Source organism: Natator depressus, chromosome 11 (genome assembly GCF_965152275.1).
Source record: "Natator depressus isolate rNatDep1 chromosome 11, rNatDep2.hap1, whole genome shotgun sequence".
NCBI lineage: Eukaryota > Metazoa > Chordata > Testudines > Cheloniidae > Natator > Natator depressus.
The window spans coordinates 46096747-46168835 of NC_134244.1; positions in this window are offsets into that span (position 1 = coordinate 46096747).

A 72089-nucleotide genomic window follows, 5' to 3' on the forward strand; every position below is an offset into this window, starting at 1 on the left:
TCTGAAGTTCATTCTCTAGCAGTGCAGAATCAGGCTTTCCACGGTAGCTCTCTTCTCAAAGGGTATGCCTATCTGAAAAGCTTTTTTGGTTTCCCCAGCAATCTCATCCTCTCCAGGGCTGACATGCATGGTCTGCCCTGCTGTTGGCAACAAGACAACTATTTTCTGCTAGTTCAAGCCCCGAGAAAGAAAGAACAGGGGTGGAGGAAGTCAAAGGTCTGCACGAGTTTGACTTTATTAATGACAATGAAACGAAATGCTGAAGATTAAGAGAATGCTTAAAAACCAACACAGATACAATATGAACTTGCTTTGTCATAAACCAGTCGGAGAAGACTTCAGTCTCTCTGGTCACTCGATTTCAGACCTAAAGGTCGCAATATTACAACAAAAAGACTTCAAAAACAGACTCCAACGAGAGACTGCTGAATTGGAATTAATTTGCAAACTGGATACAATTAACTTAGGCTTGAATAGAGACTGGGAGTGGATGTGTCATTACACAAAGTAAAACTATTTCCCCAGGTTTATTTCCCCCTCCCCCCCACTGCTCCTCGGACGTCCCTGTTAACGGCTGGAAATGGCCCACCTTGATTATCACTACAAAAGGTTTTCTCCCCCCCGCTCTCCTGATGGTAATAGCTCACCTTTCCTGATCACTCTTGTTACAGTGTGTATGATAACACCCATTTTTTCATGTTGTGTGTGTATATAAATCTCCTCACTGTATTTTCCACTGAATGCATCCGATGAAGTGAGCTGTAGCTCATGAAAGCTTATGCCCAAATAAATTGGTTAGTCTCTAAGGTGCCACTAGTACTCCTTTTCTTTTTGTGAATACTTGTAGACTATTCATTTTGGGCCTGATCTAGATAGAGCCAATTGAAATGAATGGAAAGACTCCCACTGACCTCAGTGGGATTTCTATCAGGCCCTTTGTCAAAGGAAAAAATGGGATATTTTCCTCTAGCAACTCAACAAGTGAATGTGAAGAATGTGGAGAGAAGAATATTTTAATTGCTTTTATTTCAATGCTGGGTAACAAGCAAGAGGAATGGGAATTCTCATTGATGAGAAGAAATTTGATATAACTGGCCTTACTGGAACCAGGTGGGACAACTGACATGACTGAAATGTTAAAGGCATTGATTATAACCAGTTTAGGAAGGATAGAATGGGTAAAAGAGGTTGGGAGGGGTAGTACTCTATAGGAGAGACACCACTGCTTTTTTTAGATGTATTGATACCTCAGAACCACAGGGTCTTAATGCATATGGATCAATAAGCTAACTAATATGAGGGGGTGCTGGTGTGGGATGTTACAGACCACTGAATGAAATCAGAGATCAGGATGATCAGAAAAAGAGACCTCCTTAAGCACCTGACTAAGATGTGTGGAAAGAAAAAAATATGTTTTTACATGGAGACTTCAATTTAGGAGATGTGCTGGTGGCCTCATGCAACCAGTAGTAAAACATCATTCGAGTTTCTATTAATTTTGTAACACAAGAGATAGTGCTTCCAACACGAAGTAACTATTTTGGACCTCATTACGCTGGATAAAGATGAAATACTCACCGGACTGGACTTGCCTTGGGATCAGTGATCATGACCGGATTATGTACAATATGGTTAAACAAAGGACAGACCCAACCAGTAATATATACACTTGGCACTTCAAAAGGGCTAATTTCCCAAAGCTGGAGAAAGTTATGAGTGAAATCAACTAAGAGGAAAAAATTAGTCAGAAAAATGTGAATCAAAATAACAATAAATAATGTGAAGGACAAGCAGTCATACAGAGTGCTCTGGATCACTTGGCAACCTGGACCCATTCAAACAAAATGAGTTCTAGTACAGCCAAATGCAAAATTATATATTTAGGAACAAGGAATGCAGGCCATATGTACAGAAGGGAGGGCTATCTCCTGGAAAGCTGTGATTCAGAAAAGGATTTAGGGATCGTAGTGGACAAGCAACTGAACATGACCTGCCAGTGTCATGCTGTAGCAAAAAAGCTAATGCCCTAACTAGATGATCTGGCCTTAAATTGTATGAATCTATGAACATGTGTGCTGGTGATCAGAGAAGTCTATTTTTTTCAAGGTTGCTTTCTATGCTTTAATCCAGCTTTCTTTTTCAATATTGGAAGAAGAATCTAAAATGTATGTTAGATACTGTCAGCATTTTCTCCGTTCATTTAAAATCATGGTTTCCCCACCCTCCCATCTGTGCTCACCTGCCAAAATATCTCTAAAAGTGCTACGGTAGCACACAGATACCTGCATATATAACGGATGTGTAAGTGCAGAAAAAAACACCTTGCAGGTCTTGAGATTCAGCCAATATTACAAGATTTTTACAGAAGGAGTGATACAAGAAGTCTGAGTTAGAGGTCTATTAACACTGCATTTTCCCAACATATCACAAATACAGAAACACCTGAGATAAAGAATTTTAGCTGATCTACTTTAAAGTATTCTTTAGATTAGGTATATTTATTTGTGTCTGCATTTATATATTGCATTTGTGGAAGAAGGCAATTCAGTTTTGTAAAATATTGACATGTCTAGGCCCAGTACTGCAGCCCTAATTTATGCAAGCAGAGCTTGCTCATGTGTGTACTCCCATTGTCTTCCATGTTTACTTCTCCCATAAATAACACCCACGCTGCCCCTATAGGTGGAATGTTTTCCCTGATCTAGTTGTTAAAATAAATAATAATAATGTAACATAATATTTATAGCATGTATTTATCTAATGGCTTTCAGTAAGTATCTCACAGAGCAGGAGTTCAAATGCACAGGCAACTTCTCTCTCCTCCTTCATATTTCTCCTCAAAACCTATTGATGTGGACACAGTGGCAAAATGACCACAGACACCTGCATGGAATTAAGTAGTAACTTTTATTAAATTTTAACACCGGGGAGGGGAAGGGTGTTACTCATTCAATACCCATACACTCCTATACCAGGCATTTAATTAGTTCCAGTGCAGGGGTTTCAGGGCTCCTTACCATATAACCCATAACTAGAGCCAGGGTTACAGGGTTCCTTACTGTATAACACACAACATAGGGTAAGCTCTCCTCGGCCTGCCTCCCAGGGCTCAGCTTTCTCTGAGTCCTCGCACCCTCCTCCACAATGGGAGAAGTGGGTGTAACAGGGTCGGGACCTCAGCCCTCAAGGATGACAAGGTCTGACCTCAGCTTGCGAAGGCCACAAGGTCTCACCCCATCACATGAGCCTAAGGCCCATCACCAAAATCCCAGGTCTTTCACCTCTGAGAACCATTTATTTTATTCTCTTAACCGCACTGGAAATTAGCCACCGGGGGCGCCAGTCACTCCCCACCCAACCACACCGCCTGGCCCAATCCATGCCTGCACATGCTGTCGCCATATATCAGCACCTCCATCTGATGCATATACACCATCATCCCTGAAAACTTCTGGCCAATTGTAATGTATGTCCCTATGCTGTATCACTGAACCCCCTTTCTCCAGGAATATCTTGTTGACCCCTGTATTTACTTTCTTTCTAGCCTTGACCAGGGCTACACTGTTTCAGGTCCCCAGGACCTCAGTGGCTTCCTCATGAGGCTCCTGGCCTCCCCCACCTTGAGCAGTGAAGGCGGCGGGAAATCTGCATGGAAACCCCCCTCCTTAAGGGGACTCCTGCTCCAACAGTAGGCAGAAATGTCATGTTGTCTAGAGTGGCTCACAATTGTGGGTGCCTATCGCAGGGCAGACTCTCAGAATACAAGGACAGACACCCCAAACTGGTGGTACATTCTATAATTAGATTAGAACTCCTGGATCACTATACTAGTCTTACCATGGAGTCACAGACAGTCCCCTTGGCCTTTCCAGTCTCTCTTGCCACCCAGACAATTTTGTGATAAAAAGTTATTTAAACCAAAAATCACGCCACATTAGGTTTCTCCTTATCCCAAGAGACCAGCCACTTACCCCAGATCAATTGATACTCCAGATCTTACACCAAAGACAATGCTGACAGCCAATTCTATGGTAAACTAACCAAAGATTTATTCGCTAAGAAAAAAGAATGAGAGTTATTGAGAGGTTAAAGCAGGTAAAATATAATAACAGGTAAACCACAGTTTGTAACTCCAAATGGTGGCAATGATGTAATAAAGTACCAGTTTTCCAAAAGTCTTTCATAGCTACCCGGAATAATTCTGGAGGTCCCCATCTTCTCGTTCAGTTATTCTGCCCTGTTAGAATCCAAAGAGTCCAGAGATAATGGATCATTTCTTGAATTCATATTTATAACTCCTTTATGCAGAAAGCAAGCTGATGGGGTCTTTACCCATGTGGGCTTTTCCTTTGATGATGCTGAGTGAGGGACACACTTAGATTTTTGACCTCCAACCATATACATAATAGCCACTTGCCTTGAAATTAGCATTTTCTGTTAAAGTCCTTAAGTCCTTCATTAGCATTTCACCAGATTTTGTCGATGGGTAATTTAGTTACCAGGGTATTTACCATGTAAATGTTTGCTATTACATTATGAGGGGAACAGATAAGTGAAAACAATCCATGGAATGGTCCTATTAGTTCTATGAAGTTTAAACACACAAAACACTTATACATTTACAGTCACTTTGATCTCATACACAAGTGAATTGAGCTGAATATGCACTATCATGACCTGGTCAGCCAGCATCACAAGACCCATGCTGTGGGGAAAAAGGTATGATTCCCGCAAAAAGGCAGATACCCCCCACAAGTGGGACAGACCCTCTGCCCCTTGGGCAATGGGCCCCAGAATCTTTACCAGCCTTCTTCTGAACCTTGAGGACTGCCGTTGTGGGAAGTTCGTGAGTAACACTTTCTGATGGAATGGAGCTGAAAGAGGCTCCACATGACCCCTGCACTGGCTAAATCCTGGGAGCTGGGGAATGCTGGCCAGTCATCACTCAGCTTTCCCAGCTGGACAGTGGTACCAGAGACTCCCAGGGGGAGGAGCTGCCTATTGTCCCTTGGTGAGTGTCTCCATCCCTTGCTATGGGGACGGCCCCCCCTTTCACCACTAGCTCCATCAAATCCCACCACCTGTTCATGCGCGTGGGTGCCATTTATCAGCCTCGATTCCTCACACAATGATCCTCTAATTAATTCCCTTCATGCAATGCATACTTTAAAAAGGTAATTATAAGAAAACGATCAAACACTAGCAACTAAAATGAGACCTGATGTATCTACTAAGTGACCTTAGCCTTATTATAACCACATTCTGTGAAGTCTTTTCTTCCTCTCTCCATTCCACTGGCATTTTGCTATTCACCCCACCAAAAGTTTCCAGTCTGTACATGTTTTGGTGCAACCCTATACATAAACTGCCATGTACACATATATACAAATGTTATATACAAATGATCAATAAATTCTAATACTAAAATTTAGACAAATCAATACAGTGGAACAGATTGCCCTTGGATCATCTTCCCTGGGTGCCATATCTAGGGAACCGGGCCGTACCTATTTATTAAAATGCTCAGTTTTATAAAATGGGAATTTGGGGTTAAAGTCTATTTTAGTCATACCTGTACAACTCTATTCAGGTCAGTGTGGGTTGCACTGGTATAATGACAGACAGAATTTGAACTGATTTGAAATATTTCATTCCAATATTTATTTAGAGTCTCCTGATAATGTCAGTCATATGCTTTCTATAGCCTAGGTGCATGCTAATATGGAAAATGCTCACATTTTTTCTTTTATTTCTGAACTGGCAACACGGAGAGAAGGCCATCTGTGAATGGCCAACCATCCCATGCCAGTTTTTCACACAATGCTAAGGCTTGTTTGATTAACAACACGTCTGTGGCTGTTCAATGGGCTGGCATACATGCAGTTTGTGAATAACTTGACAAACTTTGCAAATCAGGAGTAAGAGCGGTCTTTCTGTATAATTTCAGAAAAAGGCAGCTAGTTAATAAAACAAATAATGTAACATAAGATAATGTTAGATAACGTGCTTACATAATGGCTTTCATGTGAGTATCTCAAAGTGCGTGAGTTCAGATGTAGAACTCAAACTTGTCTGCAGGATTGTAGAAGCATTCTTTAGGATGAGTAATTCTAGCCAAGAATATAGCATTCAAAATTGAGAGCAGAGCAGCTAAATTCAACCTGACTCCCTTATCTCAAATGGAAATTGGTGAGGAGTTGTGACACTGACGTCACAGTTCTAGTCAAGCACCCCATCATGGCCACCTACTAAACTGCTGTTAGGGAACCCTGCCACTGGGCGCATAGGTGTTTTAAGCCTCCAGAGCCTGAATGGAGTCTAGTCACTGCCCTATCTTGAGGTCCCGAGACACACTTTTGGAGTATATACCTTCTCTCCAGCATGTCTTCCAGAGGGCTGGAACCTATTGTCCAGCTGCCTAGCAATAGTGACCCTTCAGATTTTCCCATAGCTTATATTAACCTTCTCCCAGAATTCCACTCCAAAGAGGAGCCCCTTCTGGGTTACAGTTTTAACTCATTCAGGGGCCATGTGGTAGGTATAGCATTTGGCACACACAGACACTTTGCATAGGTGTCTAACACATTATTGCTCATTTACTTAAATGAAAAAGCACAAGATAATATGGCTTATTTAGGAAACCACAAACATCCTAACTGTGGGGGACTGTCTGTGTTCAGGAAGATAGCCAGGATCCCCTGTCTCATTTTCTCCATCATCCTGAGCTGGGGAAAAATGCCCCCTTGACTAGAATAGCTCCTGTCCTTTTATAACTTTCAGACCTCCCTTTTAGGTGTTGGCCTTCAGCCTCTTCAGATGATCACAGACTCCTGCCAGGTGACTTCATTACCAAAGCAACCTCCCCCATGAGTTCAGACTTGAAACACTGGTTTTCCCTGGGCTGTAGCCCTCTCTTTGTCATTTAGCTGGCTAATCCTCAAAGTTAAATGATTCTCTGTTGTTAGGCCTTTTCCACTACCCCTGTTGGAAATTCAGGCCAACATAATTGCAAAGAGACTGTAGTGAAGACAAAGAAGCTGCACTTCAAAATGGAGTTTGTAGTTTGGTAAAAAGATACCTACAGTGAGTTCATAATCTCAAATTGTACAAATTCCCCAAGTCATCACATGTCTCCCTCCTCATAAAAGATTGGAGCAGGGCTTCCCTCAAGTAACCCAGTGGAGTTCTTACCCCCCTCCGATTTCGATTTTTTTCCTGATCATCAGCAGACAGACCTCACTGTGCACACCAGCCCAACAGCTGTTCTTCCTTGAGCTGTTCACAATTCACACTTGCCATCTCACTTTTACCTGAAACAAATTAAAAAATTTGCTCCCAGCTTTCAGTTTAAGAGCAGAAGTGTAGGCCCTGGCAAAAGTGTTTTAACAAGCTTCCTGCACTACCACACCAATCATATGCACTGCCACTATTTTTTTCACAACTGGACGTTACTTTCAACCATTTGTGGACCATCGTCAAATTTACTTGTACACTTTACAAACTCCTGGAAACCTGGGGAAAACAATGTTGCTTACAGCTTGCCAAACTTTCAGAATATAGAAAAAATGGTCTTTTACCTGTTTGCTCTTTTGTAACATAGTGCAAAATGTAAAATAAAATAAAATAAAATAAAATAAAATAAATAAGAACCTATGATTAGACTCCTAAATTTCTCAAGAAGACTTGTAGCTGCTCAGCGCTTTCGAAAATCAGGCCACTTATTTAGATGCCTAAATATAGATTTAGGCCCCAGTTTGGAAAATCCTGGCCATAAACTTTCCAAAGTGTTTAAAATATATTTGCCAATGTTTGTAAACCAGATTCTGCATCGTGTTGCACCAGTGTACAGCTGGGTGATTCCATCAACTTCATTATTTCCAGTCTGAAAATGGTTGATTTTCCAAAATCCATGTGTGTGGGCAGTGATCTTATTCATTGTAAGATGGTCAATAGAAATAATAGTACTTGCTTGATAATGAAAAGCACTGACTGCTAAGTGTCAAGTATTACAATGAAACTTTTTTAAGCAACCCCCAAAGCAGTTAGCTAAAATCAGTTGTCTAGAAATCCTATATGCCTAAAGATCAAACAACCATGTACTAGAAACCTTGGGATGATTGAAAGTGGTTGCTTTGGACAAGGAGTTGCCTATTTAAGGTAATACTTAATTTTGTTATATTATTTGTTAAACATAGTTCAGTTCCTGGAGAAGATCATTTTGGAGTTTCATGGTATAGACTCCTTTAAAATCAATAGGGCGCTGTGGGCATGTTTACCCATTAAAAATCCATGGCTGGCCCATGCCAGCGGATTTGGGCTCAGGGGCTCAAGAACTGCAGTGTAGACGTTTGGGCTCTGGCTAGAGCCCAGGCTTTAGAACCCTGCGAGGTGGGAGGGTCACAGAGCTCAATCTGCAGTCTGAGCCCAAATGCCTACACTGCAATTAACAGCCCCTTAGACTGAGCCCCATGAGCCTGAGTCAGCTGGCATGGACCAGCTGTGGGTGTCTAATTGCAGCGTAGACATACCCTATGAGTGAAACCCTGAGTCCACCCAAGTCAACAGGTGTTTTGTTATTGATGTCAGTGGAGCCAGGGTTTTACCTTACATAGGTCCCTAAGAATTTTATGGTAGAAAGACCCACCTGGTGAAAAGTGTTTCAAGCCATGCACAGTTCCCTGGATATTCCAGATTGTTTGCAGCAGCATTTGCTTGCTCTGAGATGTTTTCGTTGTTCCTTGATGAAAAGATCAGATGAAGAAAAGGGTGGTTCCTGTTGTTTGACAGTGTCAGAATAGGATGAGTTTCATGGCTGAGTTTCAGTTTCTCTCCCTTGGTGGGAGAAACCCACTGACTGTGTAGGGGCTGCCACTGGGTTTGTTACCTATGAGGAACCTCTGACAGAGCCACTCTTCTGCTCTTGTTTGGGTTTGGAACATAGTGACCTACAGTGCGTCCAACAGGAATCAGTGTTCACTCTGCTGTATTATTTCTTTGTATACACACACACACACACACAATTATAGCCTTAACAGCAGGTGAGCCGCCTTAAATATATGCAAAAAAAACCCTAATACAAAATCTCAGCTATGAAATGTTAGTCTGGGGACTGTTTTTTCCCTTGAGACCTCTGGGTGTGGTGGGCTTTTTTATGGCTCTATTTCTGTGAGTTCAACAGCACATGCTGCACAGGATCATCTGGAATCTGTGCACATGGGTCCAGCTGGACGAATTCCAGACATTATTCACAAGCGACACTGATCCTTAAAAAGCCACGTAGCTCGGTCTTATCCGACACTCACACTGACACAAAGAGAGGGTTGTTGTCATGCAGAGTGTTTGAGAAGTTATTGTTAGAGAGTCCAGTATGATACAGGGAAAAACAGATTTTCTAGTCATGACCCCCGCAGGGACAGTTGTGAGAACTGAAGTTCTCTTTTCTTCCGTGGCTTTGTCATGGTTTTCTGGGAACCCCGCAAGTGTCTTGTTCACAACTGGGAAAGAAGATTAACAATGCCATTTGCATGAATCTTCATTAAAAACATTCTGTCTTAAGTTGTAATCGTGCCAAAGAATTGCTGTCTCACTGGCACGTTCTGGTGTGGAAACATTTTACATTTGACTGGAATAATAGCATGTTTAACTTTAATGTTATAACCTACCTCCGGTATTCATTTGCTAGGTTCACCCTGGAGCTAGCTGTAGAACTGGGAAAAATACGGCTATGGCCAATGTTGTATCACGAATGCTGTAAGCTATCCCACTGGGAGTCCACACTGCAGATATTCAGTATGTCTCATGAGACAACTCAGATACCTTAATACACCCGAAGAATATTTAGAGTGCTTGGGCTAGACTTCTGGGTAAAATGAGAAGCTGTTATATACTGCCAAAGCCATCTTGCTATACTGCTTTTCAATTGGTTTTGTATGCACAAATAACCATGGAGCTAGCGTTTGTTTCTCATACAGACAGATATTTAACTCTTATAAATTAACAGAAGGCTGTGAAGTTGGTTTTATTTTTTCATCACTGCAGTAATGAACATTTGCAACTAGATAATGGCCACAGTATTACATATTTAATTGCCAGTTTCAAATGTTTACAATTCAAAGTCATTGGAGACAGTTTCTCTTATTTTCTCTCTCTCTTTTTAGCGTAAGTAATCAAAACCAGATGATAACGTGGAGAGTAGGTTAAAATAAACCTAGTGGGAAAGCTGAATAAATTATATGGCATCCAAAGGGAAACTATCTGAAATTCCTTGAGGCACCACTGTTTATGGGGCTAAAAGTACCTGTTTCTTCTTCTGGCAGCAAATATTTCATGAAGATAAATCCCATAGAAGCAGACCTCTTCTTCTTGAGTAATGGATTAGTTTATACATTACAGGGGCTTTAATGAATGATAGACACTTGATTCAGCATAATATGCTCTGTACACAGAAATATTATAACCAAATAAACTACATTCAGAGAACTAGCTAACATGAAAATCAGTAGGGAAGAATTTTACAAATTGAAGTTTTAAAAGTACTTTTATAAGAATTTTCTTTTTTAAAAAATACAATGAGATACAATGCAACATGGGATCCATAGCTGAATTTAAATTGGATATAATTTCTTTTGCAAAAAAGTTTTAATGTTTCTAATACAGTTCTTTAAAATTATTTTAATTAATTCTTTGTACATAGACACACACATATTTCATGTGATATTTAAGAAAATAAATACATTTCTTTTCCATCTCCCCCAACCCTGTTTGATACTGAAACACAAAGAGAAATTTGGAAATCCAAAACTGGGATTTTTGATTATTTATTCTTCAATTTATTCACCCTGTGGAAAGAATAATAACTTGAAATCAGTCTTCAGAGAGCTCTCAAGTATTTGGCATTAAATAGCTCTAAACCATATGGAAACCATAGCTATTGCCATTATCAGAGTCAAATGTTCTTGGTAAATCTTTCTAATAAACCAGTCAATGAGCCTATTATTTCATTTCTATGATGTAATGACTTCTGGTACTTTTAATTGCAAAATTGCAAAATGTATCTAATCACTGAAGTATTATCATGAACAAAATATTTCATACTTAGCAGCTCCTACATGTTAGTGAACACATCTGGAACTTGGTTTCACAGATAATGAAAAAAGTTACCCAGTTGTGCCAACATTAAAAAAAAAAACAAAAAAACAGACAGCAAAATCCAGGAGAATAATGGGGTCTTGTGATCATCTGAAGTATTCTTTGGGAGGTGATAGATAACACAATGAAGGCTTCATTTAACCACCAATAACAGGCCATTAATTTAACAATGTAGGGGCTCTTAGAGAAAATTGAATATAATGAACTTTAAAGTGACCTGTTTGAGGGAGAGTATGTTTTTAATAATATCTCTATAAAACTGTGCATAACAGAAACTCAAAATATTTGAGGATATTTCATAGCATGTAATTGATTGCATTCACAGAAACCCCAAACAACTCATCAGAATAGATAATTGCACACAGTAAATAAGACAGACAAAGCCAGGGATGGAACTAATTTCCTGCAAGGCTTTGTGCTCATACACAAAGCAGTGGTGATTCCCTTGAGGCTGAGTCATTACTGAACCAGTGCCTCAACACTGAGGACCCAGGGTGAAATCCTGACCCTAGTGAAGTCAATGGCAAACTCCCATTAATTTCGCTGAGGTCAGGATTTCACCCTCTATGTTGCTGTCTTTAAGATGTGACATAAAAACAAGGCTATTGAGAGGCAAAACTCTGAGTGTGCTCCACACTGCCAGCACTCCCACTGGCAGGCTTCTGAGGCTCTTACAAATGGTGAACAACTCCCCTGGCTTCTGTTTCTGACCCTCTGTGGCAGTGGCAGCCCATTGTTAAGGGGTTAAGAACATGGCTAAATCAAAATTAATTTCAGATTTGCATTAATTACTTCGTAAAATATTCAATCAGGTCTATTGACTTCTGTCTGTATGCTTAAATTGTTCCTGTAATGTCATTTGGATACAACATTATTCGATTTTGTTCTAATCTATTTTATGCTGTTTCTTTGCTTCACCTCAGAGGTCAACCGCATAAATGGGCATAATGACTCTAGTGGGGTTGATCCAGCCGTCAATTACATGGGAGCAATTCTCCTTATGGTCGGTGGAGTTGTGCACACGTAACTGGGGACTGAACTAGGTTAATGTATACACAGGTCAACATTTCCAATAATAGGTGCCTAAAGTTAGGCTCCTAAATCCATGCTTAGGTGCCTAAACAAGTGGCCTGATTTTCAACACCGCTGAGCACTCAGCAGCTGCCAGTGAAGTCAATGTTTTATATACAGTATCTCCCATCTCAGCATCTGCTCAAGGATGAAAGAATTTTGGAACCCATGGAAAGTTGCCAGTTGAAGAGGCTGAATAATATTCATTTAATAATGTAATGAACATTTTAAATAAAATATTCAATGTGTAATTTTTCCATTATCTGCCCAGCTGTAGCCACTGTCAATTTCATTTTTCTCCTCAAGTAATACAGCTTTATGATGCCAAGCTAAAGCTGGCTATGGAAATTTGCTGGATTCTGAACTCCTAGTTATTATCTGTCAATGAACTGGAGGGCTAAAGCAACAATGGTAGTGAGCCAAAACTTGAAGCCCTCACTCAGTTTTCATTAGGCAAAATTCCAATTAGCTTCACACCTATGGCACTGTATAAATGATCTATAATAATCTAAGGATTAATAAAAACCTAAATTTGGATCCTACACTAAAGTAATTGAAAGCATCTTTGAAAATAGCATTTGATTGCCTGCAGTTTTATTCTTATATGAATTATGCATTGGCACCATTTGCTAACTGAGAGAGATCTTTATTCCATATTCTGACAGATGAGCATGTATGGTACATGTAAAAATTAAAGCACGTCACTTTATCAAACAGAAACTAAAACTACACAATTGTCTTGCTATGTTATAATGTTACAGTGTGAACCTTTGTTTACATGAAGGCATCTCTGTGGCACCAATAACACTTCATTCATCGGCATCAAAGCAAAGCTGAATTTTATTTAGAGACTTTGGTTTTCTAGAACATCTGCAAAACTGTTTTGGTGGGATTCTATAATGCTGAAATGCAAAGTTCACAATATTTTCTGACTATTGTAATGTGGATCCACTTAGAGAAAAATAACATTAAAAAAACTTGTTGTTTTTTATTGTTCACGTACAATAATGGAAAGACATGTTTGCTTTCTGTTCAGTTGTACTCTTTTGATACAAAACTCCAGTTTACAATAAACGAAAGTAAAATAAACGGTTGGCTTGCTTTTGTTTGGCACTTGGGCAGCTCCTGAAAACTTCTTGTCTGCAGTGGATAACCACAATCCAGGCCTTTAAGCATAGCTGTAGTGTAGGGCTCAAAGCTGACAGTGCCTGATATTCAGAGGTGTTGAGCACCCACAGCTTCCGTTACCTTCAATCAGAATTGTGGATGCTCAGGAACTCTGAGAATTGGCCCCACGGAGTTTGAAGGTGGCATTTTCAGAAGAGTTTACCAACAAATAGGTCTTGCTTAGCCACCTAAATAGGTAGCTGGATTGAAAAAAGTGCTCAGCGTCCATTTAGGCACCTAAATGATATGGCCACCTTTTCATAAATACTCAGCAACACCCAGAGACAACTATGGGAGTTACTGGATGCTGAGCTCTTTTGAAAAACTGGCCTTCACTATGCACCGGATCCTTACTAAGGCCTGATTCAATGTCCGTTAAAGCCAATGGAAAAACTTCTTGACTGTAGTGGGCATGGGGTCCAGCTCTGGAAATAACATCACTGTGAGGCACACTCTGAAGTCTGACAGGTTTCAGAGGGGTAGTCGTGTTAGTCTGTATCAGCAAAAACAACAAGGAGTCCTTGTGGCACCTTAGAGACTAACAAATTTATTTGGGCATAAGCTTTTGTGGGCTAGAACCCACTTCATCAGATGCATGGAGTGGAAAATACAGTAGCAGGTATATTTATACATAGTGCATGAAAAGATGGGAGTTGCCTTACCTTCACTTATGAGTCTATACTTACATCTTTGTATAAGTAGTAACTATGAAGTTGTTTGCTCATGGTATATAATGTGGAGCTGCATGTATATTAACTATGATTTGATGACAAGGTGAGAGAGAATATAGTCTTTATTTTTGTTAATAATGCTGCTCTCTCTATTTGAAGTGAGCCTGTGGGTGTGTGAACATGTATATTCTCCACTGATAATCATGCCCTCAGCACTTTTGCCTGATAATAGAGTTTTTCGACAGCTTACGCTCAAGCCTTTTGCTATGTATGGCAGTGTTATTCTCTCAGATCCTTTTATAAGCCATGAGAATTACTACTTGCAGTGCATTGAAGGCAGGACAGAGCACTAGTAAATATACTGTAGGGAACATTTCTGTACTCGCTGTAGGATGGACTAGGTGATATAAAAGGTCACTCTTATCCCTCATTGCTATGATTCTGTTAGTACAACCAACTATTACTAACCCAGCCAAGCAGCACCTCTCTTTTCTTGTGCTATTCTAAATTTTCCTTTGCTATCTTAGAGTGAAAATATATAGTTGACAACTGGCTGATATGATCTATAATTTAACCAATATATATGTGATTTAATTGAGCCTATATTCAGGCATTCTGTCTGTGTATAAGTGTCAGAAAGGTATGATCAAATATGTGTCAGTATGAAATGCTGGTGCGGGGAAAGGAGGGGGGTTAGAGGGGAGCATTCTGAAGAACTGGTGGGAGCAGTGACCTCAGAGTCAGCTGAGATCAGCTTTCCTCCTACGGTGAAGGGGGTGAACAATCTCAGAGTTTTATTTTGCTGGCTTCAGCTCTGCTCTCTTTTCAGTCCATTTATATATTTCTAGGGTGTCCATCACTGCAATCGTCTAGGCTGTGATTTTCAAAGGAGTCATAAGAAGTTAGGTGCCCAAATCTCACTGATTTCAATCTAAACGAAGTAGGTGCCCAAATGCCTTAAAATTCAATGGGTTTTGGTCATCTAACTCTGTTAGACTCCTTTGAAAATCCCAGCCTAAATTCTTGGTATCTCAAATAGCAACGTTAACCAGAAATGCTTTTGTCCCCCTTTGGGTTGCCAAGATACCTTTCCTCTTGGATTCAGACCTAGCTCGAATGAACCTGGCCTTTGTCACCACACTGCAATATTGTACCTCACTCTACCACGGGCAGCGGGCAGCCTCTGAAGGACAGCCAAGAAACTCCAACTTGTTCTGAATACAGCAGCTGCCTTTTGGGTAAGACAAACTGGCAAAGGTACCTCACTGTACATTGGATGCTAGTTCAAAACCAGATCCAATTCAACAATCCAGCCCTTAATGCTAAAGTCCCAAAGAGAACCAGCTACCTCAGGGTACGTCTGCACTGCAGTCTGGAGGTGCGGTTACAGCCCATGAAGACAAACCCAAGCTAGCTTTGATCTAGCCAAATCGAAGCTAGTTTGAGTAATAACAGGAGTGTCGTCACAGCTGCCGCGGTGGTGGCACAGGCTCGTCTCCTGAATCCAGGTCCATCCAGGACCCTGGGTACGTACTCAAGTGGCTAGTCGGTGCTGCCATAGCTACACTGCTATTGTGACTCAAACTAGCTTTGATCTAACTAGCTCAGATATAGGCCTATAGGAGCTGCAATCACACCTCCCAAATTGCCTATCTATACACTCTGCTCTGTTGGCTAGGAGCAACAGATGACTCCAGTAAACAGTCCCTCAGGGTGGGGCCGGGGGAAATGTAGTTGCAGGGATTTGGGACAGAGCTGTCCAGTGTAAGGGCTAGTCTACACTAGAGGTGCTGCAGAGGTGCCGCTGCACCACTGTTGTGCATCTGGTGAAGATGCTGTTTGCCAATGGGAGAGAGCTCTCCCGTCGGCATAATGAAACCACCTCTGTGAGAGGCGACAGCTGTGTTGGCAGGAGAAGTTCTCCCGCTGACAGTGCTGTCCACACCAGCACTGAGGGACGTGGCATATTCACACCATAATCTGTAGTGTAGACAAGCCCTAAGACCTAGGCCTGTGGACTTATCTCCTGCTGGAGATCCAGCTGGTCACAAGACTTAGAAATGGATGTAGTAATAATGTGCTATAAACATCATGTGGTTGGGAGGGTCAGAGGAAATTAAAAAAGCAGCAGGTGTTAATTGAGTCTTGATTAAGTTTTTTAAGGGGGTGTCTATGTGAACACTGATTGTGCAGCAAGCTGGAGTCATCCTGTTTCCAGAATGATGTGAGAATTGAAATGGAACGTGATTCTAGAACAGTGGTGGGTAACCTGCGGCCCGTGGGCCACACACGTGGGCCACACAGGAGCCGCCAGACAGTTTGTTTATATTGGCATGGCTGCCCGCAGTTCCCGTCGGCAGGGAATGGCAAACTGCGGCCACTGGGAGCTGCGGGAAGCCGTGCACATGTAAACAAACTGTCTAGCGGGCTACCCTGACGGGCCGCAGGTTGCCCACCACTGTTCTAGAAGGTGGGGACTCACTTGGTCTCAGGAAAGCTGTCTCATTCCCAGCTGTATATTAAACATAACGCAAGAGTAACAGCTTTGGCATTTGATGGATGTTCCCTTGCCGTCTTAAAATTGTAATTGGGTCTGAACTTGGCTTAATTTGATTCCTTATTCAGAAGCCTTGCCCCTTGCCCACTGTTGAATTATCACCACTGCTTTCCTTCCTTTCTTCTGAAATCTCAGTCTGTATAAAAACTAAAGCTATCCCATAGACATTTAAATCCAAAGTCTTAGGCCATGTCTACATGAACTTTTACTGCATGGCAAATGGGGGTGTAAATCTATAGTGCGCCAGTGTGCCACACACTAACTGTCCATGTGGACCCTGTGCACTAAAAGGTCCCTACTATCCACTGACGCACTATGTGCCTTAACTTCTGCTAGAGCTGGTTGGCTCTGTGTTAAGGAGCTGCAACTGGATCCCCGATGTCATTCTGTCCCTGCCCTATGAGCTGTGCTTGGAGAATCAAGCCCAGCACTTTTAACACCAACATGCCATACTACTTCCAAATAGGAACTGCTTGAAAATATAGTAAGGTTATAAAAATAGTGTGTTTGACTCATGAGAGCTGATAGATATGGTTTAGAAATCCTGCCCAGCATATTCTCTCTTGAGTCTATATGGCATTTACATTTGTGGTGCAGTCAAGGAGTGTGAGACGAGTCCTTTTTAAAAAAAAAAAAAAAAAAGTCAAATGCAAGGCCACAGGGCAGCATAGATTTACCAGCTGTTTGTTGAAGATCATGTGGGAAAAAGACAGGCAATTATTCGTGTGAGGTTTTTGTTGAAAAATGTACATTTTAAAATCTTTTAAGAACATTTGTTTTAATGAAAGAACGTTTACACAGGTTGTGGAGAATAATTTTTCAGGAAATTAAGCCTCTGTAACTGTAGTTCTTTTCTCTCATTCCTGCCTTTGCCATCTCCCCGCAAAGCACCGATAAAGTGCAGAAATTCCCATAAAATAGCTGTTATAACCAATAATATAATGTATTGCATTTAAGATGGTTGATCCAGGCAGTCTGTTTTTTGCCTGTTATATGGTGAGTGACGTACACCAAACTTTCCTGTTTCTAGTGTCAGAAAGATGTCTGGTGGAATAATTCAAGAAGACCAGTAGTTTACTATTTTCTGGAGAATGGCATTGTTTTGACATGGACAGCACTGAAAACATATGGGCTTTCACTTCTCTTGCCTTGTGCTTTCATTTCAAATATATTTATACTTGAATGCAATAAAATATACTTAGCTTTTAATCCTTTCCTACCTCCTGGCATAGAGCTTCGCTTCCAGATTTTTACACCAATGAAAGTCCTTTATTTCAGCATGAAGAGATTTTTTTTTCTTAAGTATCCATCTTCCAAAGGAGCTGTTATGCTCTACTGTGTAAACAGACATTCAGGGAGTTCTAAAATGGGTAATTTGGTCCAACATATTTTTAAAACTCTTCTAGCCTATTGTGTACATCAATAGCTAGGGATAAATTTTCAAAGAGATGCATGGGGTTTTAGCCAAATGACTCCCATTGATTTTAATAGTTGTGCAGCTAACATTTTATACAAATTCCCCTCTCTACTTTGCTGAAAATGGAAGGTTTGAATAAAGGGTTAAATAGGCCCTGTTTATTTGCAGATCATTCTCATGATGTGGAAGAGCTCTGAAGTTGTTACAGTCTAGTGCGCCAGTGAACACCTTTGAGTGCCTGAAGTTCCTTAGTTGGTGTGTATCAGGGGCACGATATTTTTCAGTACAGGTCACATGTGAGTGAAGTAAGGTTTATCCTTAATATGTACTATGCAAAAGTATGTTTTCCAGCCCTGCTCCCTTGTTTGCAAGAGTGAAGGGTATAAAAAAAGATGAGGTGTGGGCAGAGAATGGGCATATGTGAGGAAACATGAGGTTAAGCATAATCCTCATCATGCAGATGAAATGCTTAAGTAACATGCTCCTCTTTCTGCCTTTTGATAGACATGAGGAATTTGAGAGTGGTAAAGTACCCATTCAGGAACGAGTTCCTGTGCTCCTTGACTTTGCTTTTTTTACTTTGCACCGCCACACACAACAGCCCATATTAACACAGTCCAAGATCAAGGCCCCAGTCCCCCTACTACTTTTTTCTTAAGACATTTTTTTTATATAGTTTTTAAAGTTTCTGCAGAGAAGCTGTGGCCAGTTTTCTAAATCAAGTAGCTTGGGGTGTATTTTTGTTTGGTTGCTTTTTTTTAAAAAAAAAACTGGGGAACCCCAGAATACAGGCGAAGAGTGAATGGAGGTGCAGTGAATGATCCAGGGAAGAAGCTATCATATCCACTAGAAAGGGAAAATGAGACCCCCTCAGATGGACACACCAAAAAGACCTCTGAAGGGGCCTAGCCTACTGCTAGAATGATAGTTCTCAACTGAGAGTGACTGAAGGAGAAATGTTAGGTGTAGAAAGGGTCACCAAGGACCATTTTTAGGGGCTGGGACTGGAAAGTATTTTGTAGACTGGATAAACATTCATGCTTCTGGATGCTTACACAGCTCTGACTTGTGACCATTTATGGGTCAAATTAGCTCCTCCTTGTCAGTCTATCTGCTTGTTTGGTCTGTACCTGCTTCTCTTCATCTTCCCTTGCCGCTAGTTAAAACTCTTCCCCACATCAGACAGAAACCAGATACAGCTCTCAGCCAGAGAACTGGTGTGTTTTCACATTTCATATAGCCTATTTGTTATTGCTTTGATTTTTTCCCACCACACCCAGGACATATACTTGGTGCTATGATCCCTATAACAGATCATATTGTATCGATATCTATATGTATATAGCTGCCCTTTATGTAAGCTACAACTACCACAGTTTCTTTAGCACAGTTCAAGTTTATATGGCAAGAAACACATCATCCTCTACAAATGGCATTACTTCTACCATTTGATTTTGCAAAGATATTCAAGCGGACAGATCCCTATTTTGTCACCTAGATTTCAAAGAAAACTCTGCCCTTGGGACAATGTATGCTATGAATGTCTTATGAAGTGATACAATATGGTATAGATTAACTTCCTCACATAAATGCCTTTGAGCATCTGCCTGCTTGCCATTAACCCAACTCATTGTTGAAATGGGTGGGTCTGCAGTGGTTTTTAGTTCCATCTGTGGAGGAACGTCCTTTCATACCAGCAGCAACTTATTTCAATGAATTTATTAGTTTCATTGGTTTACCACACTTGCCATAATGCACATAATAAGTAGCTTCTAAACTCTTTAGAAACTACTCAGCATTGATGGCAGATCTTGCCTGGTAGTTCTGCATGGGGCAATGCGGGAGGGCAGGGAGAAGACAGAGCAGCTTTCAGTATATTACTGCATCAGCATTATGAAAAAAGCATTGCAATGCCAGGACAGGATATCCTGCTGTGATTAGCTTGTCTTTCTGAACTCCACTACACATACTTCTCTCCATCTCCTGCTGCTCCTTTTGAATACTGGTGGTAAAGACGAGGAAGGCTATTTCTCCACTCTCTGCCTCTACCCCCACACTTCCTATTTGTTGGCAGGGACTGGGAGGAATCCCAGTGATTATGGTCCTGTTTGCCAGGCACTCCATCTCCTACCCCACAAGTGGCACACAGCAGAGTGAACACTCCTATGGTCAGAACTCTGTTACTCCGCCTTGGACCAGAAGCACCAGACAAATCCTTGACACTTTAAAGTATAGCTACCCTGTGATAAAACACACATGGCACCGAGTCTCAGAGCCTGAGTCAGCTAGCCTGAGCCAACTGTGACCATGTCTTTTATTGCAGTCAAGATGTAGCCTAACAGACTCACCCAGAGTTCCAAAAAGTCACAGATAGCTATAGAGCCCTACGGTTAGTATCATCAAGAGAGGTAATATTTATCCCATCCTCATCAGGTCGACAAAGAGAGGAAGGATGGTCCAGAGACTAAGGCTGTAGCCTCGGATGTAGAAAACCTCGGCTCAAGTATCTGTTCCTCTACAGACTTCCTGAGTCACTTAGGGCCTGATATTTAGGCAAACTCTGCTCAGATTGCAAGGCCTAAGTGACTTAGACACCTAAGTCCTATTTTCAAAAGTGACTTAAGCATTAGCAACCTAAATCTCATTTACGTTATAGGGGCAGTAATGGAGACCATCTAAGTACCTAAGATAGAAAGGTGGCTCGAAGCTAAATGTTTGGATCTGAGTCTGAACTTCCCCAAGGCTCAGTGGTATTTCTGTCTAGGGAGTTTGGTTGGGATCCTCACTAGTTCTAACAGAAACAGATGATCCAAAAACTGGCTGAGTGAGGTAATAAACCTGGACTATGAAGTCAAGGCATTTCCACATTAAGCAGAAACAAATTTAAATTGCTAACAGTTTGGGAAGCTGTTTGAAAGGTAGATTTATGTTAATATGTTAATACTTTCTATCTGTCATTAATCAGAAATAGGCTGTTGAACAGAAACAGAGCTGCAATATCAGTCTGGATATCCAATCCAATTGTAAAAATGAGGTGAAAAGCATTCAAAGCCAAATTGTGGCACTCTCTATGTCATATTCCTGGAAAAGAGTGCTTTGTCAGAGACTTGATCCTGAAGTTTTAGCTGATGGGAAGAGACTTGCCTTAAATGTGTTTATATTTCTTCTTTGACCAAACTCTGGGGTTTTCCATCATTACATCTTGTTTCCTATGCAACCAGCTTTGTTTACAAATTAAAAGAATCTATAGTCTTACATATAAATGAACTGTCAAAAGCAGAGGGATTTACAAATCTTATTTTACATATCCCAACCCTTTCCTATAATTATACAACTGCATTTTATAAACTAAAGAAAGAAAAATCATTGAAGGCTTATGACCAATGATGGAAAAACTTCAACAGGCTTAGAAGTTCATCTTGGCTAAGCCCTAAAATTATAGACTTTCCTGAAGCTTACTGCAAAATCTTTTGTATGCTTCTTTTGGGAGCTCCTTTCTCTTTTGCCTCACCTCACTTTTCCTCTCTATCTTCCCAAACCAATCAGAGCCTTCTCCTTTTCCTCAACTCATTTTCCACTACCTCTCATGCCTCCCATTAAGTCTCTGATGTTCATACTTGTATGATCATTGACCTCTCTCCCTTCCCAAAGTCATCCCACTCTCTCTCTCTCTCTCTGGGCTGACCCCCTGTCTTTAAGCAAGTCGTCATTTTTATTTCAAAACATTGTTTGTCAAAGAAAAATGGCCTATTTTCTAAATGAAAAGTTTTGCTTCTTTCATTTTTTTCTGGTGTTGAAAAGGTAAAATAACCAAAAATTGTTGGTGGTTTTTTGGTTGTTTGATTTTTTTAAAAATAAAACAACAAACACACGCGACCCTTCCTGTAAAAACTTTGGATAAAACAGCCAACTTTTAAATTTCTTTTGAATTTTTGTGTGTGGAAAGTGCTTCCTATTTCTCAGTCAGCTCTACTGACTTCAGTGATATGATACGGTCGGGCTCCCTCTCCCACTTCTTTGTCCTTCCTTCTTTACCCATCTCACAATTGATCAGCCCAGATCAGAAAGAGTTAATGCTTGTTGACAGGAGAGGAAATGGTGAGGATTAGAGCAGCTCCCTCAGTATGGGAAGAACGCCTGCCATTTTTTATTCAAGTTCTTGTTGAACCCTTGGGTACTTGTGGCTGCCCAGACAACAGCAGCTGCCAAGTGTTCTTTTCATCTGTGCTTGAAAGTTACAAGCCTCCCCTTTCAGATGTGGACCTCACAGTATGCCTTTGTCAACTTGAGGCTAGACTCTATAGATGAGTAGATGTAAAGAGCACTCAGAATCTTTAGCTAGTGTGGAACATAGTGCTTACTTGCTAAGTGGTACCTTATGCAGGAGGTGTATTACAACTGTGCTCCATTATTTGTACAGGCTTCCAAAGGGTTTCCAAAGCTTAAGGTTTGACTTATAAAGCTCTAAAAGGTTTAAGTTCTGGCTTCTTTAGGAACTGGTCTGCTCCTCTTTAAATAAATGATGCAGTAGCAATCAGATGAAGTGCTTGAGCGAACAGTCCCCTCTTTTGCAACTGGAGAGAATACTTTGCCATCATTAAGCCCAGTGAAGAGTCTTTGGCTCTGGGACTCCCTCCTTCATTCAATAGAAGCCAATTTACAGACCTTCTGGGTATGCCACAGGGTATTCACCCAGAACCTTTCCTGGAGGGGTGGGCTCAGCTGAGTGAGTGGATCTAGGAAAGAGACTTTCCTTCTAGGACATGAAATCTTTTGTGACATTAGTTCATCTTTGTGAGTTTTTCTAAAAAAGTACAAATGATGATGTATTTTAATTTAATCAATATGAATAAACAAACTAAGAATAAAATACCACTGCAGAACTCTTGTATCTGGCATTCTTTCTGATGAGCTTTTGTCAGCAGCTGTACTCAGACCTCACACACTGTGGACTTTCCCTGCAATGCACTGTCCCCTCTTATTTTGGAGAAACCCCCCAAACCACAAGATCTGCAGACACTAGAGTTACCAGATTTACACCAAAGTCACCATTGTTACCAATTTGCACCTACCTCACTGAGAATAGATTTTCACAATTATTTTGAGTTCTCTTTCTACAGTAGGTAAGCAAAGTATTCATAATAAAAACACAAAACTAATTAAAAATTACAGATGGGGGGGTTACAAGCAAATATGGGGTCTCCCTTTGGATGAAAATAGGTTCCTATTAAAACAAGCAGAAAATCATGTTTCTGCAGTTTTGTTTTCAATTTAAATGAACCATTTCATAGGAATTTTGCATAAAATGAAATTTAGAGGTATAAATCCATGCAAAAAAATCTTCCTTTGGCATGCTCATTAACACGAACATTAACACGAACATTTTGACATTCACACAGCTCAGGTATGAGCCTTCTTACATCAGAGATGTAGCACAGATGCTAGCCACCTTTCTAGCTTTAGCACTAACATCTGGAGCATCTGAATTAAGGCTCATAATGATTAATAAAACATGGTTAACCAAAAATCCTAAGGGTTTTAAACTTCTTTGGTCAGACTGTGACACACTTCCCCCCATGCAATTTATAATAAGTAAAAAAGTAAATTAAAATAAATTAAAAAATTATGGCTGAAAACTTTGTTAACAGAACAAGCCCATCAACTAAGACAATACAGTAGAACCTCAGAGTTACTAACACCAGTCACAAACTGAACAGTCAACCACACACCTCATTTGGTACTAGTCGTACGCAATCAGGTAAATACTGTCCAGTACTGTGTTAAAGGAAAACTACTAAAAAAAAAGGAACGTTTCAAAACAAGATTTGACAAGGTAAGGAAACTGTTCTTATGCTTGTTTCATTTAAATTAAGATGGTTAAAAACCACAATTTTGTCCTGCATAGTAAAGTTTCAAAGCTATGTTTGGTCAGTGTTAAGTTGTAAACTTTTGAAAAAACAACCATCATGTTTTGCTCAGAGTTACAACCATTTCAGAGTTATGAACAACTTCCATTCCCGAGGTGTTTGTAACTCTGAGATACTACTGTATATAGTTCTCTTTGGCTATTACTGGTTCTTTAAACATATAGAAAAGCAGCTACCATTTTACTTGGATAAGGACAGTTCTTAAAGGTTTAGGTGCTCTAAATTCAAGACTCATGTCTTTCAAGCAGTATCATCACACACACTATAATTAATAGATTAAACTCACATTTTATGATCACAGCAGTGAATCAATCAGGTTCAAGAAGCTTTCATAAATTTTACTGGTGATTTTCTAGCTAAGGAAGCTCTGAATGGATAATGCTTCATACAAATACTGTAACTTGCCACGACTGACACAATGTACTGTAAAAAATAAAGATAGAGATTTGTTACATATGAAACCGGATAAAGCTGTCTACAGTGAAAATGAATGTGTGTGACATTTTACAAACATTTTTACCCTGCAAAAGTTTGAGAAATTTTCTCATACAATGCACAGATCTGTGGAATTCACAGTTACAGGAGACCAGGGAGGTCAAGAGCTTTACAGGATTCAGGGTTTGGCATTTATGTGGATAAAAAAAGACTATCCAGAGGTATAATAAATAATAATAATAATAATAATAAGGTTTAAAAATACCCAAGAGTTCTAGAAGGGATATAAGCCCTCATGCTGCAGGGCATAAGCCAACTAGTAACTGATGGGGTTAGGAGGAAATTTTCTTTAGGTCAGGTTATCCCGTAACTGCAAGGTTTCGTGCACTTTCGTCTGAAGATCATGGTGCTGCTGACTGTGAGAGACAAAATACTCCTACATCTACCAGATGTTACAATAAAAAATGACAGATAAGATAACCTCTCTGTTGTGCCTGAACCTTTCCATCATAATGAAGAAACCAAGCAGAAAATGACACCAACAGCTCTGGCTCACTGTAAATGGAAACATGTAGGATGCAAAATGGGATGGGATTAATATAAAGCTGGATTTCGTCCCAGTTCCCAATTTTCCATTTCTGTTGCCTCTGTGGGAACCCAGTTACGTGCAATAACATGTGGTCTCAATCTGGTTCCCATGGTAAAAAAAGCATTGGCTTGAGTACAGATAAAGCTATAACGTGTCTTTAAAAATATACAGAACAAGCCATCTCATAAAGGAATATTGGAAAATGGGTAATGTTGAAGTGGTTGTTTTCTTCTGGATATCAGAATACAAAACTGGCAGGGAGCAAATCTGCTTCTGCTGTTTCTGGTTTTATCTGGCCAAATACCAAAGGCACCGATGTGCTAGAGATGCTGGCTACTACTGTAGTTCTACAAGTACTGTATCTCAGTCACAAATGCCACATCCGGGCTTGAGGTGCTAGCACCACTAACTAGATGATGAGCTGTCAATCAGGCAGCCGCAGCAGAGAGATGACCACACTGTACGTGTTGCACTTAATATCTTTTTAAAAAATCTCAGCTTCCAGCACATTTTTATTGCTGAATGATGAATCTCTGGAAACAGAGGCACCAATGTTTGTGAACCCCTTGAGTGCTGCACTCAGAGCTATGCTGTGTTTCCCCCATTTTGCTTTGAGAAGAATCACAGAGGCAGCAGAACATTCATTATCCATTCAGAGAGGATAAATGCCCTATACTCTGTATACATCTGGATGCAAACCTTCCTGACCTATTGCAGACCACCATGCCAGAATCTCAAATGAGCAAGACAGTTCCATTAAAGAAGGAAAGAAAACAACTTCTAATTCTTCCGTGTAGAGATGGCCCAAATCAGAACCCTGGATCCAAGTCCCTAAATTTGGGTGAAGCTCTAATCTGGATGGCCCCTCTATCTATAATGGGTCAAACCAGACCTCTGGATCCAACTTCCCACCTGCAGCTTGCAGGAAATTCAGGTCCAGATCCACAGCCCAGCCTTATAGGCTTCGGCACAGCTATAATTTGACATATAAAATGCGTAGATGTGGGTCTAGCAACTCCTAATGGTGCTCCACCTCCCAGCTTAAATAGAAAATTTCCCCTCGTCATTTAAACAAAGAATAAACAAGTTCAATGGTGTTAAACGAAGATGCCACCACAGGAAGCAGCTGAGTTTCGCTATGATGTGACCACAGGGTGGGGCTGGGGAAGGTGTGCGTATAACATGTTTCTCAGGTACATCCAAAACAGCTGAGGCAGGCTCCGTTTGCGGTGCATATTCTTTCTCTCTCTCTCTCTGATTCTTTACTCTGTGGTATTTTTGTTCTCTGATTCTCATGCTAAAGACATGTAACAACAACTAATGAACTGCAAAACACAACATGACAAGTCGGAGAACGGGGAAAAGAGACTGAGTGCAGACTAGAATGCTATTCTAAAAGGGTTCCTGCCGTCTCAGCTTTTCTTATTCTTACCACTGTGCAGTAACTCTGACTTTGTGAGTGAAAGTGACTGGTGCAGTGCATCCCAAGGGAATCAAGGTCAGTTTTATAAACAGGAAGGAGACACTGATCCAGAACCTCACTAACTGGCAGCTCTCCGTATGACAAAGCAGCAGTGGCAATGCAGCAAAATGGATGCTTGGTACAAGAAAACATTCAAGATGTGCCCAACACAAATAATAGTATGACATGAAAGCTGAGGGTCTCATCCTGCAATCGCTGTGCGGTCAAAACTGTCACTGAAGTCAGTGCACTTTACATTGCGTCAGTGGCAGCTTTACCTGCATGGCAACCTGGTTTTACAAAGAAAAAAATAACCAGTGTGGTAGCTAATGTTTAGGTTTGAAAAGAATCCATGGGATTTACTGATGGTGCTGCTATAAGGACAAAGAAATCAGTGAGAGTGGAGAAATACATGCATTTTCAAGCTATTTACTGATACCCAAATGATCTGTTTCTTGTGGGTACTCAAACACCCTTCCATCTACTGAAAATTTTGAATCAGATACTCTGTGAAAATTGGATCAGACTCCTGTCACATTGGGCACAAAAAGGGAAATAAAACCAACCATACTACCTTAGCAAAATTGTCCCTGACAAACCCATAAACTGTCTTCTATTCATGACATTTGAGGCGCTGTGTTCCAGTAAATTAGACTGTGTGTAATGACCCAGAGGGTTTTTTAAAGGTTATTTTTTATCTCGTTCAGAGCTCATCACGCCTTGATTTCTAGAGATAAGATAAGCATTTCAGATTATAAATACTTTACTGAATACTAGAGCGTCAGGAGGGCAGTGATACATGGGAGAAAGAGTGAAATAATATTTTAAGTATGAAAAAAAAGAGTAGGAGAAGCACTTACCAAATTATAAAAACATCAGTTTGGGGCACTTTATGAATTTATTGGTATATGCTACGGAAAGTCTTAGCTATCGTTTTACCTTCCAACCTCTGGGACTTTCTCATCTGTCCGGCCTATAGTTTATTTCCTGGTATATCCCAGTATCTCATTGATTGTAGTCCAGGTTTTATAGTAACCCATTGGCTTTAGTCCAGGTGTTACAGAATTCCATTGTTTCAGAAATGTCCATTATGCCAAGATCCTCTTCCATTGCCAATCAATCTAGTTAATCTGTTTTTTAGGGCCTGATTTACACTGATTGCTCTTGCACTGCAAAAGTGGCAAAAGAGTGTCTTGTGCTGTATTGTTCTGCTTAAGGCTCATGCTTAGGAACAACACATAGCATAATGAACTCCTTCTATAAGTTTCAGCCTGTCACACTCTGTTCTGCCCCTTACTGTCTAGAAGTCCAATTTTCAAAATGGAGGATGACATCTGGTTTCTGCAGCCCCACCCACAACCTTATAACAGCAAGTGCTCCACACACACATTAGTGTAAGTGAGACCCAAACCCTTGACTTTTTGCCCCATGATTATTTTTATTTACCTCTTTTGTCCTTTACTTTTAATGTAATTCTCTTGCTTTCCACTGCAAACTAAGTATTGTTCATGGAAAGATAAATCAGAAGTTTTGTCGGGATGGTCCCATATATCCTCTCTTGACTGACTCGCTTAATATTATGACTTGAACAGTCATCTATAAAAAGGTATTTTATTCCAAGATAGACTTGAGTTATTTGCGCTGGGTTGGTAGGGTTTCCCAAACATAGTAGAAGTATCTGAAAGTTAATTCCCAATGTTGATTGTCTCAGACCTGTAATATATATTTAATAATCTAAAGTATACATTACCTATCAATGGACAGCATGCATGTATGAATTTTTGTAATTGCCTGTATCAATAATACATGCAAGTACAATCACATAAACGGGAACACTGAGAACTTCTTAAGTGTTGACAATTTTAAGTACTTGATGGGAAATGTAACATTCCCTTCCTATACTTCCTGCCCAATAATACCCTACAATGGCATTTTTCTTTCATAAAATTATCTGCATTACATTTATGGTATGCTTAGGAATCTCTTCATTACCCTATTACAGTATTTCCCAAACTTGGGACACCGCTTCTGCAGGGAAAGCCCCTGGCGGGCCGGGCGGGTTTGTTTAGCTGCCGCATCCGCAGGTTCGGCCGATCGCAGCTCCCACTGGCTGCGGTTCGCTGTGCCCAGCCAATGGGGGCTGCAGGAAGCGGCGGCCAGTACGTCCCTCGGCCTGTGCCGCTTCCCACAGCCCCCATCGGCCTGCAGCGGCGAACCGCGGCCAGTGGGAGCCGCGATCGGCCGAACCTGCAGACATGGCAGAGGCTTTCCCTGCACAAGCGGCGTTCCAAGTTTGGGAAACACTGCCCTATTACATTGTTTCCCATGTTGCTATTAATGCACTGTTGATTATTTATTTCTGCTTCTCAGAGGATCTCTTAGTTTATATTGTTGCATTTACAAAACAAGATGTGCTTTGATAATAAACGTTCACAAGAGAACAGAATTAAAAATACTATCTTTTATCTTGCTGGGTGGCACTTCTGCAGCTAAATACACTAATATAGACTTGGGTAAAGTTATTAACATTCATTGACTTTTGACAAAATACCTAAATCACTTTTGAAAATGAGATTAGGATCCTAAATCCCTTAGAGACTTTTGAAATTTTTACCCCTGGGCTACTTTATTTAACCTTAACAACCCATTCTTCATGACTCATCAGTTTAATTCCAAAACCATTTGATGATACATCCCACGCTCACATTTTTTACATTTCAGAAAATTCAAAAATATAAATAATCCTGGAGAACATCAAATGGTTTCCCAGAGATTTTGAAAATATTATTTTGAAAGATGTCTTCTGAGTCATGATCAATATGCATCAATTTAGTGTATTTTAAGAACTCGTAGAAGCCCTATAAATGTGTGAAAACAGTGTTTGTTTAGTCTCAAAAGATCATTATAAGGTTGAAATGTAAAATTAATTTCTCAATAGGAACAAAGATAAGAGACAGAATTCCCCCAGTAGCTTATGTCACCCATCAAATAACAGTGAAATATTGTTCCTTTGTAGTAAATGTTGCACCAGCAACATCAGGTTTTAGTTAACAGTACTGTGATATGGAATGACCCTAAGGAGGGCTCTTTAGTTCAGTTCAAGCTTCTTCCTAATAACCTACAGCTGTTTGAGCAGCATTAGCTGTGGGAGTTTCTGATAGGCACTTTAAAAGAATTGGTATGTCATTCCATATAGTTCTTATGGGTTTCCTTGGAACACTCAGAACATTATTTCAGTCCATCTGTCAGTGACCTGTTCCTGAAATATACTGATTTCTCCAGTCTTTAACTGTTTATTGTTACTATTACTGGAATGAAAGGAGCTCTCTTTCTCTCACACAAATGCACACAAAGATGTGTTGTTTTAACAGGAAGCAGCTATGCTGTGAGAAGGATAAATTCTGAACAATATTTGAGATAGTTCAAAGCTAATTGATTATTGTTTTTCTCTTACATCATATGACAATACAAGAATAGTCTATATATAGGGCCAAATATATGCTTTGTATGACTCTTCTCAAGTCAAATCAGGCATGCATTTGGTACATGTAGTCTAAATATACACAATACAGTAAAGGTGAGCAGAATAAAGTTAAAGACTCTGTGAGCATTTTCAGCTTCTTTAATTTTTATTTAGCGTGTGCATAGCCGTCTAGCCAAGCGACGGCATCTTCAGTGGCGAGAGGCAGTTCTTCTAGGCCACTGCTGAACCTAGTCAGCAGGCATTCATCGATAGTGTGTCATCATCTGTGTAGTGCGATAGTTGCACAAAGGGCTGTCATGAAGGCCCCACTGATACTGGTTGGCTGCACAGAGACCTTGCCCGGTCCGGAACCTGTTCAACAGGGATCACTGGCGATGGGGCAGGTCAAAACCAGGCTGGCAAATTTTGGGGTCGGTGAGGGATTATAACAGATACCCATTCCTCTCGCCAGAGCGTTTCTGCCTAACATCCTGGTGTGGTGGATGAGACCATAATGGGCGACGTGACGGCAAACATGCAACTGGTGGTTTAAAAAGGTCATTGTGCAGTGGCAGGCTTGAGTTGGTGTGTACTTTCTCCAGTAACTTGCCAGAGGCAACCCCTCGTCTGATATGAGGAGGCGCAATATTACTCAGAACTAGAAGCCATGGGAGTGGAGTCGGGCACAAGGTGCTGGAGATAATACACATGGAGGCATGTAACTGTGTATCCACAAGTTTGGGGTGTGATTATCCACCGAATATGAGGTGGCAAGAGCTGACATTCACAAAGTTGGAGCACAAGCACCCCATGACAAACCTGCCAGTTTGCTAAGAAGATTGTTGCATGACTTAACTTTAGCTGCTGTCTTCTTCAGGTGGGCATGGTAACTCAGTGTGCGGTTTAAGGTCACACCTAGATAGACTGGTCCTACTCCATGCTTCATCTTCTGACCATTCAGATAAACATTCAGTTCTTGGGTTGTGCTGGTGTGATGAAGATGGAACAAACTGGAGACTGTTTTTATGATGCTTGGCTGGTGGCGCCAAGTCTTACAGTAGTCAGCTAACTTTATCATGTCCCGGTTTAAGGTAGCATCAAACTCGTGAAACATCCGGGGCTGGTACCGCAACAGATGTCGTCTGCGTGAATGAACTTTCATGACTCTGTTGTTGGTAAGTCATTGATGTAAAGGTTGAACAGGGCTGGAGAAAGCACAGAGCCCTGGGGTAACCCATTGCTCTGTCATGTCCAAGCACTCGTATTCTCCCCATATGGACTCTGAACTGCCCATCATGGAGGAACAGTTCAACAATGCCTGCAATGGATCAGCATCCTCGTCGTGCCACCTGCCAGTACCTGACAGCAGTCAGGGAAGCCAGTGATCCATCCAGAGAGCCAAATTCCACAAGCACCAACTCAAGGAATCCTGGCACTGTCATCACAGACAACCTTAGCTTCTTTAATGGAGGTATCTAAAATTTAGACTTGGTTATTGCATCATAAAAGCACACATAAAGAGGTGCTCAGCAATTTCACTGTAGACTTTTTATGTGAGAATGAATGGGTGAAATATGTGTCTTATTTTAAAAGAATAAAATTTAAGAATTATATAGACAAATAGAAATATGAAAGAGAAGTAGGTAAGCTATAATTATGTATAGAATTAAATATGTGAACATTGTAAAAATCACCTTGTGTATAGAGTAATTAGAAAAGAAAAGGCACAAATCATCAGATAGAATCCTTTTCTATAGCCTTCAGCTAGTGTCATCACGCCTGCCGTCACTGCTGTCTCCACTCTTTGACCCACATCGCTCCCCGGACCACAGTGTCCTCTTCTGGGCATGGTCCTCCGGCTGTATCCCCCCACTCTGGTATCTCCCCCCGTTCCGGGGGACTGGCAGTCCTTAGTCCTACCACCTGCCTCAGCAGCCAACTTCAGTCCAGGGTCCAGCTCCTTACCTCAGGGGCAAACTGCAGTCTGGATATCAGCCACTCCCCTCATTGGCAAGTGGGATGTAAGGGGGGAGAGGGGACCCAGGCCCACCCGCTACTCTGGGTCCCGACCCAGGGACTCTATGGCCGGCAGCCACCTACTGCCCTCCTCCAACCTGCTGCCTATTTGCCCTGGGCCACTTCCCCCGTAGCCCTAGCACCCTCTCAGCCCTTGGAGCAGGGCCCCAGCCTGGCAGTGGTCTGCCAGCAGCTCACCTTTGCACTCTGCTGCCCCTGCCCCAACTCACTGGGTATGTACTCAAGTGAGTAGCCTGAGCCATTGCCCAAGCTACCACTAGCTACCCTGCTATTTTTAGTGCACTAAATTGAGCAGAACTAGTGTGTGTCTATCTACTCACACTGGGAAGCATATTCCCAGCTGCAGTGTAGACTTACCCAATGTGAATCCCCAGCTAGTTGTTTAAACCAGCCTTTTGAGAGTGGTATGGCACAGATCCAGGATTTGGCCCATAGGTAAAGTGTTGACTGAAGCAGTGTCAGAATTTAATATTTTTCCTAAACTGTGACATAAGGAAAAATCCCTTTTCTAGCTCAGTCAGCTGGAAGGGAGAGAAAACAATGGCGTGACATTTTCTAATTGGATGTTTTTTCTTCCTTTCTCCAAAAAACAGTGTCCATCTGTTTTAGCATCTGCTCCATGTAGTTTAAAATCTTCCCAATACAACAAGTAGGTGTAATGGCTTTCTCATCTTGAAATGTCAGCAGCTAAGGACTCCCTAAAAAATAAGTACATGTACTGTATAAATATTTCTGCTGAGCACTAGACCTGGTATCAGCTTCTTTCACCCCACATATTGTGAGAATATCCCATTGCTAAAATCTACCTATATATTTTAATTCTTTCCACCAACGCCCTCCTGTACATCAAGCATCAGATGTACAATACCTCACTTCAGTCAAGAGAAGCAAAGGCAGAGACAATTCACCAACAAACAAGTTGTCTCTAGTTTGAGAGATATTTTCTCACCATCCTGCTGATGCTGGTCAGACATTGATGCCTGAACCTATATCAGTATCCTTAACTCACTCTACCTAGTTTGAGACAGAAGATTCTTAAAATTAAGAACTGAAGAGCAGAGTAAACATTTATGGGAGTATTGAACTGAAAGGACATATGAATGGGATGATGGAGAAATTCCATGTTGTAGCTTTTTTCTTGCAATCTCCTTTCTATGAGCATGAGTATCAACTTTACCTCTACCCTATGCTGATGCTATGGATTCATGAAGATGTTTTGTTGGCCTTTCATGAAGTCCCATCATGTGGTTCTGATATGAACTTCTTGAGTAACAGAAAGAAAAGGAGTACTTGTGGCACCTTAGAGACTAACCAATTTATTTGAGCATGAGCTTTCGTGAGCTACAGCTCACTTCCAGTTGCTGCTGCTTTAAAGGCCTCAACCACTCTGTGGGGCATCAGTCTCCAAAACCAGGTAAACTGCCCACAAAGCATCAGGAGAACCAGAGGAGCATTTCTCAGGTCAGCTCCACAAGTTGGATTCCATATGAACCTAGAAGGTTTTATGCTTCCAAAAGAGAATTCTTGGCTGATAATTCAAATGCACTTATTGTACTTCTAGTGAGAATAGTCCCCAAAGCCATATTATTAATAGAAATGTAGGGCTGGAAGGGACCTCAAGAGGTCACTTAGTCCAGCCACCAATGCTGAGGCAAAGCCAAGTGACCCTCTCTGACAGGTGTTTGTCTAATCTTTTTTTTAAAACCTCCAGTAACGGGGATTCCACAACCTCCCTTGGAAGCCTATTCCAGTACTTAACTATCCTTATAGTTAAGTTTTTCCTAATGTCTAACCTAAATCTCCCTTGCTGCAGATTAAACCCATTACTTGTTCTTGTCCTGCCTTCAGTGGACATGAAGAACAATTGATCGCTCTCCTCTTTATCTCAGCCCTTAATGTATTTGAAGATAGTTATCCCATCCCCTTTCAGTCTGCTTTTCTCAAGACAATCATGTCCATTTTTTAAACCTTTCTTCACTGGTCAAGTTTTCTAAACCTTTTATCATTTTTGTTGCTCTCCTCTGAACTCTCTCTAATTTTCCACATCTTTCCTAAAGTATGGTGCCCAGAATTGGACAATGTGCTCCAGTTGTATCTTATATATAACATTGCTGTTAATACAGCCCAGAATGATATTTGTCTTTTTTGCAACTCCATCACACTGTTGACTCGTATTCATTTTACGATACACTAAAACCCCTAGATCATTTTCTGCAGTTATACTGCCTAGCCAGCTATTTCCCATTTTGTATATGTGCATTTGATTTTTAGCATTAGTATTTTTAGATATTAGTTAGGGACTTTCAGCCAATATAACTTGATTCTCCACCTCATTGCTCCAGCTTTATGCTGATGTAACTACTGTTTTCAGGGGAGTTACACCAGGGTAAAGCTGGCATAAGGCCCAGAGTTCTGAACTTGGATCTGTTTTCATCTTTGCTTTGCATTTCAGCTTTGAACAGAATGCTAGTTCTTTAGTGGTGAAAGCCATTCACGCTAATGCATATACTATTTAATAAGCAACAAACACTGTCACAGATTTCTCTCACTTTCACTCCTTTTCATCCCTCACAATTAAAGTTTTAATTTGCTCCAATTAGTGTGCACACACTCCCACAAAAATCACAGGATTTTAAATATTTCTTACATTAGCTGGTGGTGAAGACAACCTGGTGATATGAGGCATGAATCATTATTAATGCCGCTGCTGCTGATACCCTGTTCGGTACTTCTCAAATGGGAAACAAATATCAGGGCAAATAACGAAACAGGGTCAAAAGCATCAAGATGCAAGATAATGTAAAGCTACTAAATAATGCCAAATGATGCTAATTTGGATATTAATTTTGCATTGAAACACAAAAATTTCCAGAAAATTGGCCTTATTTGTAGGAAGAATGACATCTTTATGGCAAATGCAAGGGAATATATTCTTGTTGTTTGTTCTTGTTCTTTGTAAATGACAGTAATTAGAGAGTGTGGTGCGACAGCAGGGTTTTTTTCAGAAGTAGATTTATTACTGCATTAGGTACTGCTGGAAAAGCCTCATTCATGTACATATTTCTTGTCAGTCTTTCTTTATCTCAGACAATATGGTAGGCTTATTATCACGATGAGGAAAATGGAATTCATAGAAATGTTGATAATTCAGTGGAAAAAGGCCAATCTTTTTGTTCTTCTTATTAGTCATTTAATCAATGGAATTTGTGCTTTGGAACGGAAAAACCGAGTTTATCTGACAAAATCAGCATCACCATTGCTATCAGCCTGAGGTGATAATTATTTCCAATAACCAGGTTAGATCTGTTAAGATTTATGCACAAGCATCAGTTTAAGCACATGAACAGACCCCTTGAACACAGTGGGACTACACATCTGCGTCAAGTTAAGAGAGTGTTTAAGGCCTGGTCTAAACAGTTTTTTACCAGGGGACTTGAGTCATTATTGAAATAGTTATACTGGTACAACTCCTTGCATGGATGCAATTGTAGCGATATATAGGTAACATACTTATTTCCCTTCCCATACAAGAAAGTCAATGGGATCTGGGCTTCTGACTCCTTTCGGCTGCTATGAAAATCTCAGCCTACATGAATAATGTACATGGCAGGAGCGTCCATGAGGTAAAGTGGCTTTTGCAGCTGTCTAAATGATAACATGAAGCTGAGGAATTTGCTAACAGCAAAAGATGAGAATGTAACAGGTTTTTTTTGTTTGTTTGTTTTTATTTTAATGTGTGGGTAAAGAAATGCAAGGATTGGTATCTTTTTATTTGCAAGTGTTACTTATAAAATCAGCCAATATTGCTGTAACAAACAAATCCCTTTAATTGGTTTTACACCTAAAGAAGCTAAGTTCTGAAAGTCAAACCCTACTAGGTTCTGAGCACATACAAGGTACTGCACCTACAGAGAGACTTCAAGAGTGATCAGCATATTGCAGTAGGCATTGAGGACCTCTTGGGACTGGCCTTCGTTTGCCACTCATTGGACCAGAGCCTCAGCTGATGCAAATCACCATTGCTCACTTATCTTGAGTGAAGTTACAGTAATTTATACAAGTTGTTGATTGGGTCTGTTGCTTTTCTTTGTTATGCTGTGCCCAGTCAACACACAGTCAACCTGTGGAACGCTTTGCCAGAGGATGTTGTGAAGGCCAGAACTGTAACAGGTTTCAAAAAACAACTAGATAAATTCATGGAGGATAGGTCCATCAATGGCTATTAGACGGGGTGGGCAGGCATGGTGTCTGTAGCTTCTTTTTGCCAGAAGCTGAGAATGGGTGACAGGGGATGGATCACTTGATGATTACCTGTTCATTCCCTCTGAAGCACCCGGCACTGGCCACTGTTGGAAGATGAACCTATGGTCTGACCCAGTATTGCCAGTCTTATGTTATGGAATGACTGCTCTTAACTGAAACAATTGCACTCATAATTTTTTAACTAATTTTGTAACTTGGCAGATATTTCAATTTTTAAATGCCTATCAGTAAGAAGGGATAAGCCAAGAAAACTGCCACAAATTACCAGTTTGGTTTATCCTATAGCACTGTATGATGGTTCTTTGCAGAAGTTCCAGGAATTGTAGCTTCCAAGTCTCAGATTAAATTACTAAACCTTCTGTGTGAGTCATTTTAAGAGAACCTATACATAGGGAAGAGTATTTGTTAATGTATTTACACCTAAGCATAGAAGAAGTGTAATGAACAATCTGTTAAGTGTTAATACCATTTATCCTTTTTTAATTTGTAAACACGACATATTGCATGTACTTAGTGTTAATCTATTTTAGACATTCATTTGGTGTGACCTATGTCCATAATATATTATGTACCTTGAGATATTTATCTTGTCACGATGAAACAAGATTACAGTTAATATGACACACATGACTTTAAATTAGTATTTCAACTTGAGATGTGTGAGTAATGAATTAGTCACTGCCTCACACGCTTGGCAGATAATTTATATTGCCTACCTTTGCTGATGTATGATCCTGATCCACTAACTATATATATAATCATAAGATAACACCGTTTTTAGATCATATGCCAACCTTTCCTATCCAAGCATTATGTTTTCCAAGATATTGTTTTGCAGCATGTTTTCATATAACACAATGATAAATATGATGGGGTAAAATGTACTTACATAAAATAAATATGTATTTTAGTTTTTAATATGTTAATGGCGATGTCCTACGTCGATATTTTCCCCCCTGTTTTTCTCTGTACCATTGGGTAAGATCCCTCACCTGCTGATAGTGTCTTGTTCCTCTCCCCATCCATCTAGTAGTACCCAATGTAGTTCAAATACATGGGCTTGACTCCCTACCAGAACTACACCAGTAAAGGAGATGCACGATACAGGAAAATAGCAGCAAGGCTGGGCTGAGAACTCAGGAGTTGCAGCTCCCATACCTGTGTTCAACCCAACAGACCTTGCTGCTTTCCTAAAAATAATAATACAAATAAATGTAATTCTTCATTTTCATAAGTAAATGTTAAAGCTGAGAATTAAAAGTCAGAAGACAAAAGTATAAATTATGCATAATTAGAGGTGTGTTTGAAATACAGCTCTTTGGCCACACCAGTGAAGGTACTTCACCAGAGGAAGAAGCTCTTGTACACTGAGTTTGTCTTTAAGGCCTTGATCCTGCAAACCATGTTGCATCCCACATGCTCCATGCACATGAGTAAACTCGCTGAATTCAGTGTGAGCACTTGTGGGGGATTTTCTTAATATTTTGTATGAATACTTTGTGTGCCTCAGTTTCCCCTATGTTTTACATGATTAATTAGGTGGTAGGACAAGGGTATTTGATCTTTGCAGCAAACCCTAGGGAACCACATGTGACTGTCATCTAGCTGCCTGGGCCAGACAATGGCTGGACAGTTCATAAATTAGCAACTGATGGCTGGGGGGGCCCCATCCTCTGCAAGAAGCCAGCCAGCTATGACAAGGTAGAGCGAGGTGACCAGTTTTGCCTGGAAAACACAACAAAGAATGGAGGAGGGACAACTGGGCGTGACTGAATATGGGTTGTTGGAAGCATGTCTAACTCTCCTGTTTTGGGGTCGGAGGGAGAGCCAGGACTTTAGGCTCTGCATCTGACCAAGATGGACGTTGCTGTAACTTCTTGTTTTCTAAGCCAGCAAAGAACGTGCCTGCACTGTGTTCCAGACAACCAGCAAACCCTTCCATTTTACAATTCTGGCTCAGAGTCACTGCAGACTGTGGAAGTTGGGGTGCATGACTCCCCTTTTGGGGGGATGTAAGGCTTTCCCCAGGTGTCCTATTCAGATGGACTCACTACGGGGAGCCCACGGCATGGAACAGGGTGCTGAAAGCTCTGAGGTCGGTCCCAGGAGGCACTGAAGCCAAGGAAGCTTACCTAGTGAGTGTAGATCCCGAGGGGTGTCACACTGAAGATGGTCCTGCATGGGTTTGATTCAGAGCTGTTCCAGAGCAGCGAGCCTGTGCCCCCAAGACATTATTCAAAAGGGTAAAGTTAGGCACAAATGTGTTTGCAGGACCAGGACCTACTTCACTGGAATGAAGGAATGGTTGGTGAGGAGAAATAGTGATGGATCAGTTCAGGAGCTGGTGATCTTTGAGGAGGTGACTGTGCATTTCACCAAGGAAGAGTGGGCTCTGCTGGTCTCTGCTCAGAGAGCCCTCTACAGAGCCATCATGCAGGAGAACTATGAGAATGTAACCAACATTCTGGATCCAAACTCTCCAAAAATTACGTATTAAATGTATCTTTAGAGTACGGCTTGGACTAGAATATACATTTAAATTAAACAGATATTTTACACATTAATATCTATCTATCTAACCTATGTTTAGAAATAAATACCCAGTCTTATGGAAAACTAACTCCCTTCCAACCCATTCACTGTTGATGGCTTCTGGGAAGGGGCTTCCCAACATTTCACTTCCTTCCAAGCTCTTCAGGGGACACTGATAGGCTACTTCCCCCACTGGTTCTTTAGTAGGTCACCTACACCTCCCCTGTCCTCTCCCCCCTCAGTTGCACAGTGGTCTGACATGTATCTGGCCTGACTACTCCTAAAAAGTTCCCTCCCCACTGCTGGTGTTGCCTGATGGAATTGCTATTCCTAGAAATCCTTGTATAATTCCTTGAACTGCCCATATAAGGTAATAAAAGTTAGGCGACCGTATGGTCTAGTGGGCAAGGAGTTGGCACCAGGAGAGCTGGGTTTTTATTTCAGACCTTGTCCAATGACCCGTTGCTAGACTTTGGGCAAGTCATTTCACCTTTCTGTTATTCTATTTCCCCTCCCAATTTTTGGCTGTTTCAGGGCAGGAAGTGTCTCCTACTGTGTGTTTGTGTCTTGCCTTGTATTACCCTTGGCTCTGGCATACTACAAATAATACCCAATACATTAATATTAAAGATGCACCATAAAGTTATTTTCCCTTGCCCACTGAGGGGAGAATAGAGCCCTACGGATCTAGCTATACAAGTTGGTACGATGAGAATCACTAACATATTTTCTTTCTTTAAAAATATTAATTTATGTGAGTACATACAGTACCAGTGGGTTGAGGTGTAGTAGAGGGAGGTGAGCTGGCCCTACCTGGAAACAGCTATCTCTAGGCAAAGAGAAAAATGGTGTTGGATTCCTAGAAAGTAGACAGCCTCACCTGTCCATTCATCAGGTAGGAGAGGAAGGTTGGGTAGAATAAGGGCAGATGGCCCCTTATATATTGATAGATACAGTTCTCCCCCCAAAACAAGTTGCCTTGAGATTTAGGCATGTTTCCTGGTTTATATGTTGTTATTATTTTAGGCGGAGCTAGTAGGGCCACCTATATTTAAAATTGCTCAACACTTCCTTTAAATAGGCATAGGAAACCTTAATTCTGGCATTGCCTAATATTTGAGTGCTTGACTTTGCAATCTAATCATGTGCTTTTTAATATAGTTTTGTGTGGATTTATTTATAAAATGGCAGCTGCATCTAGAGATCTCAATCAGAGGTAATGGCCCCATTCTGCTAGGCTCTATATAAATGAATAAATCAAAATTAGTCCCTTCCCAGAGAGCTTGCAATCTAGGATTATGATGCAAAATTTCAGGTGGATAAATAGGCCAATGAAGTTGGAATGGGGTAAGAAACAGGTAACAGTGAAGATGGGGGCATTTGATGGGTTAAGTCTCCATGGGCAGAGTAGTCATAGATGGGGCCACCTGTGGCTATTTTGACTACAGAGACTATTAATTTATGCAAACACAACCATATGAATATGTGTGGTATGTTCAATGTAAATAGTTTTCACTATGTTCATTTTTAGTCTTTTTTAAAGTTCTCATAGTTTTTCCCCCTTTGAAGGATATTAACTGATAAAATAACAATGTTGTTATTGCTTTTGGAGGGGGTTAGCAGCATATGCAGCTGAAAGTGATTGAATATAAGAGTTTGAAATGTATGCCATTATTTGTGAAACCTAGGCATTTATGTGATGGGTTAAATGCTCACTGCATTGTATGCTGCTTTGTACATATGTGATAGTTGTCTCCCTCTCAATAATGTTATGATTCTGACATTAGCACTTTGCTGTGTGTTAGCCTATATTCGTTTTCACTTGTACTGAATGAGATCGTAAACCAAGCAAACATTATTCAGTATGTTGGAATCACAACTATTTCTTTTGATTGTACCATTTAAGAATTTTTTTTTCAACAGTTGGTAATATTTCTAGAAGAGCAAAAGCAAAGACATATGTGCTAATGCAATGAGGTACATTCTACTTGGCCCATGTGCCTATCCCCTGTTCACACTGACATGCAAAGAGATAGCCAATAATTAAAATAATTTTTAAGCTTGTGGCATTTATAACTCATGTAGACTATTACTTCTCTGGAACCTCATCTTTTCCAAGTATTTTTTCGATCTTGCAACAGTAAATACCAAAAAAATCTATATTACTACAGTCTTAAAATTTCAGAGATCCTCAGATGTGGCCAAGGACTACGCAGCACAACTCAGAAGGGAAGTTGCATAGATGGCTTTAAGCCACCTTTGTGCTCCTGTGATTCTGGGTTGGCTATGCACCAGTCTGACCTCCAGAAGTAATTTAGAGCAGTCTGAAGGCTGCTCCAAATTACTGTGCTTGCCAACAGTCCCCAGAGTGTAACTAGGGATTGCTAGGGCATAGGGAAGCCTCCACCACTCTCCTGCATTTATGAAATATTTATCCCTGTATGAACAGTTCAGTACAAATGTGAAGAGAGTAAACACCAAAAAAAAAAAAAAAAGAGGAGAAATGACTTAGGCTGATGAAGTGAGTACAACTAGGAGTAAAGGGATGAAATTAAGGAAAGGAATATTTCTCCTGAACGTCTGGGAAATCTAACACGGCTGCTACTCTGAAACCTTCCTGTCAATGCCATCTATAAGGGTTGTGGACGATAGTCCCAGCATTTGAATCCCTATCAGTTAGCACATTGAAAACTAGTCTGGACAATATACTACAGTGGAAAATCCTGCATTACTGGGAGGAAGAACTAAATGATTTAATGGGTTTTTTTCCCCCCTGTCCCTTGAATTTATTATTTTTCAAACAAAGTTGTTTTGTTTTTTTACTATGCTGTATATGGAATTGTGATGGGTTGTTTAAATGGGTCAATAATTCATATATGATAAAGAGCAGAATTAATGTTAAGAATTATGAGAGCCTCATCACTTAAGATTGGGAAGCAAAGCAGATAATGAGTTGTCTGCTAAGTTAACACTCTCAGTCAGGGCCACTAAACATTTGAAAAGATGTTAATTAATATCCCTAAAGGACTCTTCAAAAGTAGTCACTCATCCAGAGAACAGAGGAGTGGTTTGCTAAAGGGGACTGGAAGGTTAGACAAACACCTGTCAGAGATGGTCTAGACAATAGTCTTGCCATGAGTGCAGGGGATTGGACTAGATGACCTCTCGAGGTCCCTTCCAGTCTTACGATTCTATGATTTCTAAATCCCCATTTGTGTGGATCAAACTTCCCAGGAATATTTGGAGAGATAAAATGTAAAGGTGAAACAGACAGCCAGGAAATTAGACTATTTAGTCACAGCACTGAATACAATCTTGAACAAATTTGGGATGAGACCACAAGGTTGTCTGGTATTTTAATAAGACAGACACATCAAAGAAACCAGAAGGTATCCAAGGCTTTGGAAAATTTAAGCTAGAGGAAACCAGAAGAATATAACTCTGGGAAGCTGAATGAGTCAGAGGGGAACAAAAAGAGAGACAAGGTCATAGAAATGTAAGGTATTTTATTATTCACTGTATCTAGACCTAAAATGAACCTATCTAGGTGAGCTTTAGCAGTATTTCAGACTAGATACATTAAGTACATTGTTCTTTTTTTTAATTTGATCTTCTCTCTATGTTCTTATAAAACTTGTTTCAGAGTAACAGCTGTGTTAGTCTGTATTCGCAAAAAGAAAAGGAGTACTTGTGGCACCTTAGAGACTAACCAATTTATTTGAGCATGAGCTTTCGTGAGCTACAGCTCACTTCATCGGATGAAGTGAGCTGTAGCTCACGAAAGCTCATGCTCAAATAAATTGGTTAGTCTCTAAGGTGCCACAAGTACTCCTTTTCTTCTTATAAAACTTGTTTTTAATTAGATCACTTGAGTCTTAAGACTGGTTGGGAATTTTATTCAACCTCTAGGAAGGGGAAATGAAGTAATGATGTCTGGAGTTGATCCCAGCCAGAATTTCAGTGAAATGGGCAAGGACTAAAGAGGCTTCTTTCATAAGGTATGTTGCTTTTCAGGCTTGTGGCATGACAGACGATGATGAAATGCTTTCTGATCATGGATAAGAACAGCGGTTAAAGGGTCAAAAAGGTGATACCAGGACTAGTGGCCTATACTGTATGGGATGTGCATAACCCAGAGTTATTTACCCTGATTTTAATGAACTGCAAACCAAATTAACTTTTTCAAGTAGCTCAAATACTAAAACCAAACCAGTTGCAAGCATTGCACAGTCAATGACGTTAATGGGGATTTTGACTATGCAATGGCTGCAGGATCATGACAAATCACAAAGGAGTCTGAGTGCTTTTCTGTCTTCTTTCCAGGATACTGTATCCAGATGTGCACAGGGATTTAATTGATTTCATTTCAGCTCCTCAACAGATTATTCACACAGAAGAGTATTCTTAAGAAATAATTATAGAATATGTCCCATATGAATAAGACTATCCAAGACATGCAAGAATGAATAGGGATTTCTGTACAGATTCAACTTGCGACTGCCATTAGATTTTAGTTTTATCACCATTCTTAATAATTAGAAATGTATATTAACATCAGTTACCTTCTTTGTAGATTGTTAAGATTTTAGTCTTGAAAGATTTCTCAGATCTTGGCATCACTGTGGGGCATTGCTATCCCCCAATAATCGGTTCTGTATGCTGGTAAGTGGGAGCATATGCACTTTCTGTGTACGATGACCAATGCGCGAACCTATGGTACAGCATAAAACTGCATATGCATCTTACTCAGAGTCAAAAGAGACAGTATTTATGTAGCTTGCTTAGCTACAAGGCTTCCCATGGATTTCTTGCCATTCCTGACTTCTCCTGCTCTTGCTTTTTAAAGTAAAGTCCTTCTCTTCACTCATCCACAGCTATAGCTTGTTCCCTTGGAAAAGCAAATGGAGACCTCGCCATATGCAGAGAGTATTTGGTTGATTAACAGTATTATTTTCCCTATTCTAAAACTATCATCAGTACCAGAATGGCTTTGAGACGTGTAATGAACAGAGTGTTTATGTACTATCTTTCCTCACTTCTCTTTGGGCTGCATTCACAAAAGGATTTAGGTGCCTAACTGCCATTTCAGTTGCCTAAATCCCAGAATCAGGCCCCACTGGGATTCACAAAATTCCTGCTAGCTGCCACCAAACCTGGAGGCACCTAAACTCATTTAGTGCCTATGTTTTTTAAGTAAAAGTTCCCTCGGCACCTATGTTTCTGCCCTTGACCATGAACACTGCAGCCCCACACCCGGCATCCAGACCTAAGCCACAGACTGAGGCATGAACTGGGGGAAGATAGCATTCCTCCACCCAACTCACCTGAGGGATATGATGCAGTAAGTGTGGATACATAATGCCAGAATCATTGGGTGAGAGACAGTGGGAGAGCAGGAGAATGACTGTAGCCTGGTGGTTGGAGAACTCATTAGAGGTGGGAGACCCAAGATCCAGTCCCCATGCTCCAATGACTTTTTAAATGAGATAGCCACAGTGGAACAGTTTCAAGAGGAATCCCCCATCAGACTACCCTATAGCTCAGTAGTCAGGGTACCTACCTGAGAGGCGGTGATCCCTGTTCAAATCCTTTTTTCCTCTCAGAAGGAGGTGACTTGAACTGGGGGGTCTCCCACATCCCGATTTTTCTCAGTTGCTGTCTGGTCACTCTACCTCTGGCTATAGTACTCTCCAATAATCTCATCCTCCCAAGATTAGAGGTGCCCCGCGATGCAGTGCCTCTACCCTGATCTACAGAGAAGTATTACAACTTGCAAAATTTGAAGACAATAGCTAAGTCAGTAGACCCTGCAGGACTAGACAATGAGGTGAATTATTTCTATGCGAAGGACCAAGTGCTAATCTCTAGAGGTATGTCTACACTGCAATAAAAGACCTGCAACAGGCCCTGGTCAGCTGACTCAGGCTGGAAGGCTGCAGGGCTATAAAATTGCAGTATGCACATCTGGGCTTGGGGTAGTTGCAAGTGTCTCCTTAACATGTCTTTAATACAAAACATTCCTCCTCGCAGCTACGTGTTATTACCAGAAGAATTATGGGGCTGAATCCTGAACTATCTGTGCAGAAGGTGGCAAATGTCACTTTTAGGTCTCTACCCAACCCCTGGGACACATTAATGAACCTAGGTAAATAGGAGACAGCTTGCAATGTAAATGCTTCAAGTGTTAGGTGCGGGCATGTTCCCTAAGAGACCTCAATTCCTGAAGTCAGTTCACTGATGTCCTAATTACTCACCTTTGCTCCACTGGATATTTCCACACACAGTAAACTGCATCTTCTGTCCCCACGAGTGGTAGCATGTGTCCCATGGAGCCACTAGGCCATGCAGCCTTGACCCCCAAGGGCAGTGATAGTGACTCTGGCTACTAGGCACACAGCCCCAACCCCAAGGGTAGCTGTGTTGAATCTGACCACTGTGCCTTATCGTGGTGAGGTCTGAAACAGTCAGGTAGATGGTGACTGCGGTGTCAGCACCCCCATCGCCCGCTACAACAGGGGACGGGGAGTGCATGCACCTCTACATGGGCATACATCCAAACTCAGACACTTAGGCAACATAAAAGCCTATTCAGCTTACTAGTTTACCATGTCAATATTGCGATCTCTGTTTTAATGAGATTTCTCAACTTTGTTTTACAGATTCAAGTGGTTGGTATGAGTAATTCAAATAAACTTTAGATACATATCTTAACTTTTAGATTCTTATTCAAATTGAAACTCCTGACCTTTAGTTGTTCTTATGTTACTGGCAAATTAGACTATATTGTATCAGGTCATGCCCTATAGTGTGATGTAATTCAAGATGCTATGCATGAAAGTCAGGACAACTCATTTTTGGAAGAATCAGGGATGTTGGTTTCCTGATAATTGTACAGATTTCTTGGTGGTGTATTTCTGTGTCTTCGTAGCTTCATGCTGTCTGTGCACCAACTGCAGAACTAGGGTTTCAAGTTTCCTTATGAATAAGAGATTGAAGATAACAATTCCTTTTCTAAATAACAGTTTGAACCTTACCAGAACAAAAGCTTTGTTTGGCCATCAGTATTCTGGAATGGGTTACCAAGGGAGGTGGTGGAATCTCCTTCCCTAGAGGTTTTTCAGGTCAGGCTTGACAAAGACCTGGCTGGGATGATTTCGTTGGGGATTGGTCCTGCTTTGAGCAGGGGGTTGGACTAGATGACCTCCTGAGGTCCTTCCAACCCTGATAGTCTATGATTCTATTCCTGGGGTGAACAGGGAGAGACTTACTCAGAAATATACTAGAAGCACAAGCAGCAGCAGCTGACGAAGAGTCTCTGGTGCACAGGGTCTCTTTCTGGATGCTCAGTTGCTTTTTCTTCTCTTGGTTTGAGAATCTCCTGCATTCACATATCACAACGATTAACGCTCTTGTGTCAAAATGATACAGTGTGACTCAAAAATAAATCAATCTATGTTTCCAAGGACAGGCAACAACTACTGGAAGCTGCAGAGCTCTCTGCTGCCTCGCTGGATCTGAGGCTGATCAATAAGGAAAAGAAAAACTCGGTCACACACTGTTCAGCCCCAGGAATGGGCTAAATCTCGCTTTAAGGAATGAGACCCAAGCACAGATGGCATACTGTATTTATGGAAGACTCCTGGATGGTGCAAAGATTTAAGCCCTGTGGCACCTCATAAGAAATAATGGAATCATCTATGTTCAAAATCTGGAGCCTGATTCTACTGTCAATTGGACCACTATAAATTAGGAGTAAAACTATTCAAGTAATTGGATTTACACAGTGTAACACCGGTGTAGGTGAGATGTCAATCAAGTCCATTAGCTGGGTTTTCCTTACATACATGGTACCTAAGGATTGCATTAACAATCACCTATGAAACCCATAAGCTTAATATTTAAACACCATGGGGCTGATCTTTGGCCCCATTCTGGTCCCTTAGCACTGCCATGGTGCAAAGAAACCCGAAAGCTGGCCCAACACAGCAACTGGGGATTCTGCAGGCATGCAGGAATCCCTGGCTGGTGTACAGCTACTATAGAGCCGGTGTATCCAGCTCTACACCACTTCGCATCAGTACAAGAGATGTGTGTTGGGGAAGGTGGAGAGTGGTCAAGATGCCTTTTGCTCCGCCGGTCACCAGCTGCATAATGACTCCTAGGGCCAGGTATAGGTTAGAGCCATGCTCAGCTGCTCTAATGTATGTCAGGGGCCTAATAGGCTCTGACTACCCCCAAGATTGGGGATGTACAATGCGGAAGTGGCTTAAAGTCCCATCTCAGATCCTGTGCTGAGGGCAGCTTGGATGGTACCAAGAATCTTAACCTTAAAGGGAAAAACATCACAGTTTATCCACTCTACTTTGACATTAGATATAATTGAATAGATGGCACCTGAAGACAAATATTTGCATTTGCTTCAGCTAGTTTAGATCTTTCTACAATTCCATCATACTTGCACTCACTTGGGCTATTCAACTCCTTCTGTAAAAGTACAAACACAAAAGAAAAAAACCCCTCTTCATTTCAATTTAAAACAAAATTAAGGGATTAATTGTGCCCTCAAGTATGTGATGTCCACCACTAAATCTGTAGTTTAGCTTATCAAATGAACAACTGCCCTTGCACCCTGTATGTGCATACATTGTGTTGCAGGGCAGGATTAAACAAACAGACACCTTCACTGTAGAAACAAAAAAGCTAAAAACAATCTTAGGGTGTTAGAGTTTCACTTGTGATCTTGCAGGAAAAATTCATCATGGGGCTGGTCTGTGGCTGGCCCTGAGCATGGGAAACGAGCACACCCTTCATAGTGACCAGCTACTTTCCCAGCCCTTGTATGCTGACTACAGAGAAGAGTGCAGCCTAGCAGCACTGCTAGTACTAGAAACCACAACAGAAGAGAGATGAGGAGTAAATAAACACAGTGAACAAAATGAACTAGAGTTTGGCGATAGTAAATTATCATAAGTAATACTGTAGTTTCCTCAAAATACCTCTCGTAAGTGTTACTAGTGTAATATTATGTCATTTTACTACAGCAATTTTTCCCCTGAGAAGTTTAGTAATTAATTACCTGTCCTCCTACTATACCTGCTGGTTGCCTTAGAGCTAACTGGTAGGTGAAGGCCTGATACTGCAGAATAGATCTTAAAAAGCTACAGATTAGAGCTATGTGGAATCACAGCTATTTTGGTTCACTGGCAATTCTAAAATATCAAATAAGAAAAACTGTTTCAGGTCAAATTGAAAACAACTTTAAAAAAAGATTTGTGGTGAATTCAAACCTGAAAAGAAAAAATTCATTTCAATTCTGAGCATTTTAAAACATTTTAAAATTATTTTAAAATGAAATTGAAGGACATTTTGAAACAAAATATCCAATGAAACACCTTGATGTTTTTGGAATATTTTGTTTTGATTTCAACACAAACAATTTGATGTAACTGCCATGAATTTGTGAAATGTTTCAGTATTGACAAATCTGCACTTTTTGCAGAAAAAAGTGGTTTGGCCAAAATTTTTTGCCCGGATCTGCTAGAGAGGATACATTTTCAGGAGAGAATTTAACTAGTTGCAGAGGACAAAATCTTCACATACTTCTGCTGTATATCACAGAGCTGCCAAACTTCTCAGGGGGGTCAGACGGGGAGAGATAAACTCATTGTATTCTATCCAGCATAAACAGATGCAGATCTCAGGAATTACTTCCTTTCCAGGATGGGAGACACTCCCCTCCCTGGGTCCCTTATGGGGAAAGGAATTAACCCTGTATTTATAGATTGAAGCAATGCAGGGAAACCCTCTCCATCCCTCATTGTTAGTCTTTCGCTGTTTGGAGGCACCCCAATTGTTAGTCAGTTGTTGTTTGCTGCTTATGGAGGCTGCCCCATCAATAGATATTTCCTGAGGTGCTGCCTGATCTTCTAGGATGGACCTACCTGATGGACCATAAACCATAGTGCTGCCGTTAACAACAGGAGGGGTGCTGGAGCTGGCAGGATACGTCCATGAGAGCTCCCCAACTTTGGAACTCATTCTTGGCCTCGGACTGTAAAATCCTAAATACCATGACATTCAGGGCATTTTTCCCCTGCATGTTTGAAAATGGGAGGGAGTTATGGTGTTGGTGAGGAGAGGGAAGATTGTTCCAATATTTCATTTGTCTGGTTTTGCTGGCTGGGATGGAATTGCTGCAATAGAGTGTGTTTTAATTTGCTCTGTCAAAGACATCCAAAGTGAATGGATAGACACTCTTAACTCTGTACAAATCTGCGTGACCCCGTCCCTGGCTGGACACATACTGAGAGTAAGAAAATTACCCGCTTAGGAAAAGGAGAACCCTCCACAGCTTAGCTAGGCAGCCTACATAGTCCTTCTGTGCCGTTAGTAGTGGCAGTTGTTTCTGCTGGATAGGGCCCTTAAGTATTGAACTTTACTTACTAGTCATACTTTCATGTCACGGATGCTAAGGTTTCCTAGCCTGATGCTGTTTTACTCACTGAATGGGAACATGTCTAAGTGCAACTATCATGGAAAAAGTTCTGTGTGTGGCTTACGCACTCCGTCTAAGATAGTTGAGTGTGGGTAGATTATTAATGCTGGGCTTGGATACCATTGAAAGTGACTATCATGCAAATATAAATGTTTATTAGGCATAATAGAGCCAGCACATAAACTAAGTTGAAATAATTAAATAAGAGGAAGGCGAGTGGGTGAAAGAAAACACCATCTGCTAACTCTCGATCTATCACTTATGAACAAACTGGAATATAATGAAGGCCATTGCATTCTGAACATGAATGGCTCCTTCTGCTTGGCTTGTATTTTTTTTCTCTTCTGTAAAAATAGTACATATGTTATTCACAGTAATGGCGAATAAGGACAAAAACAAAAGCATGATAAAATCTCTACTGAGCTGGATGAAAGACAACAATTTTGATAGTTTAGAACATTTCCTTTCATGTTTATCTATTTTACAGGCACTTTTAATAAAACATACACCATCAGCAACTTAATTTGAACACTGAGAACCTGCTTCTTCTCCCACACCGGTATGACTCTGTTGACTTTGACAGCGTTAACTCCAGCTTAATGCTGATATAATTGACAGGAGATTCAGGGCCTAGACAGGGTCATTCCCAGTTATAGCTATTTTATAATATATTGATTTTACTAACTTTCTATTACATGTAGTTTACACGTGGAATATATCCTAGGACTGAAATATTAATTGGACCTGTCGGTTTTCACATCAGTGATGGATATCTATCCTGTTAATGGAGGATAAAAAAGTGTGGTATATCTGAACGTCATACAGGATTTGAATGTGAGGAATTGCCAACTAGCAGCATCTCATAATGTACGTCAATGCAAGACCAATATTTATTCATTGTATAATCAATACTTGTACAGTTACACAGCCTGAAATCCTTTTACAGGACACACGTAACTGCACATTAATAGAAAATACAATTTGCTGCAACATTTTAGTGGCAGATAAACAGAAATCTGCTTTTCAGTGTACGTTCATGCCCTAATCATGTGCCTAAGGGTACATCTACACTGCTAAGAAAACCCTGTGGCGTCGAGCCTCGCAGCCCGGATCAACTGACTCAGGATCATGGGGCTCAGGCTGCGGGGCAAAAACTAGCAGAGTAGATGTTCGGGCTCAGCCTGGAGTCTGAACTTTGAAACCCAGCAAGGGGGAGGGTCTTGGAGTCTGGGCGCCAGTCCAAGCAGGAATGTCTACACTAGTATTTTTAGCCCCACAGCCCAAAACTGGCAAGCACAAGTCAATTGAACTTGGGCTCAGACTCAATGTCGTGGGTTTCTCTTTGCAGTGTAGACATACCCAAGTGTCTTCAGGGTGGGATTACACACATGTAAAAAGAGTGATGTGTGTAGGTGTTTTCAGGATGAAGGTCCCATTCAGTTCCCACAATGAAAGCAGGAGAACCTGTACAAAGCCTGTGACTACTCAGGTTGGGTGCTTTAACCAAAAATTAGGATTCAAGGAAAAACACTTTGCTATTACAGTTCTGTAGCAATCAAGTTCATAATTGTTCTTCATTCAGGTGAGAATTCTTGTCATCAAAGCTCATCAGAAAATAGAAAACTTGAATCATATAAAAAAATTCCACTTTTCATTGCAATTTCATTTGGATTTTCGTTTCTTTTTGGTTTTGGTTGGGTGGGTTTTTGGACTGGTTCTTATTTTCAAACCATTAAAAAATTATTTTCACATTTAGAAGCTGATTCTACTCTTCACTTTACTGGTTTTACCCTCATGAAGTTTCACTGATATCACCAGTAACTTCTGATTTACCCCTGTATAAGTGAGTGGTATCAGCCCCTTATTCTGTGCTTTGGTGTTGCAAAAAGCAAATTCCTCAGCCTTAAAAATATATAGTTCTGAAAATAATTACTTTAGTTTTTAAGACTAGAGAATGGAAGTTATAATATATGATACTAATTCCACAGGACTGTAGAATACATACATGACAAGCTGATAGAAAATCCTGGAGTCAAAAAAAAGGCTTGCATACACCTCCCCCAAAACTTCTGCAGGAAAGAGATTCTCTTGCCCACTGTGGTTAAAGAGGAAAATAAACCCAGGAGGAGGTACATTTTGTTTGGAAACTCTATATTTGGTGACAAGCCACTAATTCTCATTTATTTGATTATTGTGATGAAGCATCATATGGTTCAGATTTAAAAAAGGAAACATTAGGTATGAGGGTGCATTTAGACCAGGCATTAATTAGAATTTAGAAAGCACTTGACTTGATTTTGAAAGCAAATGTATTTAATAAGCTTCCTGCTTTGCAGATGCTATGCTCTCCTCCTTTGGCCTTATTTCAGTTACTGCCCTGAGCGAATCAGAGGTAGAGCAGCAGGTGGGGGTACAGCACCTATTGGATTGGACTGGGCAAACTTGGCTACCTAATTTAGAAGGATGAGAACAATGTTGTATGACAGCAGGAGCCAAGACCAAGTGGAAGCATCTTTCTGGGGAGACCTCACAATTTTAGTGGATCTATCCCCTATTTAGACTTAAGCTGCTGGATATTGAGGTAGATACCCATTATTGAAAGAATATGATCTGTTCTGCTTACAGAAACTTAGTCCTGACATTTTCAGCATCAAACAGATTTCATCTCTCTATTTTAGGATGTTCTGTGTTAGCCTTGCAACACCCATTAAATTAAATGCAAGTACTGCAGCTAAAATCCTAGGTAAGACTTTGGAAATGTGGCTCTTAGGCCCATATTCTAATCTGAAATGCTAGGTAGAGTACATGTTGATAATGTGCATGGTGCAGGTCAGACTAGAGTCTGGTACTTGTTTTTTCTGTGTTATCATAAAAGCTGCTTTTCCCTTTGTAGGCTGGCGGGGCCACCCCTCCGTGTCTGAGGGAGGCTACGCCTCCTCATAATTTGGGTCTGCAAGAGCCTTCTCCAAGCAAAGGGAAAAGGGGGTATTAGTGGTTCTCAATGGGCCCCGGCCTTCAAGCGGGGCGGGGCTGTAAACAGTCTGGGCTCTGGTCTGCAACCCAGCAGAGCGGTAGTAGTTTGCTCGCCCAGCCGTTAAGCAGAGTGGGGCAGCAGTCAAGGCTCTGGCCTGCAGTCAGGCAGAGCTGTAGCACCAGCCCAGTCTCTGGGGCTCAGGTAGAGGTGCCTGAGGAGCGCAGGCCTCCTGGTCTAACGAGGGGGAGTACTGGCCCTCCCAACGCCACTGCATCCTTGTCCAGGGCCCTAACAGTGGTGGAGTGGTCCGCCACTGGGTCAGCAGGGATCTGCCCACAACACGCTGACCTTGTTTCAGGCCTGCTGTCAACCAGAGTGTTGCCTGGTTTCCCTGGGCTGCTTCCTACTCTCCCCCTTGGGAGTGCCTGTGTCCAGGGATCGTCCTCAGACTCCCCGCGATACGCCACCAAGGGTAGTGGTAGCAGCTCCTCAGCATCGGGAGTGTCAGGGCTCTCTGGAAGCCCAGGCTGGTACCCAGGGCAGCAGCAGTTCTCCTTGGCATCCCACTCCAGCAGCAGGGAAGAAGCATCCATCTCCTTCAGCAGCTCCCTCCCAACTAAGCTGCTGGGCTGACCTTTTATACTTTCGTTTCCTGTCCCGCCCTTCTGCTTCCAGCGTGCAGGGCATGGTCCTCTTGGCTCCACCCACCAGGCGGCTTGCGGCATTCCCTCTGCATCTGAGGGAGGTCACTCCTCCTCGCTACACCCTTTACTTGATATCAGACTGCCATTAGGGACTAAGAGATTACTGGAAGAACGCTTAGGAATGGATGCACCTGACAACCCCAATAGGTAAAACTCTTCAACATTTTGAAATTCTATCACTGGTCCAACTTCACTGACTGCAGTGGAGTTATACCAGTGATGAATTTGGACCACTGCATGAAAATTATAATGCATATCCTGTTGCAGACTAAAACCCCGGCTTGTTTAATGGTCTGTCAGAAATTTGAAAGGGTTAGTCCCTACCCAAGTCACAGTCAATTACTTGTTAAAGGATTATTTTACCAGTTGGCACCATGGCTAGCAGTCTTAACAGAGATGCCAAAGAATAAATGAACATGTCTGCCCTCTAACTAGAAGTAGTCTCTCTAGGTCAGTGTTGAGGCACACTAGGGGAAGTATGCACTATCTGTTGCATCAAGAAATAAAGGATATCATTTCCAGTTCTAGGACTATTGATTTGGCACTTTCACCATTTGATTTTTTTTTATATAAAGGCATTTCTGTCATGATCCTCTCCATCATTTCCCACAAAATTCATAGGCACATTCTCATTATTTCCCTTTTTAAACTACGTGCATTTTGAGGATTAAAAGTGGTAATGGGAAGAAACATATCTTAGGGTCTGGAGACACAACTTCCCTTGCATATCATTTCAAGACACACATTTCATGGGCTCCACCCTTCATTTGGCAGTTGTACTATGAGGGCTAATCCAGAATACTCAGTGTCAATGAGGTTACTGTGATAAGAGTAAAAAGCACAACTGGCCTTTCCTTTGATCTTCAGGACCCAAGGTTATTACTGAAACCAAAGAGGAAGGAGCCTTATTAACGAATCTGGCGTGGTTTTATCTGAAAAGAGTGGGGGAGAAAATAACTGCCTTTTCATGCAGTGTGGGGACATAAATGTGAGTTTCTGACAAAAGTTGCTTGTTCAGAGGGATGTAGGTAACACTATTTTGTATTCTGTGGTTATTCTACAGTCATTTCTGCAACAGAGATGTACAGGGGATGTAATAATTCTGCATTCTTGCTTGACATAACGTTGTGTAATACTCTTGTTGGTCTAAATACACTTTGTGCACTGAGCTTGTATTTCTTGTATTCCTCTAATGATCATCAGATCTTTATTCTATATTACGGTTATTGACAGGACATGTCCAGTGCAGAGCAACTATATTCTAGGAGAGCTTTCAGGAGCTCCTGGGAGAACTGTGTTAAAAATCTGCCACCAAATTCAGACTAGTATCTGCCCCAATTCTTCATTTTGAAGTTGAAACTAAAATCTCACACAATGAGTCACAATTGGATTCTCTTTCTAGTGTTATTAGAAACTTCCATCCCTTCCATGACTATGAGCAAATAGCCAGTTAGGTTCCTATTTATTCATATTATCTATTTACCTCATTTGAACACATAAATTCTTCTCCTAGTTGCATGATCTTATTGAGGGCATAGCTCTCTTCCATCCTCCAATCCCACTCCACTGTCTTGCAACCCTCTTGTTGAGTCTTGTTTATATTGGGGGGTGCCAAGCACACTTTTGGGTATTGTAAAATAGTTAATAATAGATTATGGAGAAATCATATTTGTTTCAGTATTTTTAAATGTCCCAGCTACAATGGGCATAAAATACCCTGAATGCAGAGGAACTGATGTGGTTCTCAAAAACAACGAGGAGTCCGGTGACACCTTAAAGACTAACAAATTTATTTGGGCATAAGCTTTCGTGGGTAAAAAACCCACTTGTTCAGATGCATAAATGATGTGTCTCTGTTGCCTTGAAGCTGATGGCACTTACCACCGTACAGGATCATGTTGGAGTTTACACAAGAGGCCTGCAGCCCTTAAACCTTCGCCATTTTGAGCAATATTTTTGTGTCAGATTGTATCAGGCAGAACGGAGTTTGTGTGCTGGCATGTAAGAGGTTCATATGCAGCTGCTGGCACATAAGGGATTCACACATGTAACTGGTGGCAGAGGAGAGCTCCTGATTGTTGCTAATGGATAAAATATTCTCCTTATGGACTGGCATTTCCAACACCCACACATCAGCCTCTCCTCTCCAACCTTCAATTAAAAATTAAAAAAACTAGAAAATGAATACCCCAAAGCTTTGTTGTGAAGCAGTTAGGTTTATTACACGCAGCTTGCCTGACCCAAACCCACAAAAGCAAGGACAAGAGACGTTAAGCCACCTAACGGTACTACACATCCTCATAAAGGGGTGCGAACAGAAGTCTGAAAAGAAAGCAGAATTAAGGTTGTGGTGTATGGTGGTTGTGGTCATGGCAAGGCTTGTGTATCAGAGGTGGGGAAGAAGGCGTGTACAGTTTAGGTGGCTTAAGTCTTCAAAAAAACAAAACAAAACCCATATTTCAGAATAAACATGTTTGCTCAGAATAGCCAGAGATTAAAAAAATGAACATATCCCAGGAGAATAGTGCTTGGTTAAAGGAAGTTGCTTGTGAAAAATCCAAGTGTCACCATCACAATCAAGATATCATGAGCTATCATCTATAAAAATGAGCCAGGAGGAGACTATCTGCCAGTTCTGTCTATGGGATTGTGTATCTCAGATCTATAATGGCTTACATGGGTGTGTTCCATGAGTACACAGCATGCAAGTAGTTTCATGGCTTGATTCTGCTAGGTGCTGAGGATTGCCTGCAGGAAGCAAAGTCCTCTCAATATCTACTGCTGACTTAGCCTCAATAGGAGTTGATGGCACTCAGCACTTCAGAGGCTCAAGCCGTAATAAAAACCACAGGAAATCACAAGCTTAGGCAGTGGAATATTCAGGGAGGGTCAGACACCATTTCAATTTTTTTCAGATACTTTAAGTCCTTATGCCAATGTTAGTACCATCCAAGACTGTTTGCTCTTTGTCTGAACCAAAAGTCCTGTTGCTGGATTTCTAAAATTCCACAAATGACTTAGATGGAACTGATAAAGACTTATGAATGCCTCTTGACCTAGCTGCTTGCCTGTGAGTCTTGAGACGGATGAAAATGTGTTAAAACTGAGAGAGACAATATGGGTTAGGTTCTATCGTTTATTGGACCCAAATCCTGTTGGTGAAAGAGACACACTTTGGAGCTCCACACCTGCAGAACAGCTCTGTGGTGCTTGAAAGCTAGTTTCTTTTACCAACAGAAGTTGGTCCAATAAAAGATATTACCTCACCCACCTTGACTCTCTCATATCCTGGGACCAACATGGCTACAACAATATTGCTTAAAAGTCAGTTAAAAAGACAACCCACCCTTTTACACAAATGGTCATTACAGTTCCGCAGATATTTAGACTGTCACATACTTAATCATTTTTCATGATTCTAATGCCATCTGTGTAGTCAATTTGCTATTCTGTTTGACATATCTTGTGTTTTTAAAATAACTCGACTGACTTCATAAAAGTACTCTATTTTTATACTTGGATGAAGATATAGCATCCGGAAGGGGAGAACATTTCGACAAGGCATGAAGAGATGCTAATTGTTGTTTTATGATACTACTTAATGCATAAAGTGATCATATTGCTTTTAGACAATCTTGGTCTCCAACACACTTGAAAGGAAGTGGAAGACTTTAGTTGGAATAATGACTCTGTTTAATGTTGCATGAGAGACTTAGCTGAACAGGAGGACCTGCTGTGATCTCTGAACCCACAGGGAAGATAATTCTTAAGAGGATGTGTAAACAGACCCTGATCTGTATTTAATTAACAGTTCAGTAAGTCTGGGAACTTCTTGAACTATATCATCATGTAGCTATTTTTGTATTGTTAACAGCATATTCTAGAACAGCATATGGGGTTGTACTGGTATTTTGAAACTGAAATGAATGACAATTATGTATTCACTTTACAAAGCAAACTAGTTATTAGCAATGGGCTATACACAGTTTCCACCTAGAACTTGTATATAAAATGTACATGCATATTTTGCCATGGGTTAGTAATGTTCAGTCCATATTTAATAGCCAAGAGACTTATTGTATTTTAGTTTTTGGAAGAGCAGGAGAAGTGACAGAGCTTTTAAGATTTCTCCCTGTGGTCATTAGTTAATATAAATTACTACATTATATACTTCAACTTTTACAAACCTGCCTCAGCTCAGGTCAACACCAAACAAAACCTAACTCTCTTCACTCTGAGGATATACAGTGTGTGTGTGTGTGTGTGTGTGTGTGTACATCAGTACTTTCTTTTTTGGCCTACTTCCTCAGACAAGTCATATTCACAAGACCTAGGTTGAGCTCCTGGCCCATTGAAGTCAATGGCAAAACTCCCCATTGATTTCAATGGGGCCAATATTCCTCCTTTGGTTTCAATTAACTCGGTCAGTACCACTCACCCTCCACATGGACGACTGAGAGCAGGGGGATTGCTCACCAACACACTCTGCTTCCATAAAGGTTTCCTCAAGTTCAATCCCTTTCAATCAGCCTTTTAAAAAAATTGCAGAAGAGAAAAGGTGACTGTAAAGACAACTTGAAAGTTAATTCAAATCTATTACCTCCCCCCCACTAGATATCCTGATAAATAACAAGGCCATATCAAAGACAATTCCCCTCTCAGGGTCATTCAAATGAAAAATCTGTGGCACATATTTTGGATCAACCCTACCCTATCATTTTCTGTGCACACATACAAGTGCTTGCCCAAAACAGAGCTTTATTCCTCCCAATATTTCTAAAATGATTAGATTGAAACAATACTGAATTGATAGATTTATTTGAAATATTTTCCTCCTGTTAAATTGGTGATGAATCCCATTAACAGGGCTTCAGAAATTTGCTAGCCACTACTCTCCCGAGTGTTATGAAATCTACTAGCCAGAGGGAGATAGGTATAAAAGATCAGAACGTGGGGAAGGTAGGGCCCCCATCAGTGAGGTCGAGGCACAGTGCCCCGATGAGCAGCCCAGTGTCCCTGCTACAGATAAGGGAACACAGAAAACAACTTGCAGATCAAGCACTTCCTGTGTGAAAACTGCACACTTAATAATTACCATGGATCAAAGCCTTATGTGACAAACTAAAGTGGGTTTGAAATCAAAAGAATCACTACTGAAGTCACATTGGTAGAAAAATTATTTCCCAAGTAATTATAAGTTACTACAAACAGTGAGATATTTGAAAGGAAAGAATAAATATTGGTAAAACAATTTGATCCATATTGCAAAGGCTCCAGAGGAATATTTGGAAGGTTTCTGTTTCAAACTTTGCGGTGTTAAAGGTTCATATAATGGTTTGATTTTCTAAAAGATGAGCCACACTGCCCAGCCATAATGGAAACTCTTCTTCCATCAGACCTAGAGAACTGGATGAATAGTCTTACATAAAAAAAAGAGCTGGAGTAAAATCACAAAAATTGGAAGGGAGATTCAGGGCAGTACATTTTTTAATCTGCCTAGATTTCAAATGGCCGGTGTTACTTAAAATAAAAATGTCTAAGAATCAAATTCTGCCCTTTGTTAAGCCCCTGTTGACCTCAATGAGTGTTAAATCTATGTTTTTGAGCATCCAAGTTGGTCCCCAAATTGTATCGTACTTTGTATGTGATAGACAGGTTTATTTAAATCCAGGGTAGAAAAAAAAAACAAAATATTTGAACTATCAGGCTACCAAACCAAAACATGTCTGATTGGGGATTTCAAAATGTCTGAACCTCATGTGCGAATTAGGAAATGTTGCTGCTGTTAATTACATCATTGTTATGAACTGTGAAAAGGGTGTCGTAAATTTGCTGATCAGAATATTTACTTTTCCCTGTGCATATCCAGATGAAGAGTTCTACAGTAGTTCACACAGTAAGCAGTTTGCCAGATTAATTTAAAAATACCTGTTACATTGTTCTCATTGAGCGAGGGAAGGGATCAAGTTCTGATCACTGGAAATTTTCATGAATAAAAGATGCCTCTTTTACATTCCTTGCTGTGTCTGTGCAGGAATTTGGTTGGTTGCCAACATCTTCATGTCTTGAAAAAGCTGTAGGTCACTTTCCAGCCTAGCATTTAATGGCATCGTGTTATCCAAACCTGAGTTAAGCTCTGTTTTTTAGGTTCACAACATGTGAAAAATAATGTAATTTTAATGACAGACACAATATATTGAGTTTTGCCCTGAAACAAGGGGTGACAATTAGCGGGGCTGCTGGGAAGCGGGGCATTCACCCCAAGGTTTTTTTCACATGCTCTAAATTCCATAGGCTACAGAGCCGGGGGGACGTGGCCCGACCACTTTTAAGCAGTGGTCCCGTACTAAATCAGTACAACTGCTGCTAGAGTGGTCCAGAGCACTGCTCTGGCTGTGCACTCGTAATGCCACTCACGTTTGACCAGGCCACCTCTCCATACAGGCCAGGTCAAATGTCAGTGAGTGGCTTTGTGACTGAGTGCACAGGATCACAATGTCATTCAAATTTGGCCTGGTTGCCCCTCCATCCAATCTGAGGCACATAGGTAACCTGAGGTAACCTGGCACACAGAGAGTCTGTTCCTCTATGGCAGAGTGTAGTGGAGTCTGCTGAGAACTCAACTCCTAGTGGTTCACACATTGTGTGGGTAACAGAGGGGGAGACTCCCTCGCCAAGGGGTCCCTGCGGGGTGGATGTGGAGAGATGAGCAGAAACTGGAACAGGGTCGATGCTAGAGAGTGGCATGGGTGGGGATTGGAATTCTCCCCCCCCCCGCCCACACACACCCACAAAGAAATATCTGAATTGGTGCCACTGCCTAAACATGTCCTTGTTGCGTGCAAAATCCCTGTAACATTATTTATGCTGTGACGTACTTTTGGTGAAAACATTCACTGGTGCTAATAATCGATTGTTTGGATTGCTAATCTTGTCAAGGGCAAAGAAAAGAGTGTGCATTTTATATTAAGCAGAATTATACAGAGTTACTATTTTCATTAAATAATATGGAAAAACAATAAGATGAAGTCAGTTTGTGAGCAGCCTAATGGGTTAAACGCATCTGTAACAGAATTTATACTCTATTGACTGACTGAATGAAAAAGTACACTTGACATAAATACACAACCCTGTTTGTATTCATAGCAATGGAACTTTAGGAATTTATATTACATGGAGCAGGAGTGGACTTGGTATTTTTACTTCTTTTGTTCAAAGCATGTGAAAAAGCCATCACTTATACCATAGAAATAGTTGTTTTAGGGGCTGGAACCCAATTTGGAAAAAAACAGAATGGAGAAAAACCGAAATCCAAATCTCAGACCCAGCTGAAATTAAGCCCTTTGGGAGATTAGAAAAATATCTGAAAAATACTAGCCCTTTCTTCTCCTGGACCTCTGATTTTTGGCAACACCCATTCTGGAAATCTCTCTCAGAGGTCTCAGTCTTTGCTCCCATATTCGAAGTTAGCTATTGTTTTAGTGAGGGTTTTGGAAAACTTGCTGGGAACAGATTTGAAAGTGTGCTATCGATGGAACTAAGGGTATGTCTACACTTGCCATTTAAAGCACAAAATGTCCCTTTTTTGTGCAAAAACCGTGGGAGCATCTACACTTGTTAATGACTTTTTGTGGTGGAACTCAGAAGTTTCACCGCAAAAAGAAAACCACCTTCACAAGAGGCATTCAGTTCTTACCGCTGTTCTTTTTGTGGTGATGTGAAAGGGTATGTCTACACTACAAAATTAGGTCGATTTTATAGAAGTTGATTTTTCGGAAGCGGTTTTATACGGTTGATTGCATGCGTCTCCTCTAAGCGCAGTAAGTCGGGGGAGTGCGTCCGCAGTACCATGACTAGAATCAACTTTTCGAGTGGTGCACTGTGGGTAGCTATCCCACAGATCCCATTCTCCACCGCCCATTGGAATTCTGGGTTGAGCTCCCAATGCCTGGGCAAAAACATTGTCGCGGGTGGTTTTGGGTACAGTCGCCCCTCCCTCCCTCCAAGAAAGCTATGGCAGACAATTGTTTTGCGGCTTTTTTCCTGGGTTAACTGCACAGATGCCATAGGACTGCAAGTGGGAGCCCCTTCAGCTCACCAAAAAGAAAAGGAGTACTTGTGGCACCTTAGAGATTAACAAATTTATTTGAGCATAAGCTTTCGTGAGCTACAGCTCACTTCAGCTCACCGTCACCACTGCTGTTGTGGGCAAGTCTACTGTGGGGACTGCTGTGATCCAAGTAGCCAATGCAATCATTTTGGCATATATATTGGCATTACGTCTTTTGGAATGCCAATATATATGCAGTGATTTCTTACCAGTGGTTTATTGCAACGTACTCAGTGATTCCTGTATGTATGTTTCACAGTAATGTGTTGCTTTGGTCTCCCCAGAAATGACCGTGGAAGACCCTGTAGCAGACCATAAGAAAGTGGCCAAGATGCACTAAGGCAGACAGGTGATTCTGCACTCCCAAGCAGAGACATATGATAAAAATAAATGGAGAGAAACCTTGACAAAGTGGAAAGAGGGAGAGAACCGAGACCAAAAAGAGAATACTGCTTTCCATAGGGAAGCCACAGAGAGGCTAATCAACATTCTGGAGCGTCAGACAGACATGCTGCATTCTCTCATTACACTGCACAGTGACCTGATTCGTGCCCACCTCCCATTGCAGCAAGTGCAGAATCCTTTCCCATGCACTCCCCAAACTCCCACTGCACATTCTTATAGGCTTGCCACAAACGTTTCTATTCCTCCACAATCCACACACCCAGACAGCTTGTCAAACGACAGATGGAATTATACACAGCTGTGAGGTAGCACAGCATGTGCTGTTAACACTTCCTTTCCCAAGCCCATGAGCAAAGTTTAAGGATTTTCATTTTCAAACTTTTCCCTCGAGGCATCCCGAAGCCTAACTGCCACACATAGCACCCTCTAATAGCCCTGGTATCTGGCTGCTGAAACTCAGCAGCCAGGCGTTTGGCCTCCACGCTCCACATATGCGTAAACCTTTCGCCGTTCCCCTCACAAATGTTATGTAAAGTACGCACGCTGAAGAGACGCTCTCCCGCCAACATAGCTTCTGCCTCTCGTCAAGGTGGAGTAATTATGTTGACAGGAGATGCTCTCCCATCGGCATAGAGCATCTTCACCCAGCCAATGTAGCGCTTCTATGGTAGACCTTCCCTAAGTGATTTTTACAAGTCTTTTGTTGTTGCTTATAATTTAAGAGGTACAGTGAATCTCTCTCTGAACACAGCTTGCAAGTGAGTGAAGATTAAGGGACCATTATCAGTTGAACTGATTATAGATTACTAGCCATTTGCTCTTTCATGTGTTTCTTTCTATATTTTTTAATTTTAGTAAATTGGGATGTTTAAGCAGATATTCTCAGTCATATATATAACCTCCCATCTACATCACAGAGAATAATGCTCATTGGGCAATAACACTGACCAATATAAAACCAAATTTGTTTCTGTTGACATGCAATCAGTGGTTCCAACTTACCCCATTTGAAATTTGTTTAACTACAGCACGGATAACTCTCTTTCTCCTGCAAAAAATGCAATCAGATTGTTAATAACTACAAGTTATCAGGGCCTCAACTTAATCTAACAGTCAGAAAATCCAGAAGTAGTTGTAGTTCCATGTTTGGCCCTCAGGTAGCACTGACCCAAAGGAAAAGGGCTTGACTAATGGGGGAACAGGATAGAGGTCTATAAAATCATGACTGGTGTGGAGAAAGTAAATAAGGAAGTGTTATTTATTCCTTCTCATAACACAAGAACTAGGGGGTCACCAAATGAAATTAATAGGCAGCAGGTTTAAAACAAATGAAAGAACGTATTTATTCACACAATGCACAATCAACCTGTGGAACTCTTTGCCAGAGGATGTTGTGAAGGCAGAGACTATAACAGGGTTCAAAAAAGAACTAGATAAGTTCATGGAGGATAGGCCCATGATGGGCAGGGATGCAAAACCATGCACTGAAGTGTCCCAAGCCTCTGTTTGCCAGAAGCTGGGAATGGGTGGCAGGGGATGGATCACTTGATGATTACCTATTCTGTTCACTCCCTCTGAAGCACCTGGCATTGGCCACTGTTGGAAGACAGGATACTGGGCTAGTTGGACCATTGGTCAGACCCAGTATGGCTGTTTTGATGTTCTTATGTATTGAAGCACCAGCACCATGTCTTGTTGTAAGAGGGGTTGTCGGGTTGGTTGGTTTGGGTTTTTTGGGCACATCTCCCAGCCAATTACTGACTAGCGCTGCCCAGAAAATGGAATTTCCCTCCTGCAGGAATTTTTTAAAAAAAATTGTTTTGTCCCAAATCAGGATGAAGTCAAAAATCCTACATTTTTCATGGGAGTAAAAATTCTGAAAAATTCCATTTTGGCTCCCTCAGCAGCTGCCTCCCTGTGTTGTGCAATTCTCCAGGGAGCTGTCTGCTTGGGGAGTCAGGAAAACCCGAAAGGCAGCTGTCCAGGGAGTTGGGCAGCCTAGCAAGGTAGCTGCATGGGAAACCAGGGCTGGCAGGGAACCAGACCAACCTGCCTGCCTGTTTGGTTTCTGTCAAAAGTTTTGATGGAATCAGCATATTTCTACAGAATGTTTAGATTTCATCAAATCAGCATTTACTGGTGGAAAAGTGTTCAGCCCAAACATTTTTTACGAGCTCTACTACCAACCCAGTCTAATGTTATTTCTTTTCAAAGATAAGATGTGATCACATCCCCAGGAAGGCACATATAACAGGCTATCAGCCTTCTTCATACTTCTATATCTTTTCATTTTAATCATTGTAGTGTTTTATCTAGTAAAGTAAACAGTGTGCCACGATAAAATGGTTATCGTGGAATGAGTAAATTGATACAAAATAGAAATAAAAGATAGGCACAATAGTGATTTGTCAACTAGCAAAGAGCCACAATGCATATATTACTTGTGAAAGGTATCAGTGTTTCTTTTAAAAATGCCTGTATTTCAGACACAACAATATAGCTTGGGAAGTAGCAGTCACAGTACGGGTTACACGAATAACAGAGTAAATAGGGATATCAAATTAAATATATTAAAAATTGCCAGCAAACATGTCACTTTTGCTCTGGGAACTGCAATGACTGATGAGTCTTTTGCCTTTTTTTCCACAATTTTTGCCTTGTTTCTTTTAATTTTACATATTAAACATGCAAGTTTACGGTCGGTCTCTTTTTGTAGCTTAATCTGGCCACTGTTTTGCAGTGCACATTGAACTGTAGTACACAAATGACAGAAAACTAGTCATGCTTTGGCGATAGAGCGACTTGATGAGTTTATTCAATGATATCCAATCAGCAGAGGGGAAATTGCTTTCTGAGCATCTTTGTTCATTTAACCCCTGTAAAATTCACATGCAAACCCAGTGGAGAGGCATGTTTTGCTTGTCTTTTCCACAGGACCTGTGGAAGGATCTATCCATCATCCAAAACCTCATAAATACGTAATGTGAGTAAACATGAGCTGGATTCTTCAGGCCCTTGGCCAACAATACAATAACATATAATGACATTTCTTAACATACAATTGTCCTGCATGTCTTACCCTTGTAATTTAACTTTTGGCAAAAGTAATGTGCAGTAAACTCTTTGCAGGTCGTAATAAATTAGTAAATACAGAGATGATTCAGTGTCTCCATGTCCACCCATCCCTAGCACAGATGTTCTGCAGAAGATTTAGAGACTGTTTTGCAAGCATTCAGCTCCTGAGGTGAATTAGCGGCATACTTGCACTGAAAAATGGGAAGAGTGCTGTTTAGTGTTTGTTCCCTTGATTATTTACCATTTCTTTCCTCTCTCTTCCCACAAAGAACCCCAGTGTACAGCTGGGCCATGCTGCACACTGAGGTGACAACTCGGACCCAGGATCATGTTTCCTATTCCTCCACCAGTTTTTAATTTACAGCATGATTTTGCTGCTAAACCAGGGTTATTTTCCTTAATAGTCTCTTGTAGTGGTCTCTGTTGGAAGTTTTTTAAAATCTAAGTAAATATAGCCACTGTGCCCTCAGTACCTTCTCTCATTATTGTTTTCAAAGAACTCTAAACTGGTTAGAGAGCCATGATTTCCCCTGCAGAACTAGGGCTCATTTGGTCAATCAGGCTATACTCATCTGACCTTAATTAGAATCACAAGCTCCCGCCCCAAACCCCCATATGACAAAGATCCTCTGTAGCTTCTTTTTAAAAATAGCCCCTCTGTTAGCCACTTTGTGAGCTTCAAGAACAGTAGCTGTTCTGGATACTATATTGTCTATCCTCATCAGTCTCTCTGCTTTTCATGCTAATAGTCTCTTCCTCAACACAGGCCTTTAATCTCAGAAATCTCATTTGGAATCCAAGCGGAGTGAAAAGGACTGTCTGGTCTCTAGTATGACAGCTGAAAAAGGTTATAGGTAATGAACTCAGATCGTTTCAGTTAAGCTGTCCATCTCTTAATTCAGAGAATTCATCTTTCCCAGATTGGCAGTAATTCAACAGCCTCAGTTCATATAAGCCCAGGCTTTAAAATTCATGTGGCTCCTCCGTGTTTCAGAAGAGTGTATTATTAGGTTAAAGAGCAATGGAGACAAATATTTCAGTCTTTTCAGTGCTGTTTCCCTTTCACTGTCAGTTTTGTAAACTAAAACCATAAAAGTGACAGATAATGCTCATAATTTGGTGACAAAGTGACCTCACAGAATCAGCAGATATCACAGTCAGTGATCTAGTAATGGCACAGAGTGATCCTACTGATCAGCTATATTCCTCATCATACAAATGCTGCATAATGTAAAAATACATAGAACAATGTGGGTGCAGCCAAGAGTTTGGAAAGACTCTGTGAATTATTTTAATACATCTGTTCTCAGGGGACACCTTGATATGAGGAAGTAGTAGAATAAAGAAATCCATAATCTTGCTCCTTATGAAACAAATGTAACAATTAATTCAATAGGGGAATGATCAGGTCCAAATACTTATACTGATTCAATTTCAATTCATCAGCATATTTATTAGGAGTTATTTGATTTGAATATGCCTCAACCATTGTTGGCTGTGACCTAACAATACAGATGAAAAATGCTAACCCACCAAAAGAATGACAAGACTTCCTGGTTTGATGGTGAGGTAAAAAACATCACAGCTAATACATTAATAAATTGACAAATGGGCCAATAAAACTTGTCACTGCAAACGTTACACTCGTAAAAACCTCAAGTGTACATGCTCACATCAGGAGACTTCATCCCACTGCCTGATTTGTAATTGTAAGTACTTTATTTTCCCTCACAAATGAGGCAGTTGAGTTCACAATTATCAGATTTGTGCATGTTTTACCAAATTTTAATGGGCTGAAAGTACATGGGCTAAATCCAGCTGTAGATAATGCAGCAAGGCCGCCATAGGAATCCTGCTAGCCCTGGGCAGGGCTCCATAGAGCGAGCTGAGTAGATATGTCACGGGACACACTTATCGGCTGTTCTGAACTGGAGCAACATAAGCCACAGACTAGGGCATTGGCTGGTAGCAATGTACGTGCTAGCAGCTGGGGGCTGAACACTCTGTGCTAGCCAGCGGATCACCACTTCCCAGGGACATTGTGCATCGGTCAGTGCATTAGCTGGCCCTCTTAGCGGGTGCTGTCTTGAGCGTCATGGAGATATACTTCCCTGCTGCTTCTGTTACAGAAAGAGGCTTCCTATATCCTCATCCATACCTTTACACACCAGTAAAGTACAGGGAATGATGAACACCTGTATAGCCTGATAGCTAGTAACTGATACCATGAGGATTATCATATTGAGTGAAGATTAAGTAGGATGAAAGCTTTCGAATCATTACTACCTGAGTGTTTCTGGTTCTGTGCAATGGTAAAATGTTATTGTGCAGGTAGTGTTGGAAACTTAATTGTGAACTCCCTGAGATATTTTTAAATTATAACATGCAATTAATGTGGTTCAAAAGACAATATGTTCTCAGCCTTAGTTCTATTTTTACAAGATTTCTTTTAAAGTAGATAACAGCCTTTTTAAGCTCATGTAGCTCTAAATAGCTGGACTGCTTCTATCTGTATCTTGCTACTAGTGATAGTTTATATTTGTAGTACCGCAGTGACCTCAGCCAAGATCTGGACCCTTTTGAGCTAGGTGCTGACACAAGAGACAGTCCCCGCATGGGGAGTGCGTGCCATCTAAACAGACAAGGCAGAGATGGGCAATTTTATTATCCCTATTATACAACTGAGGAATTGAAGCACAGAGCAATTAAATGACTTGCCCCCGGGCTGCGCGATAGAGTGGGAACTTGAACCCAGATTGCCTCCATCCCAATCCAGTTCTTTTACCACAAGAATATCCTCTTCTGTATCAATTTCCTGACCTTCAGTGGTGTCACAGCTCGGTTATGCTTACACAACGCTGGCTAATACTTCTGCAACTCTATGCACACCTGCACATGCCTTTTGTGCATTATCACCTGCATATACAGACCACAGAATTTTCACATGAAAACTCATGTGTTCAAATGCACTTAGTCTGTACACGTTCCATCACTCGCATGCTCAAATTTTGAAATCTATTTATCTGTGCATATTGGAGATAGTTCACCAAAAGCGTGTGCACATACACAAGAGGTAGCTGCCTTTTAAAAATCAGGTCCTACAACTTCCATGAAGCATGAAATGCTTTTCTCATTGAAGGCATTCCAAGGGCATATGTCAAGGGCCAGAACAACGCCTACGTGCCCCAGAAGTCTAAATTAAGAACTCAAAATAGGGCTTACACAGTGTATAGACCTTAAGCTGGCCCTCTGCACAGGGGCAGATTTCACCCTTTGCATTGAACTGTCCTATGGAAATATCACCAGTGGAGCTTGTAATTACCAACATAGCCACAGAGCGTATGATTCTGACAAGCATTTTGATGCAGTGCTGCGAAGGAAGTGCAGAGATTCTGTTTTCATCTGACTCTCTGGTGGTGTGGTGGGAGGGGAAGAGTGCAGCTGTCCAATGCCAGAACAAAATCTCAAGGTAGCAACTCATGTATCCATGATCTGGAGGGAGGGGACTGCGAGTCAGTGCAGCACTGGGCAGACACTATGAATGTCATTTAAATATCACCATAAATAATCCATTAATATTGGGGAGTAATCACTGTGATAAATTTACAAAATTTACATTTTGAAGGATTTCTTTGGAAAAAAAATAGAAATGTACTTTAGGGGAAAAAAGAAAATGTAATTCATTAGTGGAAAACTTAAAACCACTGCTGTGCCCAGAATACATTACCATAGTAAATTTTCAGACTGGTGAAATATATGTTCCCATCCTCACTCTCATAATTCCAAACTCTGCCCATGGTCAGCAAAGGAAATAAGGTTTGGCAGGTTGAGCTGGAGAACCAGAACTTCCAGAGACTGGAATACAGTTCTGCTTGCACCACTGGAAAGTGATTTTTTAATACTTGGATACCCTTGCACAAATTTCAAGGTTTTTTTCACAGTATCAGCATAATGTGTGACATTGCCACGCCGAATGGGATTACACAGGGCTAGATCATGGGTTTACAATTCACACTGAGTATGGGGCAGCATCCTGTTGCACTACCTCTAGAGTATCCCAAGAAGAGGATTGTGACTTCAGGAGCCAGTGACTCCTTTTCAGTATTCTTGCTGCTTTGGGGACAGAGAACACTGCACTGTGTATGATCCCCAGCACCTCAGCTTAGCTGAGCCCACAGCCACCCCATCATACCCACCTATCTGGGATGGGAATGTAGCACCTCTGCAGAACTCCTCCATCACCCACACTGCAACCCAGGAGACAAAGCTCCCCCTTACACTGCTATGCTTGCCAAGCCACAGTTTGACCCGTATTGAGAAACCATTTTTTTAGATCTAAGGTAGAGTTCAGGTTGCTGTAGGAACTTTAACTCTGATTTTCCTGGGTTTCGAAGGTGTAAGCTGTATTTCCTGGGTTTCGAAGGTGTATTTTCCTGGGTTTCGAAGGTGTATTTACTTATCATCTGCTATTGATAGCATACATGGAGTAGAATCCATTGACATGTCCCCTGATAAATGTTGCCCTGCTTAATTGGGAAGCTCACCAGGGACCAGATCTGGTGCACTACGTTGCAGCGATACCTACACAATGTATAAATTACACACTGTAGGGTTCTGCCTACAGCCTATACACTAGAATTTGCAGATGTAAACTGGTACTCTCCAGCAAAAGTTTCCTACTATGTTCCTTTTTGTTCATGGCGTCTATATGCTATTATGTCTGATAAATTACTTGATCATAAGCTAATACATTTATAACATATTAATACCTTGTATGATGCTAACACTGTTCATGAAATAAAGTGAATACTTCCCAGCTCAATATATTCTTATCTGAATCTCTGTCATATTTCTGTTTTCATGGGGGCATGCTAATTAAGGGGATTTCTACGGTAGTAACAACTATATAGGGTGTAATATGCTGATGCTAAAGCCACATGTATTTAATGTGCCAGACTGGCTATAGAATCACATCCAAATAGATTTGCACAGTATCATTATACTGTGTAGAAGGAACTGCATATGATGAGAATATGATCTGACAGAACCTGACAGTCTGTATCAATATGATCATGCTCTTAAGCAAGAATGCGGGTGTTTGCTTGGAACAGTTTTTTCAAAACATTGCATCAAGGCCCATTTCTTGGGACCTAATATGAAGCTCATTGAAGTCAATGGCAAAATTTCCTTTGTCTTCACTGGGCTTTGGATCACTCCTTGAGATGGCAGGTGCACAGGCAGAGCTGTGTGGAAGCCCAGGACTGGAGGATATCTGGGGTATTTCAGAGTAGAACTGAGATTCAAGGGAAGAATTACGTATATGAAGCTTGCAAGGGCCTGATCTTACTGTGCCTACTTCTATTCAGTGAACTCAATCTCTTGTTTCACATCAGCCAAATTTGTCCCATATTAGGAAGATAGTAATAATAAATCATTCGTATTTATATCACACTTGTCATCTCCAAAGCATGTTCCAGACATTCACTAATTAATACTCACAACACTCCTGTGAGTTAAGGATTTTTATCCCAGTTTTACAGGTTTCATTATAGATTCACAATCCACAAAAACACCCTCACTAAAACTGTACAAGTGTTTACTGTCCACCAGTACAACTGTGAAATAAACATCGGGTGTCTTAGGAACAATCCCGTCCTGGTAATTCTTGAATTCTTTAAAAAATACATACTTACCTACTGCAAACTAATGAATTAAATAAGGCATACAATAACACTATGAAAGTCTTCAGCATTGTAGTAAACATAAAATACAATGAAATACATGAATTTTAAAGCAAAAAAATATAATTCTTTAATATTTTATTTAGTTTATACAAAATGTTCATAGTGTTTTCGGCAATCAACATGATCTCGTCCGCGAATCTGAGGTGGTTTAACTGCTCTCCATTGATGCTGATTCCACCCTTCCAGTTCATCCGCCTCATTACTATTTTGAGGTAGGCTGTGAAGAGTTTCAGTGAAACCATGTCTCCTTGCTTCACACCTTTTTTGACCGGGATGTGAAGGGGAGTGTTGAACAGAGTCATGTCCATAGTGCAGTCAGAGTTTGCTGCCGGCAATATTGTATGGAAGCAAAACATGGGCACTGATTAAGATAGAGGAGCAACAACTTTCTGTCACAGAGAGGGTGATGGGAAGAAGAATTCTGGGGATTTCAATCCATGACTGAGTCCCCAATGAAGTGATCAGACAGCAAAGTGGAGTGCAGGACGTTATAGTTGAAAGCAGGTACAGTAAAATCTGATGGGCTGGTCATATAGTTAGGCTCACTGACAATCAATGGACTGCAGCTGTCACCAAGTGGTACCCACGGGGACTGAAACAACCACTCAGCTGACTCCAAAGAGATGGGAAAATTTTATTGTGAAAAGGCATGGCGACACATGGAGAAGGAAGGCCAGGATAAGAGAAGAGAAGGTGTGTTGTGATTGGTGCAATCTATCTGAGGGCTGACGGACCAATTGATCAAAGTGATCAAGGTGATTAAAAATTTTTGTTTTACCTGTTAACTATTGCTAAGGTATCAGAAGTATCTATTAAGTCATTGATATTTGTCCAATGAGTGCTTGAAGCATAAATGCAGTGGTCCTCAGCAACACTAAAAGAGCCATATTTCTCAAAGGAGCTAAAAGGACATAGGAAATGTTGCTTGTAATGTCTTTTATACCTCATTTTATGTTCATTTTGTGCAAAAGGAATCTGCTGATGTGAAAAAAAGGAAATGTTAATGAATTCTTCGGCTGCCTCAAAACATTTGCCACTTACAAAAGTACAAAATTTCCAAATCTTTCAGGTTAACAACTCGAGATGTGAGGAACAAGAGATACGGTAGAATTAGCACAGAGAACTATAACTGCAGGGAAGTGCCAGGAATTTCCAGCTATGCTGATTTATACCAGCCAAAGACTTGGAGTGTATTCTCTCTGTGGTTTATATACCTTTTCCAGCTCTCTCAGTCTTTCAAGGGAGCAGCTACGCATTTTCCAAATATAAAAGAATAGGTTGAGAAACTAGTTAATGCAAAATCAGCTTTGCACAGCATCCTCATTCTTAGTACTTCAGTCTAGCCATGAATTAAAAAAGAAAAACACAATGTTGCTGTTGTTTACTATGTGTTTCTGAAGTGCTAAGGGGACGAGCTTAAGCTCTTCAAAAAATTTTGTCCTAGAAAAGCAAAATTATTGTTCCTTGATGGGAAAACTATTAAATTCAATACTTTAAGCATAAATGACCCTGGCAATAAAAGAGAAAAAAAAGCAATAATTGGGAAGCTTGTTTGATGAAAATGTGTTTCCTTTACATTGTATTTCTAGAGGCAGTTCATGAACTATTCATGTTAATGGCTATTTTGCATGTATGACCTTAACATAAAACTACCAACTGATATTTTATCAACTAAAACAATAGCTGTATTGACTTTCTACTCCTAGGGTGCGTCTACACTTAAGCAGCATGTGGAGTACAGACATTGCATCCAGGTATTGAAGTTAGACTGATTGGTCTATAATTCCCCTTTGTTCCCCTTTCTAAAGGTAGATATTATGTTTGCACTCATGTCCTCTGGGAA